Source organism: Lycium ferocissimum, chromosome 7 (assembly GCF_029784015.1).
Source record: "Lycium ferocissimum isolate CSIRO_LF1 chromosome 7, AGI_CSIRO_Lferr_CH_V1, whole genome shotgun sequence".
In the NCBI taxonomy this organism is placed as follows: domain Eukaryota; kingdom Viridiplantae; phylum Streptophyta; class Magnoliopsida; order Solanales; family Solanaceae; genus Lycium; species Lycium ferocissimum.
The window spans coordinates 56,735,883-56,796,830 of record NC_081348.1 but is presented as its reverse complement, the minus strand read 5'-3'; the positions used below and the strand labels follow the sequence as shown (position 1 = coordinate 56,796,830).

The 60,948-nt window shown below is 33.1% G+C and overlaps 3 protein-coding genes across 4 annotated transcripts; 2 read left to right on the top strand and 1 right to left on the bottom strand.

The window, feature by feature from the left end:
- Positions 1-8,401: 8,401 nt before the first annotated feature.
- Positions 8,402-9,252, top strand: LOC132063012 (cyclin-dependent protein kinase inhibitor SMR14). Its single transcript, XM_059455465.1, has one exon. It carries the CDS (start codon positions 8,613-8,615, stop codon positions 9,084-9,086), a length of 474 nt encoding a protein of 157 aa, XP_059311448.1. The 5' UTR covers positions 8,402-8,612; the 3' UTR covers positions 9,087-9,252.
- A 23,060-nt stretch (positions 9,253-32,312) lies between these two features.
- LOC132065735 (uncharacterized protein At3g17950-like) lies at positions 32,313-36,212 on the top strand. Its single transcript, XM_059459258.1, has 3 exons — positions 32,313-32,760; positions 32,976-33,122; positions 35,491-36,212. Exons 1-3 carry the CDS (start codon positions 32,749-32,751, stop codon positions 36,013-36,015), a joined length of 684 nt encoding a protein of 227 aa, XP_059315241.1. The 5' UTR covers positions 32,313-32,748; the 3' UTR covers positions 36,016-36,212.
- Positions 36,213-43,363: 7,151 nt separating this feature from the next.
- Positions 43,364-47,117, bottom strand: LOC132065734 (putative E3 ubiquitin-protein ligase XBAT31). 2 transcript variants are annotated; one of them, XM_059459256.1, is made up of 8 exons: positions 46,921-47,117; positions 46,487-46,546; positions 46,308-46,379; positions 46,094-46,215; positions 45,706-45,846; positions 45,384-45,491; positions 44,851-45,109; positions 43,364-44,360 (listed from the first exon to the last, which is right to left on the bottom strand). In XM_059459256.1, exons 1-8 carry the CDS (start codon positions 47,098-47,100, stop codon positions 43,962-43,964), a joined length of 1,341 nt encoding a protein of 446 aa, XP_059315239.1. In that variant the 5' UTR covers positions 47,101-47,117; the 3' UTR covers positions 43,364-43,961. The 2 variants fall into 2 exon arrangements, with proteins under 2 accessions (XP_059315239.1, XP_059315240.1); XM_059459257.1 differs by lacking the exon at positions 46,308-46,379.
- Positions 47,118-60,948: the final 13,831 nt, after the last annotated feature.

Genomic DNA, 60,948 nt, shown 5'->3' with positions numbered 1-60,948 from the left:
GAAGTTTACTTCGACACTAACCTAAAGTTGAGATATAATTCATGTTGTGAATCTTGCAAGCCGTTTTTATGTAAAATCCCGACTCTATGTACTTTCAAGCTATAAAAAGGATACTGAGATATGTGAAAGGAACTATGAGTCATGGACTATGTATTACATCTCAGTCTTCCTTCAAACTACATGGATTCTCAGATGCATATTGGCAGGTTGTGCAACAACAAGAAGATCCACCATTGGTTACATCATTTATGTTGGTGCAAATTGTGTGTCCTGGTCCTCTAGGAAGCAAAACACAGTTGCAAGGTCAAGTGCAGAGGCTGAGTATAGAGCCTGGCAGCTGAGCTAACATGGATAACTTACATCTTGCAAGATATTGGAATATACATCAAGTCTGCTCCTACTTTGTTTTGAGACAATATGAGAGCGTTGTACATGACTACAAATCTATAGCTACATGCTAGAACAAAACATGTTGAATTGGGTTATCACTTTGTGAGAGAGAAGGTAGCTCAAGGACAGTTAGTCACTCAGTTTGTCAGATCCAAGGATTAGCTAGCTGATGCTCACACTAAGGCTCTAGCAAAGGATCAGTTCAGATTTTTTACAGACAAGCTAAGAGTGGTGAATTCACGTCCACTAAGCTTGAGGGGAAGTGTTGAAGATCATGATAAGGTTCATGATAAGATATATTAGTTAGATCATGATAAGGTTGAGTAGATATAATAATTAGAGATAAGTTATAATCATTAGAGATAAGTTGTAAGTTTCATTGTTGTATTAGGAGTCTAGCTGTATACCGCTGATATACGTGATATACCTGTCTGGTATGTGTATAAATACACTGCCTTTGTATCTGTAATGTATCATCAATAATACAAAGCTTTTCTCTCGTGCTTAACTCTCAGATTTCTCAGTTTAAAAGAGAGAAATTACACACTTAGGTTAGCTAAAAATCTAATATGCCTAGTCAAATAATAAAATGAATAAAATCGGAATAAAATAATAACTTTTTTAATCAATCATCCAACTCTATTATATTGAGAGTGGATGCCTTTTATTAATCAACAAAAATGCCTAGTCAAATAAAACAATAACTCAAGGACCAAAAACAGTATTTCCCCATTTAGGAAACTACCTTAATATGCTTCTTTCAAATCTCAAACTGCAACTGTTTTGTTATAATCACCGATCATATTAATGTTATTTCGGTAATGTATATTCCTTAGGGCAGCTTCCATAACAAGCAAAAAATTATTAACGACATACTAAAGTTTAATTAAGGGAGAATAACACTTTTAGTCCCTATGTTAATGGTATATTATAATTTTGGTCCTTGTGTCATCTAACTTACCACCATTGACCTTCAATTATGTTATGTAAGTGATTTTAATCCTTCAACTAACAGACCCCAAAATATTTACCAGAAAATTAACTTCATCAAGGGCAATTCTGGTATCAAATTTCTAGTTTGTTTGTAACGAACAACCTGCACGATTTGTTTAATTTGCTTCTTATAGACGAATTTTTTTTTCCAATTTGAATCCTCCAATCTTGGATCAATGTTTTATATATCTCTGCGAACTTTTAATCCTCGTGTGCATCATTATTCACAAATGCAAAGTTTCGGGAGAAATGATTTTTTGACCCTTTACAATTTTTTTTAGTTTTATGATCTTTTTGCAAGAGATTTTCATTTTTTACAAATAAGAAATTTGAAAAAAAATACATAAGAGATCTGAAAAGACTATTTTCTTCTATTCTAATTGTAAGAGGCTAATAGATCTTATTTTTTCCAAAATTTCTTCTTATCTTGCTGTTTGTGGTGCGCAGATCAAAACACCCCCCCCCCCCCCGCACCCCCAAACCCCCCCACACACAAAATAAGCTTTTCTTGGAGCCTGAGAAATGAGAATGCTGCTTAAACCAACCCTCTTTGATATCTCCTTCACCTCCAAATTTAGTGGATTTCAAAGTGCCTTCAACTGCATTGGATTGCTATTAGAAAATACATTTCTTGAGCATGTTTCATTGGTTGATTAGAATTAAAGTTATATGAAAAAGATGCAGGAAAACTTTTATAAGACTCTACTGACAACAACGATGATTAAATCTTGTTATGTGGCTCTTTTTTTGCCTTTGTGGAAGTATCCCATGGAACTAGAAATTGTTGGCTTGGTTTTGCCATATCGAGCTTTTCTTCGCCTGGATCATGGATGAACCTCGGAATGCGTAGGGCCGCTAGTTCTTCATCAAGTAAATTTAATACCAGAACTGTCCCTCGGTGGAATTAACTTTCTGTTAGAATTTCTAGGATATGTTCGTTGAAGGAGTAAAATCACTCACATAATATAATTGAAGGTCAATGGTGGTAATTTAGATTACACAAGGACTAAAATCATAATATACCATTAACATAGGGACTAAAAGTGCTATTCTCCCTTTAATTAATGTTACAGGATCCATTTTGGTAAATGTGACCTGATCTGACGATATTTAGCTGTTCATTTTTAAGCTAAAATACACTTCTTTTTTTTTTAATTTAGAGAACATCAAGGAATATAAAGGGCGTTGAAATAAAGGGAGAGATGGATGATATGATTGTTAAGGATGGGAGGGTGGGGACACTGATCATTAGAGGAAACAATATAATTAAGCATGACCTTCAGATGCAATTATTTATGTCTCCATCTATCATATATATATATATATATATATATATATATATATATATATATATATATATATATATATATATATCACTGTGTAAGTGTGTTTGTGTGAGTTTATATATATGCCTCACTTTTTTTGCTATGTATGTATCATATATATACCCCACGTTATCAAACACATTCTAGTGTACCTTTTACGCATTAATTATTACTCAGATGCAATAATTCAATTTCACTATATTTAAATTTAACCTAGCTACCAAAAAATAAAGGAATTTTAGTCTCTCCTACAAGTATACAAGTCCATAGATTTGAAAAAAGTAAAATTAAAAAAAGGAAAAAAGAAAAAAAAATCTCAGATGAAAGAACTGTAACATAAAACATAAAGGAATAATGTAAACGCAAGTGAAAAAGAAAGAGAATGATGCAAATCCAGAAAAGAGTGGAAAAGGCAGAGAAAAATGTTCGAGTAAAAACCACCAAACGTACTTACTTTATTTTTTTGCAGACTCTCATGGCTCAAATGTTCATGATGGTGAAATCCAAGCAATCTCAATCAACTACAAGGGTCCCTCCACTTTCTTCACAAAACCCTTAAGTCATACAACCCCATGATTTCTTTCGTTTCTTTAGATGATGATGACAATAATCATGGGAAAACAACTATAGAGTAACAAAAATTCAAGAAAATCTATCCAAAAACCAAGCCACAAAGTCAAAAGCCTAATCAGAAAAAGACGAATTGTTCCTTCTTTAACGCAAGAATCCTAAGCATGCATATAACATATAGGCAGCAAGGCAAGAATCCTAAGCATGCATATAACATATAGCTAGCAAGACAAGAATCCTAAGCATGCATATCACATATATCCAATGGAACGCATAGACTAATCACTAGGATCAAATATGTTGTATGCACTCAATATAATTAACAGATTATAGCAAGTTATTTATTGTATTTTTAGGTTATCAAATTAAGATTCATATTATTGGGTGTGTGAAGTCTTACACTGGTAGTTGAAAAGATGGGGAAACTACATGTCATGTGTAGGACACTCTTAACGGTCCGAGGCTTTTGAAAAAAGTTGTGTGGGCTTGGCTTAAAGTGAACAATATCACCCAATGTTAAGAGTATCTTCAGGATGACTTAGCTCAACAACGAGTAACAAAGAAATAGCTCGATGAGACGAGTGTGGAAATGGCCGGAGTGATGGTGTGGGGTTTAGTTTATTACCTCTACTCTATCAAACGTAGCTTGAAGACGCACATGCACAGAAGAAATTAACTAGCTCCTTTTGGTGGCCATAAATGTCCCGTCATGTGCGTGCACATAATGAATCTAAAAAATTACTTAGTGGATTGTGGTTCGTAATGGCCCAATTCAAGGGAAGAACGCGGATCTTGGTGATCGATGAGTCACATGAGACTTAATTCAAGAGGGAGAATATTATTGGATGCAAACAAAATCTCACATTGATAGTTGGCAAGATTGAAAGCTACATATAAGGTGTAGTGATACTCTTAATGGCCAAGTGCGAGGCCTTTTGGAGAAAATCGTTTGGATTTAACATAAAACGGACAATATCATACCATGTTAAGAGTATCTTTTTGGGCTGGTTTAACCCAACAACTATAAACAATTACCTGTTATTGTAAGTAATCTTAACCTAATGGCAACGGCAAATGCAGCCTTTTTACAATGGATTCAACCTAACGGCAGATGCAACTTCTGCGCGATCATCGTGTATGTGAAAATTTATTTAAAATTTCAATAATATTAAATTTTGAATTCATAATTTTAATTGTACAATAATTTAGTCTAAAAATTTAAATCCTATCTCTACCTAATGATATAAAAATTATACACTATTATGCACAAAAGTTAAAAAAATGTAATCACAATACTCTAATAAAGAGTGATGGGGAGAGTGGTTGTGTTGCCCATTCTACATAACAATGGGACAATAGACATGCTGTGTGTCTCTAGCGGCGGGCCATGTGAATAAGGAGTGTGCCAGAAAATTGACTTAGAATGAGAGCATCAAATTTTAGAATTTTAGATGGATAGCCTAAACCCTAAAGACTAAAGCACTAGACAATCTTATGTTGTTTACAGTTATGGATGTTTGTTGGACTTGAATATATAATAGTAATAATATTGTTTAGTCATCAAATATTTTATTAATCTTATAATTATTACTATCACTAAAATTGGATGGCTTTGAGGTGTCAATGGACACGGGACCTGAGTGAAGGGGAAATAAATTTCAATAACAAACATGTTAACTAATTGAATACGATAAATTAAATCCGATTTTACAGTTTTTTTTTCCGTACCTTGACGTGATATGAGCGTGAAAGGGGTTCAAGAAATATTTTTCTTTTTATAAGGGTTAAAATCACTTATTTTGCCTTGTTTACCCCATATTGTAAGGTGGACCTCGAAGATATGAAAGATTCCCCTTCAGGCTGTACGTGCATACAACTTGCATCGAATAGGCTCTCCGTAGAATTCTATATGTATCTACGAGATCGAGTATGTAATTTTTACTCACTTTAAATTGATATCCATTTTCCTCTCTTTCTAGCTAGGATTGAAAAATCTTTATTTTACGTATTCATGCGATTGAGTCCCTGAGTTTTTGAACAGATCGGGTGTTTATTATATCATGATGTTCAGCCAAACTTGGACATTAATTAATTGGAAAGTGGAGCATTCCTTGGTTTATAATGAAGTGAAGATTGATGTTGGATTCGATTATAAAACATTTTCACCAGCCTCTAATAAACAATTAGACATAAAAATGTAGCAAGAAATTAAAAGGGCCGCTTCTATTTCCTTAATTTTGACCTTTTACTTTGAAGGGTCATTTCATAATCATGTTAAGATATAGTAGAGATCATAGGCAAGTACATGTATAATTAACAGTAAAGATTATAGGCAAGTACATATATGATGTATCCTTGTTGCTAACGTTGTTAATTAGATTCGTCTATATATTAGTATATGATATATCCCTGTGCAGCGTACTTTAATCAGGCTTCAAGATTATATTAGCCAATGTTTTAAAAGGCGAGGGCGTAAGGCGGGGCGTTTTACGTCTGCCTCAGTGAGGCGTAAGCCCCGAGGCACGGGGCGTAAGCCCCATGGGATTTTAATTTTTAGTATTTTATAAAATGATATAATTATAATAAATACTTTTAAATAGGTGAAATAGCGTAAAAAATTAAAGAAAAAACTATAAATAAGTGATATATATATATATATATATATATATATATATATATATATATATATATATATATATATATATATATATAAATAGATTGTTCTAATTAGTTTTTTTTTTTTAGGGTGGAGCATATATATATATATATATATATATATATATATATATATATATATATATATATATATATATATATATGCTCCACCCTCACAAAAAAAACTAATTAACAACCTATTATACGCTACTTACAAGATACAAGTGATTCGTCGTTATTTTTTGAGATAGTAGAAGACAAGATAAATAATTGAAAAAGAATATATATTAGGCATTCTAGCAATAAAAAAAGGTCTTGACTTTTAAATTTAATGCTTCAGTTCCTTTTTAAAACATTTGAGTAATTACATGTTGACTTTTGAGAATTTGGGCATTATATTAAGGACTTATTTAACAAATTTCGTTTTAATTTGAAAAAGTTTTCTGCTAGCTTAAGCCCCAACACGCCCCAAAAAAAAAAAAAAACTCGCCCCAAACGCCTGTGTGTACGCCCCGAATTGCTGAGCGTACGCCTTTGGGGACTTTCGCCCCGACCCATCGCCCCGGGGCATTTTTGGTACGCCCCGCCCCAGGGCTCGCCCCGGGACTCGCCCCGAAAACGCCTTTTAAAACACTGATATTAGCATCATTTATTTATATTTAGTAATGATGATTAAATGGTTGACTACGCATTCTGATTATAAAAGTACCATAAATTTTGCAAAATTCTTAAGATTCCATGAATTTCGGTTTATTTTCCATCATGCTGCAATAGGGTGAGGTAAGAGGTGAGGGGGTAAGAGAGTGTTTGTCTGGTGCAAGAGAATAAAAATGAATGCTTTGCGCATAAAACATTATATGTTTACTTAGGTTTTGAGGACAGATGGTACCTTAAAAGAGTGTAATGTAACAATCTACTTGACACAAATATTAGTGGCCGATTTTACCGCTCAAACTCGTGACTTATTGATCACATGAAAATAATTTTATATACCGTTGTTTCCAGGTTCTAATGCAAGAGAATGAATATGGTTTAAATGCTACGCAGTTTAGTGTATAGTTTCTACAATACCATATTAAGTTAGCTTATAATAACAGATTAATATTTTACTGTAGTACAATCGATATGATAATTTGAAAAATAAAATATATGTAACTCAAATCCATATTTAACGTAAAGAAATTTGTAATACAATATAAGTAACTCAAATCCATTTAGATTTGTTTATATGGTTAATAAGTATTGCAGAATCTGTCGTTTTAGGATATAAATTGTTCTAATATTAATAGGATGAAATTAAGTTGACATGAGATAGCTTCAGCGTGAGGCAAGCACGTGCCTAGATGCATCGAAGTTCGTAGAAATCACCAAAAAGATGCACTATTCAGATTTTATTACTTACTTAATCTCTGACTAATCGTCCCTAAAATATTTTTAAACTGTATATAAAAAGAAAAAAACAAGAAGAAAAAGATAAAGATGGAGAGAGAAAAGAGGATGTAAATTTGCATTGGATCCTTCACCGAAGTAGGACTATTATGCAAGGAACAACTTCTAACGTTTTTCTCTCTCCCACACACATATCCAAGATGTTAGAAAAGCTAAATTCCAACCAAGTCCGGCACTAAAAAAAATCACTAGTTATTGCCCAGAATTTGTCGTCCATTTAATTTGAATATTGATAGTGTAAAATAAATTTTATATTATCATGTCATATTTTTAAATAACTATATATATAGTAAATTATTCAAAAAAAAAAGATTACATAAAAATAAGATAAATTACATCTTGTACAACAGAGGCGGATTCAGAATTTGACATTTATGGGTTCGGGATTTTAGTTTTTTAAAATTACTGGGTTCTAGATTAATAATTTGTATACGTTCAAAGGACTTTCTAATACAAAGATAAGATTTAAACCAAAGCTACTAGGTTCGGCCTAACCCGCACCTGATGAGCTAGCTCCGCCCCTGTGCACATGTCATGATGTATTCGCAGTGTAAAAGTTCTTTAAGTTATACAAATAGTATATAAATTGAAAAATAGGCCATTAGTGCAAGAAATTTTTATCTCATCATCATATTACTTTTTTAGAAGGTAATTAACTTGTATAACTCCTATATTTAAAAGCTTTTATACGTAATTATTATTTGGATGACCTAATAACTGGTTCTCACATTCAGGAGGTACATATCTTAAATCCAAATTGAGCCCATCATTATACCCCTAAAGAATGTGGTGCAGTGGATGTGACTACTCTTCCCTTAATCAGAGGTTTTAGGTTCGAGCTTCGTGGATGGAAAAAACCTTGGTAGGGAGCGTTTCCCCCTGAAATTGGCCCTACGTGGCACGAATCCAGATATAGTCGGGCTCTAATGCGAATACCGGACACCAGGTGGGAAAAAAAAAATCTCATCATTATATTCTCACTTTTTCTTCCCTCCCCCACCCTCGCGCATTTCCAAATTATCTCTATATCTACCTGCATTCTTCTAAGGTGCCTATTTTTCTCCCAATTTATACGCATCACTCCCGCAATTTTTTAGAGTCACTCCACATACATATCTTTTTTAGATTACTTCTTCTTGTCGTCTCTATTTTCTGTTTCCATAATTTATTCATTTTCCTCCTCAATTGCCCCTATTGACTTCCAACTTACACTCAAATACATACATATTAATGTGTTCACAATTCAACTCACCATCATCTTCCCTCATGGTGCTTCCAAAATGCAAGTTCTTGTCATCAAGACCCATTCTAGATTATCAAGATGGGTGCCAAAATTCACCTCCGCAAGACACACAAGAGGCTCAATTTGCTCAAAATCAAGAAGATCATCATAGGCAACAAGACACACAACAACAACAAGAAGACAATACCAAGAAAGAAGAGGAATTTGAAGATGTTAAGGATTCTTGTTTGAAGGTTGATAAAGAAGATGTTGCAATATTAAAAACTCCAACATCACCAAAACATAGTAAAAGACAAATGGTTTGTCCACCAGCTCCAAAGAAGAAAAAGGCAATTCAAGTTACAAAGAGAAAACTCTTTCTTGATGTTTATGACGAAGTAGAATCATGGTTTCCTCCAGCTTTACTAGCAGATCTTGGTAATAAGATCAAGAAAGCTAGGACAACAAGCCCCATTTTATGAGTATGTTTTAGTTTAATTTCTTATGTACTATATCATAGATCTTAATTTAGTGTGTACTCAACCCTACTGATTATTGAGAAGAAGAAAATATTCTCTGGTTTCTACAACTTGTGTTTAATTTGATTTATGCAACGTTTGACAAGTTACTATATATGTTGTCACTCAACTATATATCTCATCTACTTCATTTCTGTTGTACTTCAGTTTGATTGGTTTTACCCTTATGATCTTTTCCCTTGTGCACCTATCGCAGCCTAGTTTAAAAAACTTTCACTTGAATTGTCAAGACTCGATTTTTTTACTTTCGTTCTTTCCATTTGTTCATAAATGGCCAAAACTCTGCAACCCTAAAATCAGATCTGTACGAGCAGATGCAAAATCTAGGACACGTTTTGTTGGGTTAAACTGAACTCATTACTTTTTGACAAATTATGTATGTGATGTTAAAAAGAAATTAAAATATATAATTCTAGATTTTGAATTCACCTCTATACAAAATTCACAACTGCATGCTGAAGAACCACAAGACTATGGATGTGTTTGGTATGGAGGAAAATATCTTTCAACGTTTCTATGTTTGGTTGGTCAAAATATGTTTCGAAAATATTGATTGATCTCTAGAAAAATAAGTTACTTAAAAATTAGAAAAATGAATTTCTAATGAGAGTAGGGAAAAAAAAAGTTCAATAAGTGGCATTTCCCACCTTCTAACGCCTCTAATCCCTACCGGCACACTCCATCACTACCCACCCCCGACTCCCCAATCCATAGTATTTTCCTAGATTACATATTCTCTTGGGATAATGATCGTTTAGATTATATATCCTCTTGGGATAATGATCGTTTACTTATTTATCAAACACAAAAATAAGTAAAAAGATTACTTATTTTTTAAGAAAATATTTTTCAGAAAAAATATTATCCTTCCTACCAAACACACCATATGCATCGGCAAACTTATGATTGACTTGCAAGCATCAAGCATGCTATTTTTTCTTTTACTCTTCTTCTTCTTTTTCTTTTTCTTTTTCCTTTTCCTTTTGGTGCTCAAAAAACTTAAATGAAATCAAATACCAATAGAAGTAAAGAAAACCGTGAAAGGGTATATTCTCATGAACAGAAAGATATATAAAGGCTCTTCCCTAACTTCAAGGTTACAAATATCGCTTTATTTTTTGCATATCTTTAGTTTAATTTGGGGAAAAAGGCAAGTTTCAAGTGTTGTTTTTTGGTTGGCCTCACTTCCCATGCACTCATCATTAACTTTTCAGACTCTTTTCACTTTTTATCACATGAGACAACCCCTTGTTTTGGTGCAAATAAAGTTCCAAACTGCTGTTGCAATAACCCACGCCATGTGACTTTAAAATGGACTACTAGTAATAGTTCTTTATCAACTCTCATTATGCCAAAAAAAAAAAAAAAAAAAAGGTGGAGGAAAATATACAACAACTTCACTTATTAAACTCTGAGATTAACTTTTATATTAAAAAAATTATATTACAGAGGTTATTTAAAATATAATTACAAGTAAGTCCATAACATAAGTAATTTTAATAACCTAAAAATGAAGTTAATTACATACTATATAACAGGTTAAAATAAGCTATAGGTTATACTGATCACATACTTTTTGGATCTTAATGTGTATAATTCTTTTGCGCTTAAATTAAGAAAACCGCCCCCAATTGAACTAGGCTTCATTATGGATCAAGCTACAGCAACATACCCAATGTAATTTTACAAGTGAGATGTGGAAGGATAGAGTGTATGCGGCCTTACCCCTATCTTGGGAGGTAGAGAGACTATTTTCGATGGACCATCGACTCAAGGCAAGCAAATGAAAGCTGTTTGTAAAAAAAAGTCAATGGCGAAGTCAAGATTCTTATTAAGAGAATTTAAATATAACGAAATAAATACATAGAGAAGTCAAGAAATATATATATATATATATATATATATATATATATATAAAAGAAATTGACGTATTTACACATTGTTATTTCCCAGAAGGGGTGTCAATTGACTTGGTCGAAGGTAGTTCCGCCCCTGTGTACAACCAGCTCTAGTCAAGTATTTGATTCTTTCGGTAGCATTTTCTACATGAAGCATAGTTATATATGTATATGTATATAACCAACTAAAATTTCAAAGATTATAAGACCTGAATTCATATTTTTAAAAGTACAATGAAATCAGCGTTAAAAACTTTAAATGCCATCATCAAATTTAAATCTTAAATCCTCCTTAAACATCAATAATGACTAACCAATTAGCTTATCTAAAAAGCTACTCGCATTAACAAAAACAATGAACAAAAGAAAAAGAAAGAAAAAAAAAGATCCAAAACTGATAATGTTGTTTAATACGGATATATGATTTTTGATTCGTCTTGTTGGAAGATGCAGCCGGCCATGGTAATGTTGTAAGGTAAAATGATTAGGTAATATTAATTGCGGAATAAACATGCCAAACTAAATTGTAGTAATAAAATAATGGCTAAACTTGTATAATAAATACCCAAAATGTCACGCATCGACAAGCTTGTGCCCTTGCCGGGCACAGACCTAATGGTCTTCTTTCTACTGTTTCAAGAATCTCAAATCTGTTACTATCCCTAATAATGCATAATTTAAAAAAAAAAAAAAAAAAACACATTGCTACTTAAGCGTTTGGACAACTTTGACTTGCAATTTTTTAAGTATTCAAAACTGAGGTTGAAAAGAAAATTGTGGAACATAATTATAATTGTTAGTTTAGTACGCCACCTATATATATACTAGAGTAGGAGAGTGAGTAGTGTCTTAATAGATTTTCGACCTAGTAAATATTTGTTTATGTAAACGCACAATGTTGAATTTAAGTGCAAGGAGCAAGTTCTTTGTTCTAGTTCAACCTACTCCTGTACTAATTAAGTACAGTGCAAAACTCTTTATAATCTAAGAGACTAAATCCTAGCCACTTGATTGCCTAAGATCACTCTGATTGTAGTAAACTATTTTCAAGATAACTCTAGCCTAAACATAAAAAGTTCAACCAGAAAAGACCTTGCAATTTTACTTATGAAATAAGCAAATAATATTACAACTCAAAACACCTACTATAAGAACTAGACAAACTAAAGAACTGAAAACGACTTCAATTGCTCAAATTTTGGCTCTTCAGTTTTATCTTTCTCTTGCTCACAAGAATTGAATATTCCTTTATGCTCTTACAATGCTCTCAATGTAGGTGTGTGAATATGGAAGAAAACAATCTGGAGATAAGTCGTTTGGTACCATGGTGGAATATTCCATAGGATTAGTTATCCACCTTTTATATGGGATAACTAATTTTACTATTTAGTATAAAAATATCCAGGAATGAACTAATACTTCAAACCAAACGAGGAATAAATTAAGCTAATCCCAGATTCTATCCCACAACTACCATCCTTATCTCATGTACCTAACGACAAGTCCATATACGAACTGTTCCACAACATATTTGACAACTGGAAGCTTGTGAAATCCGGCCGAGTGAATTTATAGGTGAAGATTATTGACTTTTTTGTTGCACCATAAAAAGAAAAGATTAGTTAAGTGACCGTTTGAGCAATAAACTCATAAATAACTTAACAAAATGGGTAGAATGAATATTGTATCAAAGTTTTGCATGACCCCACCCAACCCACCCACCCAGGTGGTACATCACTACATCTTATAGAAGCCTACCTTTTCATTCTTTCGAATTTATAGCACCAAAATAATATCTACACAAATTCTTTAACAGAGATAAATTTAAAACAGTAACAGAGAATGATACTCCTATTTTGCAGATCTCCCGTATGCTAACAACTTTAAAGCACAGAACATGAATTTACATTTCCATTATTATCGAAATCCCGTATTAAATTTAGTTCCATTTATGGTTCTCGTGAATTAATTCATAAAGAGAAAAATGCATCTATTAATTGAACAAAATTGTACATGACAATATTATTTTTCGCTCAAACTTTTAGAAAAGGAGATTATGTAATATTTAGAACAACTTGATGAGCTTTGCATTACACGTCAAATCCTTTTTTTAAAAGGTACTAGCCCAAAACAAAAGAACAACTACAAAAAAAATTTTTCTTTTTTTAACTGATTTTCTCTACCTTTGCAAATTGCTACGGAAGTGGAAAGCGTTTGATTAACGTTTCCAGTCGCGCTGTTTGGTCTGACCCAATATTAGGTCTATGCTTTTTTCTTGTGGGTCATTTGCACGATTGTCCTTCAAAGGCACTGGTCTTTAATTTTTGTCCCTCAATAAAAAAAATTGGTGAAAGTGCTGACAAAAGTTATGCCTTGAGGCGATTAACGAAAATTTAATTTTCTTCGCTCTGAAGGTAGCAAAAACCGAGGTCGCCGGTTCAAATCACGGCTCAATAAAAAAAATTTAAAAAAAATGCAAGGCAGAGTTTCGTAACAAAATTAGGCTTATTCGGGCAAAAGTTATGCCTTGAGGCAGAGTTTTGCAAAATTTCAATTGAATAATTAAAAAAAAAAAAAAAAACTCACGTTAATGCAAACCTCTACTTTAAGGTAGAGTTTACCTCAAACTCTGCCTGAAGGTAGCAAAAACTCTACCTTGAGAATCCAAACTCTATTTTGCGATTTTTTTTTTTTTTAATTTTTGATTAAGCGGGGGTTCAAACCCTAAACTCAAAGAAAATCTTTTTGGGTTTTTTACCTAAGCAGTAAAAATTAAAGACTATGTTTGTAAACTAGCCCAATTTGAGAGCAAAAAATTAAAGACGGTGCCTTTGAAGGGCATTCCGCACAAAAAAAAAATGCTTGTTGAGTCAATTTCTAGCCCAACTTTAGTTGAAATGTCCTTATATCCACCCTTGAAATTTCAAGTTGTACCAGTCCATGAATCCAATGTACAAAGGAGATAATGTCGGCTTTTTGACGTTATTACGGGTAGTCCTTTAGAAGTTAGAATGCATCCACTAGTGGTAGTACTTTTAGAGGAAAAGAGCTAGGAGTAATATATATAGGGAGAATGACGTGTACATACATAACAAGAAAAATATTTACAAAACGTGATAACAGCTTTCAGTTTACAAACCTTATCAGGAGTTTTTTGCGCTAATGGTTGTTAGCAATATTTTAGCCAAAGATTAGATTTACTAATTGTAGCCGTAGGTACCCGCTAGCAATCACCAACACCACGACTCACAAACACTCTCATCTCCTGCATTTTAAACTTAGCTGGCAGCGTTACCATGAAACAACCACTTTCCGTCGTTGTCATTAATTCCACTCATAACTCACTCACAAATTTCCCGCTCAAGAATACACATTCTAAAAAATACTCAATTCATGCACCACTACAGTTTAACAAAGTTTCATACCAATGCACACACATTGGAACAAATTCATACACGTACACACATTGACAACAACTATTACCTTGCTCCCCAAGCACAGAACTTATTGTTCCCAGTTCATCACCAGTACAGGGCACTCATTAGATCATCATGTTTGTATATCATGTATATCACTGTTAAGAAGGCAATTAGGAGCTATTAAGCTGTTAGTACTGTTAAGGGCATTAGTGTCTTTTTACCCTTTCTAGTAATTGGTTAATTAGTTAGGGCTGTTAGAGCTAACGACTACATTAGCAGTTAGTTAGGATCAGTTAATATTGTAATTAGCTAAGTCGATATATTGTGTATCATGTACATTCTAAAGAAATAAGCATTGTATTCTCATTGTAAATGAAATTCTTCCTCCTTTCTTCTTCCTCATATCTGTTTCTTCTTCTTCTTCTTCTTCGAGTTCTTCATACAGTTCATTAATGGAACTCTGAAATACTTCATTGTATCAAAGTAGGGTCCATTTCACCCGATGTTGGGTCTCATATCAAACTGCCCACGCTCCATATATTAAGCTTTGGGCGTGGGGGTGGGAGTTGGGGGGGGGGGGTGAAGAGGTCCCATATAGGTGGTTAATGGGATGGGTGGTCTTCTTCTACGAACTTGGACAATCCTAACCCTATGAGCTAGATTTTGGGGTTAAGTTAGGCCCAAGATCCATTTCTTTACATGGTATCAGAACAACGAGTTGTTCTTAATCGAAAACTCTACCCAATTTCGTAAACAACAACATACCTAGTGTAATCACACAAGTAGGGTAAGATGTACGCAAACCTTACCTCTACATTTGTGGGGTAGAGAAGTTGTTCCCGATAGAGCCTCGGCTCAAAAGAAGTGTCACTAAAGTAGGATAGATAGAAAAACAATGGCAGCAAAATAAAAAGTTAAACAAAGTAAACTAAGTAATAGGTAGTAGTAAAATTGAAGAATAGGATACTATCACGCCCCAACTCGGGGAACGTTGGGGCACCTACTATTTCCCACCTCAGTAGGTGAACCCGTCCCTTATGCAACCAATTATCAGTAAATGAATGAAAAACCCAAGATAATACTATAAGTCTGACATAATATATAAAATACTAAGTGCGAAAGATAAACAAATCCCAAATCATGGTCTGATCAGTACAAGAGCTACTAAATACTACTACAAGTCTGAATAGTCAATACATCATCTGAATACATATTGTCTCGAAATAGAAATGGGACAATAAAGAAGATAGAGTCTCGGGTTGCATGGATCATCAGTAGCTCACCCTCATAACTCTAGGAACGATGCCTCGGGATCAGTCACGAGGTATGGAAGTCTCTCCAACAGCGAACTCTGCACTCATGAAAAGAGTACAACAAGGTAGTATCAGTACAAAACACAGTACTGAGTAAGCATCATAGGCTGCCAACATTTAGATCACGCATGCAAACAAGGAAATAGGAAGATAATCATGCTCACAGACATATACGAGTCAACGAGTCCAAGTAGTACAATCAATTACCAATAATGACTCAAATACACCACGAATCCAAACATAAACAAATAATCACCAAATAACTCAATTATCACCGAAGATCAATATCAATCCAAATGACACAAAATAAGGTGAATGCATATGAAATGCAATGCAATGATACACACATGCTCCGGGGGGACGATGTCCACCTCTCGACAGTCATGACCCATGGGGGACCGCTAAGTCCATGTTCCGTCATTCCGTATCACCAATAAGCCTAGAATGACTCCTCCATTCAATATACATGCTAACCACTCTGTATCACGCAACATAGAGATGGCTACGCAAATATAGTAATGTCGCACGAATCATACTTACCTCCATCATCACCATTTCCCAATATCAAGATCAAGACAATTATATCATGGATATGAGAAAGTATGTCATGCATTGAGAACATCATAAATAAAATATGGATTCCAATCAATTTCATATTAGGATAGCCATCATAGCACAAGTATCACATGAATCCGTTCCTTCCAACCAATCTCCCATAATACAAAGGAACCACCAATTCACATAAAGAAAGCCAAGCATAACTTAGGGAATCTACAGGCTACGAGCCCGAACACACAAGTTACACAAAAGTACCAATCCTAAGAATTCCATCCCAAACTTAATACCCGAAGGTTCACATGATGTCTCCAACAATTCCCTAGTACTACATACGAGTCGCTAACCGGAGTCTAACCAAAAAGGTAAGTCGTAACCGACCTAGGAAGCCGAACAGGAACCTCGAACCATCACACCTTGCCCTTGCCCTTCCGTAATGCCTCCAAGTACTCAAAGTCTATTCATAATCGAATTCTATATTAAAAACCATGAATAATGACACCCATATTGCTATACTTCTAGCTAGGTCAAATTCTAACCCAAGAAATTGGAGAAACGGGCCCATAAGGTTAAAACAGGAAATTAAAAGATGGAACATGCAATTCAAGCTCTAGGTGATCAAACTTGTTAATCATTTGCTAAAACAACTCAAGATTAAGCCTAAATTCGAATTAAAGCAAAAACCCCAAATTTGGATATGAACCCTAATTCTTCAATCCTCAAATTAACCATTAATAATGGAAGAAATAAGCTTAACAACAAGGAATTCATCAGACTCTATGGTTATTCCAGTCAATTTCACCACCAATTTCTATTTTAGAAGTCTAAACCCATTTTAAGAATTTTAACACAAGACTGATCTTCTCTATCTAGATTGTAGTGATTCTAGGCATGGAATAGCAATCTAGGAAGGCAAATAACAAAGGCTAGGATCATAGATCTTACCTTCAACAAGAATCAGCCTACAAATAGCTTTATTCCCCCCAAAGAGTGCTTAAAAAAGTGATGAGAAGAAGTGAACGGGTTTAAGGGACTTAACTTGAGAAAAGAGAAATAATTCTGCCGATTACGGACTACGGGCGGTCAAGGAGCATTGCCGGCACGCGCGCTATTTACGGCGCCCATAAGGCACGCCATAGCGGCCTCTACTCAAAATCAATAAGCCGCTATAGCGACAAGGATCCCGCTACGGCAGCTAAATACCCAAAACTCCCAGTCCGCTATAACTGTCCCCTGGGCGCTATAGCGTGACCACTATATCGTTATGGTACCATTGCAGCGCCTACACCAGAACCAGAATATTATGATTTTGATCAATCTCGTCCCAAAATTTGACTATCACCCGTGGCCTCACAGATACCCATCAAACATACACATACATAAAAAGGCACTACGAATTCGCTCGTGGCCTCGAATTTTCCAACGGAGGTCTAATTGACCAAGTCAACCTCCAATGGCCTAAAGCCCGACTCTCCTAACCCAAGTCCCAAAACGCTCCCAATTGCATTGGGAACCAAACCGAACACACTACCAAGTCACAAATGACTAACTGGATCTCTCGTAATCGATGAAATTCCAAAAAAGGTCCGCTTACTCAAAAGTCAACGTTGAGTCCAATAGATTAAACTTTGAGGCTCAAACCTCTAAAAGTCACTCTAAAACCAACCCGATGACCTAGGGAAAAGTCAACAGGGGTAAAAGGGTCATTAGCAATATAACGACTTTACCGAGTTGTCACATCAGATACCAATTAAACAATCACTCCTCCTCGAGCGATAAAGAGTAGAAATGGGGAAGGTACCTGAATCGGCAAGCAACTGGGATATCTCTCGTGCATATTAGACTCGGTCTCCTAAGTAGGCTCCTCAAAGGGACGATGCTTCTATTGAACCTTGATCGAAGCAATCTCCTTCGACCTCACCTTCCTAACCTACCTATCCAGAATCGCTATAAGCTCTTCCTCATAAGACATATTCTCATCAAGAAACAAAGAATCCCAACAGACTATATAGGAACCGTCAGAATGATACTTCTTAAGCATGGACACATGGAAAACCGGATGAACACCTGACAGGTTCGGTGGTAATGCCAACTCATAAGCAATATCTCCGACTCTACGGAGAACTTCAAATAGGCCAAGGTATTTCGGACTCAACTTTCCCTCTTCCCAAATCCCATAACACCGTTCATGGGTGAGATCTTCAGAAGCACCTGCTCGCCCACTCTAAACTCTAAATCCCGAACCTTTCGGTCCGCATACATCCTTTGTCGACTCTGAGCTGCTAGAAGCTTTTACTGAATAAGCTTCACCTTATCCGCGGACTCTCTCAACAAATCTGTTCCCCACGGGCGAACCTCAAACTCATCAAACCAACCAATAGGAGAACGACACCTCTTACCATACAAGGCCTCGAACGGCGCCATATCAATACTTGAATGGTAGCTATTGTTGGACGCAAACTCTGCTAGGGGCAAGAACTGATCCCAATGACCACCAAAATCAATGATACATGCTCTCAACATATCCTCGAGCACCTGAATAGTCCTTTCGGACTGACCATCAGTCGCCTCCGGGATGAAAAGTTATACTGAGGTCCAACTGAGTACACTCTGAAAAGCCTTTCAGAAACTGGAAGTAAACTGGGGACCTCGATCCGAAACAATGGAAATAGGGACCCCGTGCAATCGCACAATATCACGAATATAAATCCTGGCTAACTTCTCCGTAGTATAAGTAACCTAAACTGGAATGAAATGAGCGGACTTAGTCAACCGGTCAACAATAACCCAAGTTGAGTCAAACTTGCCCAGGGTCTTCGGAAGACCCACCACAAAATCCATGGCAATCTTCTCCCACTTCCACTAGAGAATAGGCATTCTCTGGAGCACACCACCAGATCTCTGGTGCTGATACTTCACTTGCTGGCAATTCCCACACTTAGATACAAAATATGCAATATCTCTTCATTCTCCTCCACCAATAGTGTTGTCTCAAATCACGATACATCTTCGTGGTATCCAGATGAATGGAATACCTCGAACAATGGGCCTCGATCAAAATCAAACGAATCAAGTCGCCAATACGAGGAACGCCCACGTGTCCCTTGATCCTCAGAATGCCTTCACTATCAAGCATGGCCTCTTTGGCTTCCCCTCTCAAAACCTTATCATGAACCTTATACAACTGGGAATCCTCAAACTGTTGGGCCTTAATCTCCTCCAACAGGGACGACTTCGCCTCAACACAAGCTAAGACTCTGCCCGAAACTGGGATGTCAAGGCGTACAAAACTGTTAGCCAGGATCTGAACCTCCATGGCTAACGGACGTTCAGAAGTAACCAATCGGTCTAAGCTACCTATACTCACTGCCTTGCGACTCAAGGAATCAGCAACAACATTGGCTTTTACTGGATGATAAAGAATAGAGATGGCATAGTCGTTCAGGAGCTCCATCCATCAGCGCTGCCTGGAATTAAGATCTCTTTGGGTAAACACGTGCTGAAGGCTACGGTGGTCAGTGAAAACCTCACAATAGACACCGTACAAGTAATGCCTCTAGATCTTCAAGGCGAACCACAACTAGCAACTCCAAATCGTGGGTAGGGTAGTTCCTCTCACGGATCTTTAACTTACGGGAAGCATAGGTTATGACACTACCATTCTGCATCAAAACAGAACCCAAAGCCACACGGGATGCATCACAATGGGCTGAGAAATCCTTACCCTCCTGTGACGATGCTAGAATCGAAATTTCAAGTCAAAAGGGTCTTGAGTTTTTGAAAACTCTCCTCATAATTATCGGACCACTGGAAGGGAACATCTTTCTGGGTTAATCTGGTAAACGAAGAAGCAACTGAAATAGCTGGCTAATCCCATGAAGCTACAGATATTGGTTACGATAGTGGGCCTCGCCCAATCTCTAACTGCCTCAATCTTCTTAGGATCAACCATGATCCCCTCCTTAAACACAACGTGGCCCAAAAATGCCACAGACTCAAACCAGAACTCGCACTTTAAAAACTTGACATAAAGCCTCTTCTTCCTCAACAACCCAAAAATAATCCTCAAATGGCGCTCATGCTCCTCTCTACTCTTGGAATAAACCAAGATATCATCAATGTACATAATCACAAAGGAGCCAAGATATGGCTTTAAAATGTCATTCATCAAAGTCATAAAAGCAGCTGGGGCATTCGTAAGCCCAAATGACATCACAAGGAACTCGTAATGACAATAACGAGGCCTAAAGGCCGTCTTTAGAACATCTTCGGCCCGAATCTTCACTTGATAGTAGCCTGACCTCAAATCAATCTTTAAAAATATCAAAGCACCCTGAAGCTGGTCGGACAAGTCATCAATACGAGGAATGGGATACTTATTACGAATGGTCACCTTGTTCGGCTAACGATAATCAACGCACATGCTCATAGTACCATCCTTCTTCTTCACAAATAAAACATGACGCCACTGCTGAGAAACGCTCGGTCTAACAAATCCTTACTCACCGTATCTTTGGCCGCTCTTTTAGCTCCCTCAACTCAGCGGGTGCCATCCTATAAGGAGGAATGGAAATACGACGCGTGCCCGGATCCAAGTTGATACAGAAATCAATATCGCGGTAGAGCGGCATACCCGTCAAATTAGAAGGACAGACCTCGACGAACTCACTCACAACAGACATGAACTTAAGGGGCGGAGAATCAACGCTAGTATTGTGAACATGGGCTAAATAAGCCAAACACCCCTTGGCCACTAACTTCTTCGCACAGGTTTAGGAAATGATCTTCTTCGGAGCGGGACTCAGAGTACCCCTCCACTCTAATCGAGAAATACCAGGCATAACTAAAGTAACTGTTTAAAATCGCATGGTCGGGAGATAACCAAGTCATACCCAAAATAATATCGAAGTCTACCATATCCAATATCATCAAGTCTACCCGCGTATCATACCCCATGAAAGTAACTAAACAAGACCGAAAGAATCTATCAACAATAATAGAATCTCCGACCGGAGTAGATACACAGATAGGCACTCCCATATGATCAAAACACAAATCCCAATAAAAAACATAATAGACAGACACATAGGAATAAGTAGACCTCGGATCAAATAATACCAAAGCAGGTCAATGTCGAACAGAAGTATTACCTAAGATCACAGCATCAGAGGTCTCCTTGTCTCGGGCCTTCCCGAGAAAGAATAGCAAAGACTGCCACCACGGCCACCTCTAGAAGCCTGCGGACCACCTCTACTTGACTGGTGTCCACCTCTGGTCTGATAAGAGCCACTGTGGCTTTGTTCGGAACACGCCTCAACCGACGAGCCACATGCCACTAGAAGGTGCGGGGCCCCTCGGAGTCCGAAACTTGGAACCTGCCGAGACCCACTCGCACCGACACCGGGGACAATCTCCCTCAAGGTGACTGGGGTCGCCACACATATAGCATGCTCTAGGAGCTAGAGGTCGATGCACAGAAGTCTAAACCCATTTCAAGAATTTTGACACAAGACTCGTCTTCTCTATCTGGATTGTAGTGATTCTAGGCATGGAATAGGAATCTAGGAAGGCAAATAACAAAGGCTAGGATCATAGATCTTACCTCCAACAAGAATCAGCCCATAAATAGCTCTATTCCCCCAAAGAGTGCTTCGAAAAGTGATAAGACGAAGTGATAGTGTTTAAGGGACTTAACTTGAGAAAAGAGAAATAATTCTGTCCGACTACGGCTACAGCGGTCAAGGAGCCCTTTGCAGTGCACACGCTGTAACCGCTATAGCGGCAAGGAGCTCGCTACGGTAGCTAACCACCCAAAACTCTCAGTCCGCTATAGCCATCCCCTAGGCATTATAGTGTGACCGCTACATTGGTTATAGTACCGCTGCAGTGTCTACACCAGAACCAGAATATTATGGTTTTGACCAATCTCATCCTGAAATTCAACTATCACCTGAGGCCCCACAGATACCTAACAAACATGCACATACACATAAAAAAGTGCTACGAATTCACCCGTGGCCTCGGATTTTCCAATGGAGGTCTAATTGACCAAGTCAATTTCCAATGGCCTAAATCCAAGTTCCCAATCCAAGTCCCAAAAAGCTTCCAATTGCATTGGGAACCTAACCGAACACACTACCAAGTCACAAATGACTATCCGGACATCTCAAAATTTATGAAATTTCGTTTACTCAAAAGTCAATTTTGGGTCAAACGGATTTCACTTTGAGGCTCAAACCTCCAAAAGTCACTCTAAAACCCGCCCATTGACCTAGGGAAAAGTCAACAGGGGTAAAAGGGTCATTAGCACTATAACGACCAGTCGAGTCATTATAGATACTATGCGAATACAAGGTACGACAACTAAATAAGAAAAATATGAGAAGAGGAGACTAGCTCCCTGACTCTTTCTCGTAAAAGTACTCCTACCCCCGGCTACCTATTACCCTTGTACCTTAATCCTCGATCTCAAAACCTTCCTATCTAGGATCACATCTTCTGTAAGTGGAAGATGTGCCATGTTTTGTTTAATCACATCCTACAAGCTTTTCTTAGGCTTGCCTCTCCTAAAATCTGCTATAGCTAAACTTTCACCCATTTTAACAGATGCCTCTGCACACCTTCTCTTCGCATGTCCAAACCACCTCAGCCTCTCTTTTCTCATCTTATACGCAATCGATAGTCTCTATCAAGATTCTTCATCTTCTACAATCAAATTTTGTTCTCGACCCAAGAACTGCATAAAATTTAAAGATTCAATGACGAATCAAAAAAATTCATCGGATGCTTTCACTAATACTGGAGTCGGTACCTCTGTAACTTCTCAATCTGAACATGTAGGCAATCAAACAATGCAAGGAACAACACCTATGATCAATCAAAATCACCCTCTCTATTTGCATGTGTCTAAGGTAAGTAAGGAACGACACAGGTGATCGATCATAATCACCCTCTCCATTTGCATATGTCTAATGTAAGTGAAATTTCCTAATTTCTCTTCAATTTACTAGCACTGAAAATTATACCCCCTGGAGTATATCTATGTGTATAGCCTATTAGGAGGAATAAATTTGGATGTGTTGATGGTACATGGAAAAAAAAAAAGTTTACGGAAAAATATAGGGCTAGGGTTAATGTTATAGTGTTGTCTTGGCTAATGAACACTATTGCAAGCAATTTACTAAGTGGAGTAGTTTATGTTTCAAGTGCTTGGTCTGTGTGAGAAGAACTAAAAGATAGATTTGACAAAATAAATGGATCAAGAACCTTTAATTTACATAGAGAAATTTCAACATTATCACAAGGAACACTATCTCTATCTGTGTATTTCACAAAGCTTAAGGACTTGTGGAATGAATTTGAGTCTCTTGTGCCTTCCCCTGGGTGTAATTGTGAAAAATTCAGGAATCTTTTGGCCTATATACAAAGGTAAAGACTGTAATAATTTTTTATAGACCTTAGTGACTCGTATTTGCAAACAAGAAGCCAGATTCTATTAATGAATCCTCTTCCATATATAAATCAGGCATATGCCATGCCTATAAATGATGAGGGTCAAAAGGCAACTGTCTCAAACCCTACCGGCCTACTAGCAGCTATTCCCTATAGTTACGATCCTGCTATATACTCCAAGATAGAAAACTAGAATCATAGAAGACTACAACCTTCATGTGACTTTTGCAAGATAAAGGGACATACTAAAGAAAATTGTTATAAATTGGTGTGATGTCTTCCAAGTTTCAATAAGAAAAGAAAGGGCGGTTCAGGAGGAAATTGAGGGGCTACAACCTACAATGTGCTAGTTGAGAACTCATATTTTCAAAACATACCTGCTTGATCCCAGAAGAGTATTTCTCTTTGGTTCACAAAATGTAGATCAATTCATGACCATTGGGGGCTATATCAAAGGATGGAGAATAATGAAATGAATCAATTGTCCAACATGACTCAACCTGTAACTTGTATATTCACTAAAGATCAATATGATCAAATACTGCAAATGCTAAACAAAATCAATCATACTTCAGCAAGTGCAAATATAGCAAGTATAGGTGATATAATAAGAACAAATAATGGTACTGGTTCAAGTGTCAGTAATGTCTTCCTATTGTCTAATAGATCAAAAGATTGGATTACAGATTCAGATGCTACAAATCGTATGGCATAAAATCCCCAATTTAGATAGTTGAACCTCATGATTCTATGGTTAGAAATCTTCCCACATCAAGTATAATCATCATAGGGTGTTAGGGAATCAATGATTTATGTCAAAATCACTCCATAAGAACAACCCCCACGATCTTCTCTTTTTCGAAAAAGGGAAAAACTAGGTTTGAAAATCGTCACTGTTCAGATTTGTATTGTTCAAGTTACTCATTGTGATAGCGATCCCCTAGCGCTACCACGAAAATTTCAAATTTTTCTTTGTTGAGCAATATCGTGCTCCTTCAGCACCACTTTGCTGAATTTTCTTCAGCGCTATCGCACTCCTTCATGTTGTTGGCGTTGCTCACAAAACTTTTTCAGCATTATCGCTCTCCTTCAGCGCCAATGGTTTTGGCACCAGACACCAAAAAAATAGTAATTGCATTTTAGTTCCAGATGTGCGGAACCGCCCCCAGTCTCCTCCCAAATCATCCCACAAGTCACAAATAACATTATGAACTTATGGACATGGTCAAAATTCATTTTGAAACACAAATACTAAAAATCATAGGTTAGATTACTACATTTTTAATAGTAATGAGTAGAAACATAAACTCCTTTAACATAGTTAATAGGGATGTAGTGAAGATTCAATTAAATAATAATATTAACTAAGATGCTACTAAATTTCAAAGTCGTGACTCGTGATACATCTTCCTAAATTGTCGGCTTTTGGTCACTAGACTATTTTCATTTTTTTTGCCTGGATTGCCCTCCAAAGGCGTTGGTTTTTAAGTTTTGCCTCTCAAATTACTGGTCTTTAATTTTTGTCCTTCTCTTAAAAAAAGTGGTTGCAAACATTCTGAAGTTCTGTATTCGAACATCCTCTCAGTAAAAAAAAAAAAATTGCAAGGCAAGGATTCGCGAAAATTTTGCCTTATAATTAAGGCGAAATTTAAATTTGCCTTAAGTCGGAATTCGCAAGGCGATTTTTTTTTTTTGGGGGGGGGGGGGGGGGGGGGGAAGGGTCAAATATACCCTTCTACTTTAGTTTATTGGCTAAGTTTGTCCTCCGTTAGCCAAAGTAGTCAAATATACCCTCATGTTACAAGTTGGGGCAAAAATATACCCCTACCGTTAGCAAAGTTGTAAAAATACCCTAATTTCTAACATATTTTCACATAAACAAGTCTAGTCATTGGAATTGGGTGACATGGACAACACATGACATTTAACTTATTCTATGTGGTGCCTACGTGGCAATTTTTTTAAAAAACAATCTGGAAATTAATTTTTCTAAAAACAAATCCATTAAAAATGGGTTTTATTAAAAATCTGATTTTTCTTAAAATTTTTTTATAAAATCCGCTTCTTAAAAAAAAATCTGGAAAATGATTTTTTAGGACACATTTAAAAAAAAAAAAAAAAAAAAAAAAAACTTTACAGTTTTCCAGATTTTTTAACTAAAATATCCAATTTTCGAGAATATATTTTTTAAAAAATGGGTTTTATTAAAATACAAAAGTTTCAGATTTTTAATAAAAGCCATTTTTTCAGATTTGTTTTTAAAAAATCAATTTTCTAGATTGTTTTTTAAAAAATTGTCACGTAGGCACCACATAGAATAAGTTAAATACCATGTGGCGTCCATGTCACCCAATTCCAATGACTAGACTTGCTTATGTGGGAATATGTTAGAAATGAGGGATATTTTTGAAACTTTGCTAACGGTAGGGGGTATATTTGGCCAACATAGCGGAATAGTATATTTGACTACTTTGGCTAACGGAGAGCAAAATTAGCCAATAAACTAAAGTAGAGGGGGTATATTTGACCCTTTTCCCTTTTTTATTTTTACTTTGCTGGAATTCTACAGAAGTTAAGCCTCAAGACCTAACTTTTGCCAGAATAGGCATAATTTGCTACGAAATTCAACCTTGCGAATTTTTTTTTAAAACTCTACTGGGGTTCAAACCGAGGATTTCAGGAGTATTTTCGGCTTAAAGTGTCAAAGGAAAAATTAAAGAACGGCAATTTGAGGGGCAAAAATTGAAGACCACCCCCGAATAAAGGCATTTGTGCGAATTCCCGAACTCAATGAACGTTTTAGATCCCGTTTGGATTGGTTTATAAGTTGCTGAAAATAACTTATAAGCTATTTTCAGCTTTTTTGAGTGTTTGGCTATCCAGTTTAAAGCCATTTTGTGCTTAAAATAAGCCCAAAAAAATAACTAGGCCCGTTTGGCTTAGCTTATGTAAAGCGACTTATAACCGAAAAACGAACTATAAGTCGCTTTTTAAGCCCATCCAAATAGGCTCTTAGCCATATCGAGAGACTGCTTTTGTTCTTACCCATTTAAATATTCAATTTCATGGGTTCAGCAGGAGCTTCTCTCTTTCTCTCTCTCTCTCTGCCAGATTGCCTTCATACGGACTGGTCTTTAATTTGTCCCTCAAATCTTTGGTCTTTAATTTTTATCCATGCTTCTCATTTAATGAAAATTGATGGGCTAAAGTAACCTTATGCGTTGGTCTACGAAATCAGAGATTCTGGGTTAGATCCCCAGTAGAGGCAATGAATTCATTGTTTTCTTACACACAAAAAAATTCGCAAGGCATAAGTTGAGAAAACATTTGCCTTGTTCGGCATAAGTTCTGTAGGAATTAAATTATCTAGCACAAGTTGTGTAGTAACTAATTCGCAAGGCATAAGTTTAGAGAACCTTTGCCTTGTTGGGCATAAGTTCTGTAGGAAGTAAATTACTCGGCATAAGTTGTGTAGTAACTAATTCGCTCTGCACTGCACAACTTATGCCGAAAAATTATTCCTGTAGAAATTATGCCGGACAAGGCAAAGTTTCTATAAACTTATGCCTTGTGAAATTAGGTCATAAATAAGGGTAGATCGAACATTTTTTTTTTTCAATATCAAGGATATTTTCGACTAATTTTTTATTAGTTAAAGAGATGAATGACAAAAATTGAAGACCAGCGATTTGAGGGGCAAAAATTAAAGACCACCCAAGATAGGATACGGGGAAGGACCCTCTATTTCTCTCTTTCGGTAAAAAGAAACAAAAGAAGATAACACTTGGAAGTGATCTAGTTACTAATGTTTTCAAAAGCATTTTCGGGATGAGTCCTAGGGCGAGTCCCGGGACGGAGCGTACCAAAAATGCTCCGACGCGCAAATGAAGGGCGTAAATCTATAGGGCGTACGCCCTGCAATTTTGGGCGTAAGTCTCGGGCATAAAATCATAAGTCCTGAGCGTAAAAGTGTACACCCCGGGCGTTAAATATAATTTTTTATTTTTTATTTTTTTAAAATTATTTTTCTACATATTAAGATTTTTATTATTGGTGTAGTGATCTTTATACTTCATGTTATTATGTTGTAGAGAGTTTTCCTAAAATATAAATAAAGAAAGCAGCTCGCATGAAAATAACACTATCATGAATAGCTTTTTTAGATGATTATGTCTGAAAGTGATAGGATAGGTATTTCATAGCACTCTATTCCTAAAGCAACTTTATCCATTTTTTCTCATTTATTTTATACTTGTTGCCCTTCTCCTGCTTTGAAATCTATTAATAAAAAATAGTGCAAATATTAGTTGAAATAATAGATGTGGAGATTGATGATGAAGTGGATGAAGATTCCATTTTAAAGATTATCTAGGCTATTGTCATTTTTGCGTTGTTACCTTTCTCAAATAATAATTGTAATATTTTTTTATATATATTAGTGGTGATGTATTTGAATTTATTCGCATAATTTTAATGAAAATTTTATTTTTGCTTATTTTTTTAGTAATAAAATTATAAAATTGAAGATACATGAGACATATGCCCTGTAGATCCATGAGACTTACGCACCGTGTCTCGAGACTTACGCTTCGCCCCGTGATTCATAAAATGCCTCGCCTCGCGCTCCCGCCTCTTAAAACATTGCTAGCTACTTCTTGAGGTAATCAATTATATAGGGATCTAGTAGTTCAATTGGTTGGCTACCTGAACTTTCGCCTTGTTGGTGAGGATTCGAATCCCCACATTGTAATCCCCTCCCCATTTTCCTTTCCCCTACCCCTTATGTAATAAAAAAAAATATATATCTTTAAAAAAAAAAAAGTTAATCAATTACAACTTTGACCAAAGCAGGGAGATGTAGTAATGGGCCTATGGGCCTTCTTTTCAATGTCTGGACCTTCTTGTCTATTATGTTATTAGTTGGGTTAAAAGTTAAAGTAAGGACCCTATCATGTGGGCCCTAAATTGAAGATGGGCCAGAAAAGGACCAAAGGCCCTTATGAACTTGAAGACTTTTTTGTACATCCCCTGTTGTCATTGGTATACACCCAAGGAAAAAATAGCAATCATTTCCACCCTATATTGGATTCTCTAACATCACCATCAATGGAGCCATGGAACTATCTTAAACTATTAGGAAGATTAACCCACACATCTTTTTTGTCTTGATTCCCCTACCTGACCTGACTGCAGATTTTTTTTTCCACTCTTTTGATTTAGGATTCTTATTTATATAATCATCTGATAACCGTACTCACAAAGTCGATTAATTTAGATTCGTGTTGTATACAAGCTTTTTTCATTTTGGAGCTCGAATTTGGGACTTTAGATTAAAGGTAGAGGAATGTTATCTATCCCGCCACACTTTTTGGCGATCTTCTTTTGATTTGGGATTTCTTTTTGTATAACTATTTAGTATTCCGTAGGCCCTAGTCTTCTACTTAGTTAATTGGGTATGGAATTTTTCCGCATTAATTATATTTTTATAAAAACATATGTATATTTACTGAAGGATTTAGGTTATATGTACTGATCATATAGATTTTTTTTATATTATCAGTTAATTTTAACCTGCAATAGCAGGTTAATTACTATTTCTATCAAATTAATATTTATAAAAATAAACTTGCAATTATTTAATAAATGGCATGATTGTGAAAAATAAATCAAACCCATTAGCGCATAGAACTTAAACCCTTAACTTAAATATAACCCTTTTTAAAGTTGTTCAATTATTTAGGATTTTATTTACTAGTCCTACTAGTATGGAGTACCCTCCAATGCAAAGTGTACCTGAAGCTAATCATGAAGTGGTAGGACAAGCTTTCTATGTCATGTCCCTCGTGCATACTGGAAAGGAATTTAAGTCCAAGCCAGCTTGAATTAGTAAAGCTACAAAATTTCATCTTGAGAATAAGACTGCACAAGTATTTTATAGGAAGTAAAAAAAATAGAGGATTATTTCCAATAAGTGTTTGTTCTACAATTTTGTCTATTATTTCAACTTTAAATTTGAAATAGAAATTTTGTAGTTTGAAAAATAAGATTTGATTAGTATTTTAAGTTTTTACTCACAAAACATCCAAAAAAAAAAAAAAGAAGAATAAGAAGATCAAATGAAATTCATGCCCAAACACAAATATACCCTCATCTAACTTCAACTCTATTTTTTTTTGTCAAACTTCAACATAAATATGCCCAAATGCTTAAGGGAGAGCTCATATCTGAAGCCCAAGCATGAAAAGTCTTACTCCTACTATTTTAATTTATTTGTCATAATTTGATTTGGCAAAAAAATTAATAAAGAAAGCAGACTTTTGAAATTTGTGATTTTAAATACATCATAGCGTTTTCGTGACTATAAAACTTTTAAAACTTATGGCCTTAAACATATCATAGCATTTGTGAGGCTATAAACTTTTGAAATTTGGTATTAAACATGTCATAAAATTTGTTGACTATAAAAACTTCTCATTAAGAAAACATAGGAATGTGTAAATTTTTTTCAGAATGGGCTAGTAACAAAATATTGTCAAATTAAACCAAGTGAACCTGAAGTAGTAATCAAAAAGAAGAAATAACTGAGTTTAACCTTAAAACATAGAGAGTATACAATAATTTTTAACTATAATGTTACCTAAAGATAACTATAGGTGCTCATAATGAATAAGTTAGTACCTGAAAATATATAAAATTAGCAACCTCATATAATATATTAAATACACGGAAAAGGGTAAAAAAAAAAATAACCCTAACATATGGTAAATGCCTCACAAATATCCTCTTTCGATTTTTAATTTGGTCTAAAAATACTTTCAACATTTGTATTTATCTCAAAAATGCCCTCAAACTAACTGATCTAAACCTGATTCTAATTCGCGACATGTATTACTTAATTTAAAATTTAAACACACCAGCCCATTGTTCGCCACTTATCTTTCTCATCCTTTTTAAAGTAAACCACAAATAGATATATACATTATTATAGTTGTTTCCTCCAATAATGAGCGCTGTTAAAAGTACCTCAAAATTCACTGATGATTTTCTTAGGCTCATTTGACAATGTCTTGATAGTATAATTAACTTCCTTTTGCTTCCATATGTTCCAACAAAGACAAATAATCCGGTGATTAGAGAAAGTATCTATAAATAATACTACCTTAATTATCAGGAAGACAACTTTTCATTAACTAACTCCAACTAATATTGGGTTGCATATCCATGTCAAAATGTATAGCGATTTAGACAATTTAGCAAATGGTTGTTACCTCCTTTATCTATAGCTAAAGCTGATGACCTTGATAAGTTTAGCCTACAATTCTAAAATTATATCTGAAGTTGTATTCACTCGCAAAGGAAAATTTAGTATCTATTTATTGTAAATACTCTTCATCATAAGTAAGAAGGTCGAAACAAGTGAAAAAAATTGTGTCTATTCATTTTATGACGATAGCTTCAAGATTTTCAGGTCCACACCGTTCCAATATCTTTAATTTTCACACCATAAGTTTCTTGAGCTAAATATTAGACATGTAAAATGAAATGGTGAACATCAATTAATGGTAATGGAAATGATTTTTTCTTGAAAAAAAATGCTTATAAAATTGATTAAACCAAATTAAAATATATATCATAAAGGACAGAAATAGTTGAATTACAATCTTTTGTATTAGTTATAATTAGTTTTAAAAAAATGTCACAAAAAAAGGTAAGTATAATAATATCATAAATCACAAAGGAAGTAAGTATTACGACACCAAAATTGAGTAAGTATAATAATATCATAAATCACAAAGGAAGTAAGTATTACGACACCAAAATTGAGTATTACGAAACCAAATTTGAGGGAAGGTTTATGTAACTAACCCTTTTTTTTTTTTTTTTTGGTTATATTGACTTTGTGAATAAACTAGTACAACTTAAGTGACTTTATTGATGCAAAATAAACATAAATGACTTTAATGAATAATTTGTAATAGTTGGGTGAGCATATAAGTTATTTGCTCGAGGGTATTAGTAAGTCATTTTCCACACTATTAGAAATAAAAGTTTTTCTCACAGACATTTAGTGGAAAATTTGTGCTATAACACGATTTTCTCACTTCATTCACGTGAGCAATCTCTTGGGAAAACGCGTGAGTGGAAACGAGGTTAAATTGAAGCTACGAGAAACTTCTTAATTTTTTTAGTGTGAAAAAACTACTTATTTGATTTTTTAAATAGACATTCAGTAGGAAATAATCACGGAACATATTTCAGTGGGAGAATAGTGATTATTTAGTAGTGCCATACGTTAGGATTTTTTTAATCCTTTTCCGTATATTAAAACACATTAAATATAAAAAAGTTACCTGTTTATTGTTTATAAATTAAATAAAAAAATAATTCCTATACAAAGCAAAGCATCTCTACTACTATATGAATTGTTAATTCTACGGGCTCAACTGCCGAAAAGAAAAAAAGGAAAAGAAAATGGGGTCATCTGACAATGACAGTCTAAGTCTTGAAAACTTTAGCTACTTTGAGGAAAGGCAAATGTCATAGCATTTGCTACTTCCAATTCTAAAAAGGACAACCTCTTCATCAGTTTACGGTCTTTTTGTTGGTTTGCTTTATCACCTTTATCGACACATTATAATTATTCTATGTCCCTATATTCACCATCAACACAATAAAAAAGCAAACCAAGAAAATTAAAAACCATTCTTTTGACTACATCCTACTTGTTCTTATTCTAACTAGACTAGAAATAGCAAAGCCATTTTTTTGCTTATCATCTTTGTTCCTCTTCTTCTTCTTGAAATGACTGCTAAAACTTTCATTCTTTTGTCTGATATCTCAGGTTAATAAAGAGATTAATTTAAGGTGACCCTTATTGTCATTTCACTTGAGGAGTGATAAAATTTCAATCTTTGTCAAATATCAGTTAAAACCCAAAGGCTATATGCAACAGTGCTAATTTTTGGTCATGGCGCAACAGGTATTCTTTTTTTGTCCCATTGTTATTGTTTTGGAATTTAACCATATGGGGTTGTGTTTTCTTGCTTAGAATTTGAAGAGAGACTATAGTCTAGTCCCTTCATCACATTGTAGAATATTGTCCTTTGGCTTTTTGGTCTGATTCTTGAACTTATAGATGGAAATCTTACTACTGTTTTTTAATATTTTGGATTGTCGATTGATTTGATGGAGCAGGAAGAAGGATGGCCTTTGGGATTGCAGCCATTAAATTTGAGAATAGGTTTGGGTAATAGAAGCAGAGATGGATCAACTTCATTCAACACTTCACTTAGTGACTCTCTTACTTCCTCCACAGATTCTTCCTCAGATTTGGACACTGAGGTACATTCTATTCCATAACTGTTTTTCTTTTCCTCCCCCAAAATTTGACGTGGCGATTTCTGTTAGTCTAACTTCAGTTGGACTTCTCTACAACAGTCGTTGGATTCCATAGCAACGTTTCACTATAGTAGCCAAGTTTTATTTGGAACTGACTTCATATTATATGTTCTCTATAATAGCATCTCGCTATATTAGCCAAATAATATTAAGACAAACGACGCCGTTATAAAGAGGTTTGACTGTATATATTGATAATGTTAGCCAAATAATATTAAGACAAACGACGCCGTTATAAAGAGGTTTGACTGTATATATTGATAATGTAAAAGAATTGTTATGCTATTAGGTTATGTACAAGATGCTCCCTCCGTTCCATAATAAGTGTCACCTTAATTAGCGAAAAACACGCTTATTAAGAAATCAATAATGTTATGTGAAGTTTACCAAATTGCCCCTATGTAATAAAAATAAATTACCTTTCCTCTTGATTAAAGCATGCATAAGTAGTAAACCTTTTGACATTGGAATCCAACAATACCAAGTTACCATGTGACTTTTCCAATCATCACTTAGATGTTACTTTAACTTGTCTTTTTGTCTAAGGGTAAATTAGAAAAAACTAGCCAATTTATGTCTTGGTTTCCTAAGGTGACACTTATTATGGGATAGTTTCTTTTTTACTAAGGTGACACTTATTATGAGACGGAGGGAGTAATTGTTAACTTGCTGTCCATAAAAAAGTGAGATTAGTAACATGAAAAATAAGATAGGTTAATTACCTACTATAGGTAGGATCAAATTATTCACTGTGATTGGGTAAATAAGTTAGATTCTCCTTGCCAATTGCGCTATAAAATGTTAATAATTGGTCAAAAAGCTACAGCAGCATATGTCTTGCTTTACCTTTACTGATATTCCAATAATTTTGTTTTAAGTTTTTGCTAAGATGTACAAACATTCCTTATTACCATTATATTCATGAGTAGTTCCATATTTGATTTGTATGCAAAACTTGTTTATTTATAACTGAGACTAGTAAAAATAAAGTTTGAGTTAAGAGTATTATGTGATATTGTATATTTGGGATAATGATGAAAGAATAGGTGAAAATGTGAAAAAGAATGTAATAAATTGAAGTAGTTTAATTTAACTTTATTAAAACGAGTTAGAATCAAAAGTAGATTGAACAAGATGTGAAAGAAAAAGACACATCAAGACTTGTTATTTATTAAATTGTAGTACTTGGTTTAGCCTCCAAATCATATGATGCACCTGGATATTTTTCAAACTTTATTAGTAATAGTTTCATGCATGTATCCTGTGAAGTATTTTTGTGAGTGCTGTCAATGTCACACTATGATCAATGTAAGTTGGGACCATAACGTTAATTTAAAGCTGTCACTTATGTCCCTTTAGTACATTGACATTTGAACCACAATTATCAGGTCTGTGTAACATGTTTCAACTTTAAATCATCTTCTTGTCCTAGGTTCTTCAATGGTCCTTCTTTAATTGTTCTGCTTGTATTTGTTTCAATCCAAATAAACCTTAATGTTGCAGCAGTGCTAAATGAAATTTAACAACTTTCATTGTGTCATAACACTCATTAGACCTGGTTTATTTCTAGACTAATTAATTGAAGACACATAAACCAATCTTTTGAGTTTATTCAGCACGGTGGCGTATGCTAGTGATGTCGGTCCATAGTCACAATTCGACTTATAAATGAGATTGAGTGTGAGACCGGTGGTTTTGAGGCGTTACGTTCTATACCAAATTGGGTATTTTCTTTGTACTCCCTCTGTTCCAATTTATGTAGTAAGATTTGAATCGGCACGTAGTTTGAAAAAGAGTTGAAGACTTTTGAAACTTGTGTCGGCCTGTTGCATATATATGTATTGTTTCTAACAAAAATAATATTTACGTATATAAGAAAGCCTTTTACAGAGTAATGTCGGATGACGCCCCTTATTAAGAGTGTATGTGCTGCTGATTCAGAACCTGCTGGCTCCAAAACCAGGAGTAGCTCCACAGGCACTTTTGTCAAAATCTCAAGTACACTAGATTGAAAATAATCATTTATAGAAAATTACTTAATCTCCAATTATGGCTACTTGAAATTTCTAAATTATTTTAAAAAGGGGCTTTCTTCATTTTTGGCCCATCAGCCAAAATTAATTACAGGGACTGCCAATATACAAAACATATACATTGATTATGTCTATGACACGTATATTATATGTATATCTGTGTATACGAATATCTATATTATATGTATATTCTTACTTAATATACATTCATATACATTTATCGTCTATTATTTTTTAGAGCGGTCCAAAAAGGTATTAAATGTGTTTGGAATTTGCAGTCCACAGGGTCTTTTTTCCATGATAGGAGCACAACACTTGGAAGTCTTATTGGTATTAACAGCATAATTAATCTCTCAAGAAGATCAACAAGGGGAATTAGACCAAATGGTGTAATGACAGAGGTCCAAAGAAACAACTACAGGTCTAAAACAACAGCATGGTGTTTCTCTTTGTGTCCAAGAAACAGCACAGATGCTAAGAATGTAATGATGATAAGGAACAGTGACAGTAATGCTCCATCACTTGGTCATTTTCTTGCAGTTGAAAGAAGAGCTGCTAATGAACATAATAGAAGAAGCCACCACCATAGTCCTTTGATATATGGACCTGATGAATTTGCTATGGCATTGCCTAATAGAGACCAGAATTCATTGTTTGCCAATGGCCAAATTGCTCCACCTCAGTTGAGTCCATGGTCATCAGGTTCTGATGATATTGAAAATAGACAGAGGGCCAACAGAGAGTTAGATCAGGATGCACATGGACAAGGTGCTCCACTTTTGTTTCCATGCATGTGTGGATGATATCTTATAGAGTTTGAGGCTTTGGTACAACTTGAGGCTTTGGTACAACTCTGTGTATTACCTGATTCTTGTTTCTAATTTGGTTTTCTTGATTCGAGGACTAAAGCAGCATATTTTTGGACCTCCTTGTGATTTACTTGATCGTCAAGGAGAGTTAATAGCAGTTCTGATTGATCACGATGGTCAACTTCTTTTGATTATTCCTTGTTTTCTTCAATTAAAGAGACATGTTGCAGAAACTGTTGGTAAGGATTAGTTTACTTCTTAGTAGGTCTAGGCCCTTCTTTTTAAATTAAGGCCTTTAAATTTTACTTTTCGTATTTGAAATGGGCTCCGAATATCGTACGAAATTTTTAAAAAAATGCAAGAAGTATTATTTTTTTTTTTTTTTAAATCAATGTGTGGATGATTGAACAAACCGCCTACTACGCTATGAGCTTAATGGGCTTGCTACGTACATCTGCCTCACATTATATCTTATCCACCTATGTTGCAGGCATACTTTTAGAGCTCTCAAAAATGTTGCCTTACCATGTTGGACGGAACCAAACCTTGGCACGTCGAGCTTAATGGGCTTGCTACGTTTTGAAAGTCTGTGTTGGATCACGAGTCGACATCCGAGATTGCTCAATCCTAATTTCTCTGGATTTTGTCATTCATTATATTTATGAAGAGGCTGTTCCATTTTCCTCACCCTCTTTGCCGCTTCTTGATAGAGCTACAAGTAAACATTCAAAACCATATAAATCAAGAGTATAATTTCTACCTGTCTTGTTACTTCCTAGTTTTGATGGATGAAGTGTTGTACGTATATGGTTCTTTAAAAATTTCACAACAATTTAAATGTTGATTAGTGGTTTAATAAACCTATGTATCTTTTTTTTTTAAAATATAGAAAATGTTATTTTATATCAATTGTAAGCACATTATATTGTTTCATGAAAGATACATTCATTGACATATAACATCTTGTGAAAGATATGGGTACTCGTGATCAGTGTATTCATTGAGGTATTAATATAAGATTAAGTGACCGATTATATGAAGTTGCTGTATTTTACTTCAGAAATAGAGAAATTCTTCCAAACCTTACAAGACTTATGGTTATTTGGTAAAATAAGATCCAAGTCATTTTTTTGTTTACTTTACTTCAAGAGTGGAGGATGGAAAGAAAGGATCTACTGATAATTAAATCTTACTCCCTCCTGGCTATAATAAGTGATATTTTGGCCTTTTTCCTTTTACAAAATCAAAAAGGTATTAATTATTTCTTTCAATTTATCCTTATTTAGATTAATGAGTTTTATATAATCAAAAAACCATATTAAATGTGTACTATTTAATTAAGCGTAATTCAGTAAAAATACATATTTTTTTAGTTTGCATAAATTTTAAAAGTAAGCCACATGAGAAATAGTTCTATAGTATTTTCTGGTTTGTCAGATCAAAGGCCACATATTATGGACCGGAGGGAGTACACTATAGAAAGTAGGGTCCTCACTTTAGTTTGCATAAATTTTAGAATGAATTAATGGTCGGGATATAATGCATCCTTCACATTTTAAATGGAACAGTGAACCCCTTAAATGTAAATCAACGGTAAAAAATATTCTGGTCATTGAGTGAATGTTCAAAATGTCAAAAACAACGGACTATTATACGTTTTCCTCAAAATTGAAAAAAGTTACATAAAATACCCAATAATATTTTACCTGAACGATTAAATTTCATCTATTTGTCGTAATATGATGGGGTAAGAAAACAATACCTCAGTCATCCATTGCATGAAATTGAAACATTATTTAATTAAACTTTCAATTGGCTTTCAAAATTTTGAAATATCGTACCATATATAAACTATATTAACTCGAAATTGTTATTCTTTATTTTGAAAATAGGTAAGTACCATTTTAGAAATAATTAGACATTGAAATGTCATACCATAAACTATATTAAGGGTGTACTCTAGATATGCAAGTAACGAGGGATGGCATCATTTAGTGCCCTTGTAACGAGGGATTGCATCATTAGTCAGGCTACGCTAATGAATAAGATAATGCAACAATCTTTTTCTACGTATCTTCAGACAATGATCATATCACTGTTAACACAAAAGTCAACATTTTAATATTATCTATCAAAGTAAATTTAAATAGGCGTGTATAAGTAGATATTCCTAGCCTTAATTTGTGATAAGATTCTCTATCTGACACTAAATTATAGCAATAATGTAAAGAAAAGTCACAATTTGGACAACATAATATAGAGAATTGCCCTGTCGGAATCATTAGAACAGAATTTAAAGGTCTAAATGTGGTTCTATTATCATGATACATTCCCTTCTCTTTTGCAAATAAAGAGACATTTGAATTCGAATAAGTTATTTCACCAATTCCAGTACCAAACTGTCCACTTGGAAAGTTTTTTTGTTTTCTAAGTACTCTAATCCCAAGTAGGGCAAATTGCTCTTTCCTTTAATGGAAAATTTGTTTAAAAATCCAACATTAATGATTTACTTATGTGAAACATCGCCACCAAACTTTAATTTTATTTGCCCTTTTTAACCCTCATCCTTTTTTTTTTGTTTCTCTATTTTCTTTTTCACCATTAAATATAAGAGTATATACTTTGGAACGCCCCAAAAATGTTAAATCTTTATCTGGGTTAATTATGACCCTTATAAACAGATTAAGGTGTTAGCAAATGTCACAAAATGAAGGTGGTATAATTGGAAAGATGAGAATCGATGCTTTGAATGTCACGCCGCCAAATTAGTGTGGGATGTGGTTGACACCCAACCTGTACTATTTGTCGAGTAAATCTTGAATTACCTACCTGAAGATCTGAGCAAAACATAATATTCAATTAGCCACTGATAAAGTCTTCAAATTTAATAATTTGAAAGGTGAACAGTAAATCAACGCTAAAATATTTTAAAGCTAAAATTAAATTCACTAGCAAGTCATGAGCCTCGAACTAATGTCTGAGTATATAAGTCTACGAGGCATTCCTCGAAAATAATAATACTATTTGAAGATAATATAAGTTTGAAAAGAACCACTATCACTGGGATAAGATCTAAGGGAGCCTGTCACAAAACCGCTACTGATCTTCTTTCTCCAAAATCTCTGTGAATCTCATTATATTGATCTTTCAATACATGTAATGAGGTTTTCTTCCAATTAATTGTCTTGTGAAGAGGAAAGAGATGATCTTTCATTTGTTTAAAAAAATTCAGAATTAATTTGAAATTTTATTAGCTCGCGAGTAGTAAGGAATGGGAAGATTCTGAAAAAACGAATATGACATTTTTATTATGAGATGATATTTTCATTTGGACATCCAAACTTTTATCGCACGGTGCTTTTTTCGATTATTTGTCCAAAATGTTCTTTTTAACTTTTTCTATATAAAAAACAACTATTATCCATGGACGAATTTTGAGAACATTTTGTCAGAAAGACTTAACAATTGGTTATCAAATGAACCTTTTGGTTGAAGATGAATAAAAATGAAAAAGTTGACCAAAAAAAAAAGATGAACCAAGCCAAAAAGAAAAATCAACTATTCTGAATAGGACTTTTATATTGTCAACTTGGACATTTCAATCTGAGGGCTCTCTTAATTTATTTATTTTTTTGACATTTTATCATTTGTGTGGCTCTTAAAATTTGATTAGTCACCACTATCAAATTTGTGACTCTCTTAATTTATTTTTATTTTTTTTGACATTTTATCACTTGTGTGGCTCTTAAAATTTGATTAGTCACCAGTATCAAATTTGTGACTAAGGAGACACTTAAGAGATGCAACTCAGGTGTTTGCCCTAGATTTTTAAGTATAATTAATTAGGTCAGGAGTGTAAAGGTTTATTTTCTTGGTCATTTTTCTTGTCGTATATTGTACGTCTTTTTAATTACAAAATTTCATGTGAATTTTCAACCGTTTTGATGGGATTGGAACTTTCAGAAAATATCTTTACTCATTTATTAGTTTATTATTACAACATGACATGCGTATCAATTTAAAATTGAAAAGCCTAAAAGCCCGGCCCGGATAATTAGATTAGTATTTGTCCCATATGCTTGGTTGTTATGATTACCTCTACAATTTCAAATTCGTTTTGAGTTGGGAAATTTAAGTTTTTTTGTTCTTGAAATGTCCACAAAATTATGATGCTGGTTCTTGTTATATTTAGTTAAGTATTAATTTTTAATTAGTTGCAGTGTGTAATTTTAATTGCTCAACTGGTTGATCTTCATAAATTAAATGAATTATTGGTTGTCAAATCATTTCATTGCCCATGAGTTATGTAGAATCTACATTGTACTCTGTATTTGAGGGTTATATAATTTAAAAAATTATTTAAATATAATATATTTTTTATGTAAAAGGATTAAACACGCATTTTTTAATTAATTCAAAGTCCACAAGCACTAACATAAAAATTTATTAATGAGGGATTAAAAGTACAATTATCCCTTTTTTAAGTTTTAAAACTTTGAAGGTAGATGACAGCAAATACTTGCAACATAGGTTCAAAAGTTTCAACTATTATGAAAGGATGTTTGTGGTAAATTGTCAGTAACATCATTCATCTTTAATTGGATTTATTTTGGGTTTGATAAGTCGTCTTTATGAGGGAATAAATTTTTTATACAAATCTAAAGTCGACTCCAATATTATCCCTTGATTGGTTAATTTTTCAAATACCAAACAAATCAATTGCGTCGAGGAGGTTTTTAAATTTATAAACCAAACCAAACCAATAGTCGGGTTTTTTCAACTTGATTTTCTCGGGTTATGCGGTTTTTTCGGGTTTTTCGGGTTTTTTTCCAAAAAAGTCTTCACACAAAACATATGACTTTTACTTTAAATATTTCTTTGAAAATTCCTCATTTAAGATACAACTATGACATGCGTATCAGGTTTAAAATTGAAAAATAACACAAAATGTGAGATGGGTGATGACATCGTATTAAAATATTCAACAAAAAATAATAAAATCGGTTGAAATAAGTATTGCTAATTAATAAGCCATAAAGAAAATGACTTTAATCTAAATATTAAGTTATGATAAAATAAGTACGGCTAATAAGTATTAATTACATGACAAAGAAAAATTGAGCTATGTATTTTATGCTCTAAACCAATTATGCAAAACTAAAGAATAGATATCCAACATATAATAAGTGTTAGAATTGAATTTATTTTGTTAGATTAGTGTTGAGTTGGTTATTGATTTAAAACTTATTTGAGTTATTAACATATATGGGATATAAAACTTATCGCAGATTCAAATTCTAAGTTCAAGCTTAAAATAATATGATAAAAGACAAAAAGCTATGAAAAATTTAAGAAATATTTACAAATTACATTACAAATAAATATTCTTATGTATAAAATATTTTTAAAATCGAATACACGTAAATTAGGTTTGGTTCGGTTTGATATTAAACCAAATATAAACCAATTATGGTCATTTTTTTTTAACACCAAACCAAGTCAAACCAAACCAGAGGGAATTTACCAAAAGTATACCCCTAATAAATACCGTAACACCAGAGGGAAACCAAAAGAAAGTTCCACCTATTATATGACTACTTTGACCAATTCTTTTTATTTTATATATAGTTGAGAGAAGGACTCAATTGAAAACAAATTATCATGACGGTATGAAAAGTCAAATATGTGAGTTGCCATTCAAATTGAAACAATTTGGACATTGGCCTATCTCTTTGAAACGGAGAGTTGAGCTCGTTTAGTGGTGATTTTTAAGTTAGAACATGTATCAACGTATCATAGGATGAACAACAACTACTACATTATTTAGAATATTTGTAACTTTTACGATATTATTGTCCAGGCTTTCTTGCAGGCTGCGGCAGACCAAACAACAAAGTCAATAGCACAACGCTCCTTGTTAAAATAAAAGGAACAAGAAGACTTCTTTTTTCACGAAGGTAATGTTCAGGTTAATTTGTGCATATAATTATTTCTTAAAAAAATTTGTTACCTGTCGTTAACATAAATAATAAGTAATTCGCTCGTCAAATATTAAACATATGAAAAGAAATCATTTAGTAATTTTGCTTTTGTCGAAACTTGAAGATGAGATCCTCGTGGTTTTTTTTTACCTCATTAACCACTAGATTACATCCTTAAATACTACCAATAAACGATTTAGGTTGGTCTTATGACTCATCTTGACTAAATATATCTGCAATTTGGTTATATTCTTAGAAACGTTACTATGGAAATATGAAAGTCAAGTTCCAAAGTTCAAATACACAATCGGTGATTTGATTTCATTTTCAATAATCAACCAATTCCTCCCTATACACAAGAAGAAAGCTTAACTAAATTGGGACCCTCTTCCTGTTAGGTGCCCTTTCTTTACCAAACATTGTTACATCTACACCTAGCCCACAAATACTTATTCTCACTGCCCCCACAAACCCCACCCAATCTTAATATAATCAAACTCCACATGGCATCATCACAGTAAATCACAGTTTGATGGGCTCCATATTGGCTGTTCTTATCTAAATTAATGTCTAAATATCTCTTTGATAAGATGATAATTTTATTAATGTGGTGGGAAAAAATCCGGGTTACAAGTGGGAATTATTTCTCCATAATGTGATCACACATATTATCCGGGTTACAAGTGGGAATTGTTTCTCCATAATGTGATCACACATATTAGAAAGCATAGTTGAAATTGATAAATATTATTGGGGATAATGCGATTGACGGATATTTGCCAAGGTAAAAATATAATTTTAATTGAACGATTGTAAGACCAATTTTGTATATGAAAGTGAATGTTGTGCCGCTAAAATCCAAACATATCCATAAAATGATTATAACAAGAATTTGTATGCTAAGCAACTTGTGTGATCATACAAGATTAAGAAAACTACATTTGACTAAAGGGGCAAACAACGCAATAAAATGTGAGAGAATCGCTTGACGAGGTACAAAAGGAAATTATTTCTAAAGACCTACTATCTCTTAAAATCCATGCAAAAGGAGCCTAAAAAGGAATTAGTTTGTCATGTAATTATGTATATTTTAGGTCCATTGTTTGCTTAAATTCTTTTAGTCTCAATAAAGAATTATATGAAAATGCAGAGAACTTATAGTAGAAAAACTAATTGTTTATAATATTGGATTGATCAATACAGCCTTTAACAGTGAGAATTCATATAACAAGATCTCAATCTTACTTGGAATTGGGACAGTGTTTGTACATATTTGAACATACCAGGATGGTAGTGCAGAAATTATTTAAACCAAGAGGCAGTGGATTCACATGATCACTTTGACCAGCAAGAAAAAAGGCTTTTCGTCCTTGCAAGTTGCAACTTATCATATATTATTATACAATACAATCTTCTCAATAAAATAATTGAATACAAATGTAGTTCATTTCACACCTTTATTCCTCATAAACAACAATACAGTAGCTCATTTCACACCTTGACGCTGCTTTAATTTAAAGAAAGAGATAGGGTAAGGTGGGGTCTTCTTTCCTCATCACTTGCTTTCATTTTGACTCTTTCCCGATGCTTTTTCATCATACTGTAATCTTCACCATGGTGGGAGACAATGGAAGAATGTTGTGTTTTCACCCAATAAGGTAAAACACAAAAGAAAAAAAGGGGGTAAAATTGCAAAGAATTTTATCTATTCCAAAGTGACTACTACTAATAGGCCCTAATAAGAACCACCACCCTTTTTTCAAGAACAAGTAAACAAGATTTTACAGCAATGCTCTTTTTTTGTGACCCACACAAAATAATATAGTACTCATCTACCCAATCCTGCAAATCATTTTAACTTTGCTTATTTCCCAAATCTACAAAACATAGGGAAAGAGAAAGATCTATCTATATATACCATTTGAGAAGCATGACCCCACCAAGTCGGAAACTTTGCTATCAATCGAGGCTTAATGGCTTGTCAATCCATTCGTTATCAGCAGCAATCCTACCCGAGCCACGGCCAGTCATTTTTCCGAAAGAACTTACTGCTGATAACCCCTTAAAACTACTGCTGCCCTCGCTGAAGTTTCGTGATTTCCTGGACTTTCGAAGCTTTGAAGAGTGGAGATCACGGTCTGTTTCGTCATCCGTTGTGACCTTGATAACATTTAACTGTACAATGTTGCTTCTGCAGAACGGGCACACGGGTTCTGGTGGACTAGTCGTGGTCGGATTTGGCTTGTTATGGCAGCATAAGGCTAGCACACAATGTGCACACATCTGGTGCCCACAGTCCTGGACCTCAATCGTGCATAATTGATCAAAACATATACAACATACTTCCGTATCACTGACCTGCATTAGATAATCCCAAGTGAGACACTGACAAATCGTCAACTTGAAATGGTAGATTAACAAGAGAACTATTACAGTCAGACCTCCAGACCTCTCTGTAACATTTATCCACTATAACATTTCACTATAACAACCATATTTTCTGTGGAACCGATCTTTCATGTTATAATTATTATATTATATTTTCACTATAACAGCATTTCGCTAGAGTAGCCAAAAAATATTGGACCAAATGATGATTTTATAGAAAGGTTTGACTGTAGTAGGAATATCTCGATCGTGAAGTTAAAAATCGAGTCTTGGTAGCCTTTTGGAATAGGTATTATACTCTATTAACCTTAAATATCTTTGGACCTAAAATATCTTACACCTCACATCTATTCCACGCAAACGTCATTTAGGTTCCATGTCTAATAGTTCTTTATAAGCAGAGACAGATATATTTCAATAGTAGTTTATATGTTATCTGGTAAAGTTGGTGATGTATTACCTCAGAGATGTTGTCATCTATCCCTGCATCAGATTGGGCCGGGGAAGACAGACAGTAATCCGTCCCCTTTAGGATATTCTTTTCCCTCTCCTTATTAGCTTCCATTAAGGCACGTTCTAGTAAAGCTTTCGCCTCATCATTTAGCTGACTGATGAACTTCAACGGCGATGGCCACACAAGTGGCTCTGCTGACGAAGGATTCAACAAAGCCGCACATGCACCGTGGTGGTACCTTAAAGCAACCATGTATGGTATTCTCCTGCAACCATGATGACTAGATGAGGACTAGACACAGAATTATTCAGGAAGAACTTAGATTAACTATAATTTTTATAAGCAATAACATTCAATTTAAAAAAAAAAAAAAGAATTAACTTAAATAGCCGCTACCCAACAGCTTAAACTAAAAATAGTCGGAGGATGTAATATATGTTTAATTTATGTATATAATGTGTATAATCTATGTATACAGCTAGGAAAACTAAACAGTGAATCAGACCACTGTCTATGTAAAAATCCCAAAAAACACATACCCGGAGGCATCTCTATGTAGTCGATCTGCTCCCCAGGCCAACAATTCGCGGATGCAATCAAGAGAACCACCTCTTGCAGCCAAATGAAGTGGTGTACTACCAGGAAATCTGTAATTTTTTCAAAAAAGGGATAGCACAACTTCATAAGTATAAGATCCTATCAAATCCAAGCTAATTCAAAGAAGATGATATTGGCTAAAACAGTCCAAAGATATTCTTAACATGGTGCGATATTGGCCACAGGGCTTTCCCCAAAAGGCCTCACACCATTAAGTGTATCCAACACCTTATCAAGAAATGAATTTGTTGATAGAAAAATTACCCATATCCACCGGTTGAAGCGCAAACCAAAGCGCCATTGTCGAGTAAAATGTGAACACATTCAGGCCGTCTTTGACGGGCTGCTAAGTGCAAAGGTGTTGCTCCTTTTCCATCTCTAACATTCACAAAACGGGCATATCCCCTGCACAATTCACAATTCAGTCGATTAGATTAAAATAACCATCATCAACATACACACAAGAGTCAAGTTAGATTTCTCAAATGGTCACTCAACTAATAGTTTAGTTAATAACCAGAAAGTCGCTTTCTTTGTTTAAGGAAATTAGAATCAAGAAGAAAGGTGACTTTCTGAGATAGTAACTATTAGTTGAGTGACCATCTGAGAAATCAACTCTACAAGAGACTAAACAACTAGTGAATTTGCTTACCAAGATGCTGCAACATGTGATGTGCGAGCTGTGGATAGAATTGCTTTAAGAGATTCAAAGTGGCCATAATATGCAGCATAATGCAAACATGTCCTTCCATTAAGCGAATCAAACTTCAAAATCTGAAATTTAAAGAAATCCCAATTGACTAAATAAGCATTTGCAAGAAAACACAAAGGCCAATTTGAAATACAAAGAGACTTTTAAATCATACATTAGCTCCTGCTTCAATAAGCTTTTCAACACAAGAGATCTTCCCATGCATTGCTGCTAACATCAATGGAGTCTAAAATCACCAAAAATCAACAAACAAAAAAAAGAAGTTAAAAATCCAATATTTTTAAGCTTTTATCATTTAGAAACTCAAATTGGCTAAATATGCAAAAATTGTACCTGTTTATAGCGATTCAACAAATCCGGGTTGACAGATTGATTTAAGAGCATACACACAACCTGAAAAAAAAAATCAATTAAAACCCATGAATCAGATTCTATTGTAAACACCAAATTTCAAAAAGAAACTGAAAAACATAACATTTTCAAGAACCCCATTAATCAGAAACTAATGTAAACACCAAATTTCTTTTCAAAAACCATAAAAACAGAACATTTTCAAGAACCCCATTAATCAGAAACTACAATTTTTAAACATTTTCAAGAACCCCATTAATCAGAAACTACTTAAACACCAATTTTTTTTTAAAAAAAATGGCAAGAAAAACAGCACATTTTAAAGAACCCCATTAATCAGAAACTAGTATAAACACCAAATTTAAAAAAAAAAAAAAAAGGAAAAAAGAACATTTTCAAGAACCACACCCACACACCTCGATCTGGCCATTAGCAGCAGCAATATGAAGAGGAGATTGTCGATCATATACAGTAGAATGATGAATTAAAGATGGGTTTTTTTCTAAAACAAACTGTAATGTCTCCACATCCCCACACTGAACTGCACTAAATAACCCATGTTCATCACTTGTTCCACAGCTCAAATTTTGACCCATTTTACTCTTCTCCTTTAAGAGAGGCTACTCTTTTGCACCACCGTGTGAGAGTGGTGGTGGTAACAATGGGTAAGTGTCAGAGTTTACATATTTATGAAGCCTTGGAAGGAAGGAAGAAGAGAGGGGGTGTGTGTGTTGAAGTGAGAGAATGACAAAAGTAGTCCCTTAAGTATGCATTGATTAGTTTTGGTCCTTTAAGTTTTGGTAAAAGTTTAACACGTTTAATCTCCGTTAAATATTTTTGAAATTTTATTTGTCAGATTTGATCGAAACAAAAAATAGCAGGAACTCGCATTTACAAGTACAATTTTTGTAGTTATTGTTATCTTTTATTCATTTCTAGAGTCTGGTTTGAGGTATAATTTCCACTATCTTTATATCTTTTCACATTTACATGTACAATTTTTGGAGTTTCTATTATTTATTTATTTTACTTATTTCTAGAGTTCGGTTTGAGGTATAATTTTTGCTATTTTTATATCTTTTGTGTTTAGTGTAATTTTTTGTATTGAATATTTTATAATTTGATGGAATTTTCTTGGTGTTTATGTTTACTGTTCAGTCAAATCTAACAAATAGATTTTGGTAAATATTTGATGGGAACTAAGGGGTCGTTTGGTGTGAAGGATAAGTAAAAATAGTCCCGGAATAAAATTTTAGTGCATCCTTATCCCATGTTTGGTTGTAATAAAAATTTGAAATAACAAATCTCGGGATTGTAGCCTTATTTTATCCCACCTTAAGGGTAGAATAACTAATCTCGGGATTAGTCATCCCGGAATAAGTTGTTTCCCAACCAAACGAGCCCTAAAAGTGTTAAACTTTTGACAAATTGAGGGACCAAAACTGTTCAATATATACTTTTTAAGGGATTATTTTGAACCTATTCTCAAACTATTTTTATCACTTTCTCGTGTTGAAGTTTGGAGCTGCCCGAAACGGGGAGGGCAGGTGACCGGGTCTAAACAGAACCCGACACCGGGCTGGGAGTCAGATATTTGTTCGGGCAGATAATCCTACAGTACAAACACTTGTTTCAGCGACTTTTACTTTTACTTTTACTGTTTCTCATTGGTCTCAAAAAAATCTTCCCCCAAATGATAATCATCTCTGTAGTTAAATGATAAGTATACATATTACTAATAAATCACAATTAAATATAAAATGTATGTAAAATAGATGTATCATTCACTTAGGGTCGTGTAATTCATATATTAATTATGCAAAAATTATGGAGTAATATAATAATTGTTTTTACAATGATGAAAAATGAAGGGATTGATATAAAATTTGCTTACTTTAAAAGGGTAGTTTGTCTTTAAATTGTTTAATTTTTGAATTTTAGTATCCTATTTTGCATACAATAGTAGTATATAGATTTTCATATAATTTAATACAAAAAAAATATTTAATATCATCAATCAAATTTTGCATTAGTTATAATGGTGATTATTTTCCTTATACCATAGTATTTTATACTGAGATTAAATACTCTAGTACAATCACTATATAGTTGCGTTTTGTTTTGATACATGCTTATATGGGGTGTGGATATATGTTTTCTCTAATAGTGATTTTGACTCTTCACTTTATGTGAATTACCTAAGACCATTTTCCAAATAGCCACCTTAGATTGGGTTGGTTGAAATGCCATTTGATTTACCCAAGTTTGACTGTATTATTGCCACTGAAGAGTCAAGAGTCCTCTATTTACCACCATCTTGCGTGTGATTTGAAAATTATTCTTTTGTTCAGAGATTCTTTAAGTAGAACGAAATTGACAATAAGACAACGTTTAGAAGAGGTAAAAAGTGGGGTACCAGACTTTGAATTTTCTAATTTCTCTGCTTATTTATTCTTTTAAGATTGTCAAGTAATTGCTCCACATATCCTTCCTTAATTTGATTCCACCAAAATGATTGAATAAAAACAAACTACTTCTCTAATACGTGTGCATTTCTTTTTAGCATTTTCACATCATTGAATTCTTCTATGGGGAAATTCTTGGACTCGTGGAATAGGTACTTGCTTAATAATGCATGTAACCATTATGAAACAAAAGGGAAAATATTAGTATTATGGTTAACCAACAAAAATATATTAAACTGATTTTTGTGAATATTTTTCACACTAAATGGAGTACTTAATACTTGTCAATTGTTAGTATTTTGTTTGCAGTAGAAATAGGCTAAGGTTGCGCAACGCCTTTGCACAAAATACAATCTTTGGTAAATTTGCCCATTGTTTCTGGGGAGTTTAACATTAAAAATCCGTTGACTTTAATGCATGTGACTTCTCGAACTTGTCAAAAATAACTAGAGTGTGATTGGAAGTACCAACGAAACTATTACTACTATTCAGAAATTATTTTTTGGTAATTAAATCTAAAGTATTTTTATATTAAAAGAAAACAATACGTACCATTTTTCGCTCATGTTTTTCTCCCATGGTACGTTTGAAACAACTCTTTAACAGAGCAAGCGTTTGATATATAGTGAGATAAAGTTTCTTATCAAAAATTTATTGCGGAGAATATTCTCCAAGAAATATTTTCTTTCATAGCAAACACACCCTAGATGAAACATATTATATTCTTTTGCTATAAAAACAACACATCTCTTAAGATTAATGTTACAGACTCTACAAGAATTTCATTTGTGCTTCACCTTTTATGCAATAAATGATGAATTTAGCCCAACGAATTGAGAAATTAAAGGAGGACTCAAGATTTTTCAACTAATCACGATTTGATTAACAATCATAACTTCAAGATATCACTTAAGGGTTAGCCTAGTAGCTAAAATTGTTATGCGAGGGTAAATCACAGGAAAGAATTTTCAACTTGGACAATTAACATACAAATTTAAATTTTATACACTGACGGTCTAAAATTTATTTAATTATAATTAAATATGTATGTTAATCATTGGTAACTGGCTAAATGATAACTAATTTGCAGGTTCAACTATCTGATAGTGTAAGAAACTTTTATTATCAGTATATATAATTTAAATTCTTAAAATAATAAATTCCACTCCAAAAACACGCGAATGCAAAGTATGGACAGTAACATAAAAAATGGGAATGAAAAGAATATTATTATAAGCTTCTTGAAGGTATTGCTGAAAATTTAAGCAAATCTTTTAGCTTGATGTACTGTGTTTTTTTGGCAAAGTTACTACTCTACCATCAGCAATTGCTATTTTCTTTGTCATTTTACGTAAATAATATGCGTACCTAACAAGGTCAAATAATATTCTTGTGCTTGTACCACACATTTGATTCTTGTACATTACTTGCTACTGATAGACGTTAACTTTTTCCCTTGAGAAAAATTCCCATTGCTTTCTAAATCGACCTGCATTCCTATATGATGGACCATGGGAATGTTTATATATAAAGCATATTAAAGACACCATATTTAGCAGCATTGTACCAAACTTTATGATGGAGTAATGAATAAAAATTAGAGTGTTTAAAGATTAATCCAACGTGTTTTTGAACAGAAATATACTTTAATTGTTCTTTCCAAAAGTTTTTGATTCGATCCTCTCAAAAATTTATTCAGATTTTAATAAATTGGCTTATCATGGTTTGTCCTTAGGCCATATTTTGTTTGTTGGAGTTGTGTGTGTGTGGACTGCACAAATTGTCAATTTTTGGATAAGTTTAGCCACTTCAAACGAAATTGTAAAATTCCGCGTTTAAAGTCACACATTTTCATATGAAGTTAGGGACTAATTACCCCGGAATCAATTTCATACATACACGCCTAATGTTGCAAATTCCGTGTGTAAAGTTTCAAACTTTTTTCTGAAAATTTAACTTAGCAGTCTGAAACTTCGGACCCTTGTATCTTAAGTTTGAATACCAAATCTAATTTTAGACTCAAAGTTTAAATGAATTCTTTATCTTAACTAACTATTTGTTTACTGCTTGGGATGCTACTTCTTTAGTTCAACCAAACAAAGACGAATCAAGTTTAACAAAGCTGGTGAAATAATATATTCGTTGTTGGACTTGATAAATAATTGTCCGTTCCCTTCTTTGTTGCATCAAGTGCTCTTTTTCCTCGTTAAAGGACAAAACTCTAAGCAGTGTTAGGAAATGAGGTTAGGATTTATTTTGAACCAAAACAAAATTTAAAACAGATCCTACGTGACCGCTATCTAAAGCTTTATTGATAATTACTTGACCAAAAACTAATAGAGCACAGCCGCTCTGGAGTAAACTTATGTTCACATAGTTTTTGTTTTATTATTTCAAGCTATGTGCAAGTTTATAAAAGATTTTGTTTCTCATTAGTTAGTTGATTAATTTCGATGGATTGGATTGGAATTCTCGTATACTTTTTTTTTTTTTTAGTTCACTATAAAAAAAAAATGGGCCAAAAACACATGGTTTTAACCCCCACTATTTGCTTTTTAAAACCTTTTTTGCAACTTTTTTTTTTTTTTTTAGTTTTCATACATTAACTATCAGGTGTGAGATAGTTTCTTACCTAAACTATCACCAACTAGTTAGCAAAACACACCTCATCTATCGATTGTTCACTTTTCCTACCTCAACTATCAAGTAGGAAAAGTGATCAACTAATAGTTGAAGTGTGTTTTGCTAACTAGTTAGTGATAGTTTAGGTTGGAAACTCTTGCACCTGATAGTTCAGGTTGGAAACTCAAAAAAAAAAAAGTGATACTTGATGTGTGTTTAATTTTTTACCCTTATCTAATTGCTGTATGCAATTCTAATTAAGTATATATAATACTTACGTTTTTACTGGATTAATTTGTTTCCTCTAATTTCTTGCGGTACTTCTGTTTACAGTTTGCCAATACATATTGGTTATAAGTTAAATAATTCAAAAAGAACTTGAGTATCAACTATTTTATCTGAAGTTTGCTAACTAACGATAAGTTAAATAATTTGAAAACATTAAATAGCTAGCATGGTGTAAAATTGACTATAGGTTACAATTCCTACCTTGTTTCGTTATGAAGGCTCTTTCTCACTACACTTTGTTTCTTTCAACAAACAGTTTCTTTCAACAAAAATTTTGCAAACATGCATGTTACATTTCTTAATTTGTTTATCGTGTATTAAACTCACACACATAAATAATACATACACCGTCTTTCCGCCCGTAATCATCATGATAAAAACAAACTTTGCAACATAATTGTGAAATAAATAATCCGAAAACAGCAAACTAGTGCATACTGCGTGAAACAAGTTTAGAAGGAAACATCATTGCACTTACCATAATAACATGGTGTAGATAAAATTAAAGGAAAATATCCACACACTATTATTGTAGACTTGATGCATAGACACCTACCTTCATAATAATCAAAATATATACTAAAACATTTCCATATCCAACAGAGTATATGCTTATCTATTCATACTCATAATGCAGAAAGGCATAATTTGAACCTTTTAAGTTCAAAATTCCTTCTTTTTTTTTCCTTTTTTTTTTTTCACCTCCTTATGTATATGTATGTATTGTGCATATAAGGACAGAGGCAGACAGGTGTAAGGGATTCGCTTCTTTCATCCAAAATTATATTATATAAATAGGGCAAAAATATTCTTTTTTGTTTATATCTAAGTTGTTAAATTCTCTTGACACATATAAAGATTTTTATTTTATTTTTTAATTCTTGCCTCCATCACTATGTATACATGTACAGATATGATTATTTAAGATATATAGTTCAGAAAATTATGCTATAGTTCGTTATTGTTCAATTTCTATCATTCATTTCAGACAAATTCTTAGTTGAGACCAGTCATAGACTAACGACAAACGTAATGATTAAATAAAAGAAGTTACGGAGAAGTTCAATTTGTGTTTGACATCTCAGTATTATTACAATAATTAATGATTTGCTTTGTATATACATAAGTATAACAACGCGTCGGTGGAAATTAATTTAAAATGTACTCTAGGATTAGGGAAATGAAAATGAATTAAAAATTCATGTAAATGCAATAATTAAATGAATATAGTACAGGAATCTGAGTTTCTGGGCAGGGTATGGTGCATGTCCTGAACTGTACTTGATTTGCAGCCTCTCACATGCTTGTAATCAATGAAGTAGGACTTACCGTGGCCCATTTATAATAATAATAATAATAATTACTATTATCTTTTTTGTAAGAGAACTGCTAAACTACCATATTAATTTGGCCCAAATTTGATCACACTTATAAAAAGATCATCATTACCTTTACTTATAGAATTTTTGCTATCAGCAATTTCCCACCAATAATTTTCCCTCTAAAACACACTATTAAATACACTAACCTATACTTATTCAAGGCAAAATATTTTGTAGATTTCAACTTGAAAATTTCAAGGAGAAATAAATAGAAAAATTGAAATGACAAAATGTATAGAATGTTCTTCTTGCTTGATCCTTTTCGCCAACTTTAATCAAAGAAAAATCATCATTATTAAAACAATTAATTCATTTTATATATGTTATTGTCTCCTAGCACTTAAAAAAATTGGAGGTAATATGAAAACATGAATGGGTCCAAATTTTATACAATCGTATAAAAGAAATCAGATACTTTATAAACATTCTAGGAACTTTTACTAGATTTTTTTGGCATACATAATGGAAGAAAAAAAAGGTATACTTTAAAATGTTAAATCCCAATATTTGTTTGCAATTGATTTTATTTTCTTTATTAATTATGACGGTAATAATTATCTTGTAAGACTAACTAATATTAAAAGAATTATATTAAAAAAACAATGAAAAATGATTAATTATATCATTAACTTTTGTCTTCGTTAAAATTACTCCCAGCCCTCCCACCAAAGAAAATATTTATTACTACACCAAAAAAAAATTGGCAAAAAGCGAAATTAGAGTTTTAACTATGAATTCGGGCAGAAGTTAATATATAGTTCTGGTCAATATCACATCTCGCCTATTGAAGTTTTGCTTAAAAATATTATTCGAGAATTTGTATAAAGAAGGATTATTTGCCGCAGCGCAACAATTCTTTCATTATATTTGTATATAAAATCTATTGAATACATATAAATAGTTTATCATAACAAAAATTAATTTAATATATTTACAATATTACTTGAATATGTCTTGAAAAATGAATATAAATATGTAATTCAACTAGTTAAGCATCAGATGGTCGAATTAGAACATTATGATTATTTTTTCTTTCGCACTTCAAATGTTGGTAAGTTTATCACTCACTAAAGCTTAAAGTTTTGCAGCAAGATTAACAACTCAAAATTTTAAGAAGAAATAGAGGAGAAAACATAAAAAAGCCTCATCGTTTTTCTTGAAAATTTTAATTTATTTCAAATTAAGTTTTCGATCTAGATGATACATCAATTACGTAGAGTTACATTCTTTAATTTGAATACTACATATTGAAAACAAAAAGAAATAGTAAAAGTAAGTTTCTTGTTATTCTGTTATTGTTATATACGCAAAGTTATTTATCTTAAAAAAATATAAATTAAATCTTAGAAAATATTCTAGAAAATTAAATAAATATAATTAAAAAGATATTAAATCAAGAAAAATAAACTAAGCGTTGTTAACACAAAGATGGACTCACATGCAAAGGTGAGGGGTTACCGATGCCTTAAATTTTGAAAAAGTGTCTCTCCGCTCGCGAGATCAAAATTTAACTTCGTAAGACTAATATGATTTTGCTTTTTACGTATTAGGCTTTCTACCCTCTCAGTCATTCATACTTTTATTTTTATTTTTATTTTGTTTACATTTTTATTCATTCACATTATTCTTTTTATTTTTTCCAATAATGCTTTTTTCCTCTTGTTCTTCTATTCTTTTATACTACAAGTTATCTTTCACCCTTAATTTAGAATAAGAGTTGAAAATTTTAATTGAACTTGTTAATAGTTCTAGTGACTTTAATTAGTTAATGTGCATTTATTTTCTTCTGATTTGATTATGTAAAAATGTGATAGCCGTCAAAAATGCCTTTGAGTACTTTTTAGTAATCTTAATATTTTTAAAATATAATATTAATAAAAAGAGATTAATACCATAAAATAGTAAAATAATAAAGTAATCAATTAAATCAACAAAAAATATCAAATAAAGCTATATATTTTTCATTTACTTGTCTAATTAATATGAACAATTTTAAAAATAGAAAGAATTTATTTACCATTTATCTTAAAATTTTATTCATTATAATAAAATGGGAGAGAATTTTCTAATAAATTCAACAAATTACGGTTTCTTGATTGCTTAAATATTTATAAACAAAAATTTATTACAATAATTGAATCAATCGCGAACCGTTTGAATATAAATGTTATTGTCATTTTTAAACTACTTATTTACTATAAATGTAATAGTCCACCCGTGACTGTCAATAAAGTTACATTCAACTTATAGCTTAAAGTTACATTCAACTTATAGCTTAAACTCTTGAAATTCCGCATTTTAATTTTTTTTTAGAGGAAAAATGACTAACATATATGATTATTTTACAGTTATAACTTTAAGAATTAGTTTTAAGTTACAAGTAACTAAGTAATCCATGTATGAAAAATTTCTAATTTTTTTTTTAATACAAAATAAAAAATAATCCCAATAATTAAGAAAGAAAAGTATCTGTGCATCTTTTGAGATTCTCAATGCATTGGGAAAAAACCCAAAATTGAATTAATGAGGGAGGATTCCATGCAAATTTTGAATTAATGAACTTTGGGAGGAAAGAATAGAAATGGCATAGACCAAGCATAAATTATTTAATTTAACCTAGATATTCATGTGTATATGTTGAACTACCCTCATTTGGGCCATTGTGACAAAAATTAGTGTGGCACAAAGACCATTCCAAAAAGGGAATAGACAAAGATAATAATTACAAAAATGGAAAGGTCTTTGTGCCACACTAATTTTGGCCCCAATGGTCCAAATGAGGATAGTTCAACAGATACACATGAATATCTAGGTTAAATTAAATAATTTATACTTGGTCTATGTCATTTCTACTCATCTCTTTTATATGGTAACTACCAAACTATGTCCGTGCGATGCACGAGGCCCAACATGATTAATTTGGTTACTTACTTTAGTCAGTCTTTATGATTTGTATATTTTACAAAGGATACCGCGATTCTCCTTAGTGAGTCTCCATATTTTGTTTTTTTCGTCTTATTTTTCCTCTTAATTTTTCAATTGTTGTTAAAATTTATCTTATTTTGGTTATGTCCACCTTTTTTATATTTAGTAAGTTGACAATTCAAATATCCTACATGTCAAGTTTATAATCACAAGATTCAAAGGATATTTTATTATATTACTCCCTCCGTTCACTTTTACTTATTCACTTTTGACTTTGCATACCCTTAAGAAATAATAAATGAAGTGCATAAATTACCAATGCACCTATATTAATTGGTGCATATTTTTATTGGATTTGAAAAATGATTTGAAATGAGTAATTAATACTATGGGTAAAAGAGGAAACAAAAAATTATCTTTTCTTGATATGCTAAAAGTGACGAGTAAAAGTGAAAATATATTTTTAGAATCTTTGGACAAGTAAAAGGGAACGGATGGAGTACACACATTTTTAATTTGGAGCCACAAGATTCAAAAGTCTATCTTTATTTCTTAAACTCCGTGTCTAGTCAAACTTGATACTTAAATTGAGACAGAGGAAGTATATGCCAAATGAAAGGACAATTGAGACACTGCGTTAGATCTAATTAACAAAGAAATTTATAGAATAAACTCATCAAAATTAATAGCAAAACTCTAATTTAAACAGGAAAAATTAAAAGAAAATCTCAAATTCAGAGTACCAACTATATGAAACACCAAACAGGCCAGAGAAAAATCAGATCGAGCGAGAAGTAAAAGAAAGGCTGAGAGACCACTAGAATAGTGAAAAAGAAAGGCATTACTCACTTTAGTTAGTCTTTATGGTTTGTATATTTTGCAAAGGATACCGCGATTCTCCTTAGTGAGTCTCCATATTTTGTTTCTTTTCCTTTTATTTTTTCCCTTAATTTCTCAATTGTGGTTAAAAAATTTCTTATTTTGGTTATGTCCGCCTCTTTTTATATTTAGTTAGTTGACAATTCAAATATCCTACATGTCAAGTTTATAATCACAAGATTCAAAGGATATTTTATTATATTATACACATTTTTAATTTAGAACCAAAAGATTCAAAAGTCTATCTTTATTTCTTAAACTCCGTGTTTAGTCAAACTTAGACACTTAAATTGAGACAGAGGGACTATATGCCAAATGAAGAAAATGAAAGGACAATTGAGACACTGCGGACACGTGGGGACTTAAAAAGTAAACACACAAGAGGTAGAATTAATGTTAAACTTCTGAAATGTACACATGTTAGTCCTTGCTTAGAGTACAATTTCACGTGCTTTCTATAATAGAGTAATAAAATGAAGTGTAGAAGTAAAGAAATATGATAACATAAAAGTGGAATACACGTGTACAGAGAATAGGTGGCAAACCAAGTAGTAGTGCTTGTTAAATGAAGTGGACCACAACTGAAAAAAAAAAAAAAAAAAACCGAGTACAATTAAAATAAGTCCAAATTTAGTGTACAACTCAGACAGCTTTTTGTATAATTTGTCAATGTTTTGTTCCTCCTCCTTTGCCACCTATATATGTGTGTACACGTGCTCTACTGAACAAAAATACAGTACGCGTGTTTATAAAAATGCATAACAAATTCAATGACCAATGAGATTGGTCCAACTTTATGGTACAATTGATATTGCTCTTAGTACAGTAATTGATTGCATTGTTTGTCCTCCTTCACCGTTTATATATAATAGAAATATTAATTTTAAAATATTGATTTGACATATATTATTAGTATAGTTTAAGAAAGCATTGCAAATTTGCTATAATGATTTTGAGTTAGTTTACCACAAAAAATAACCGCATCAATATTTAAATTTTAATTCTTCAAAGTTGTCAAATTTGTAGAGATATTGAACGGTGCAACGCCTCAAGAAAAGGGCTTGAGAGTTTAGTAAATTGAACTTTTATTTTATGGGAAAGTTTGGTTGATTTAATTTATTAGATTTTGTAAAAGGAAATTGTCCAGAAGATTTAGAAGCAAATGCTCACTTACGAAGAAAACGGAATAAGAAAAAACAATTGAGAAAAAATAACACATTAAAAATAATATACTAAACATAGTTGTGCATATTAGAAATTACAATAATCCATGCTTTTACAAGTCGCATCATGGACGAATAGACTAAAGATATTTCAAACAAAATCAATGTGGGTCCACTTAAGATGTAAGAATACATTTAAAATCAATAAACTAGTAATAGTAGTAGTTGGCTTTTCTTCTGAAAGTCTTTAGCAATGAAGTTAAAAACTTGACCCAAATTTTATATTTTTGGTTCATAAGCTTTTGATCTATACTTTTATGAGATAAAAAGAAGTCTCATATCACTAATATCAATTATAAAAAAAAAACAAATTTGCTGAAAATAGAATATTCAATTAGATGCAAAATGAATAACGAAAAAGTTTTTTCACTTTGTATGTTATGGAGAAGATTTATTGATCCCTCTCTTAGTTATAGAAGAATTAATGATTTAGTTAATAATTAATAATGCTTCCCAAGTAAAGCAATTTGTCTAGTGTGTCCATGCAATCTTTATATTCCTTGCTCTACTCTATCAAGATTTTCTATTCAATAAACTTCGTAAAAACAACATCTTTCGACAAAAATACACATTACATCATTTATAAAGCCTAGAAAAAGAACCTAACCAGTTGGCCTTCAGTATTATAACCAAGTAAAATTAAAGATGCTTCCAGAGTCTTTTGAATATTTAAATAAGAATATAAAAGCTATCCATTTATTTACTTATTTATTTATTGCTAAAAGTTGGCTGCCTCTCTTAGAATTCTCTATTTAGCGGTGATTACTTTATGCTTATAAGATTACATTTTTCTTTCTTCACTCCTTTTCCCCCTTTGTTGGCTTAAAATTTCCAAAAATAAAGAGAAAGGGAAAAACATAAATGTCAAAATCACAAAATGGGAATGTAATTAGTTAATAATCGCCTGTTTGGTTTAATGTTCAAAATTACTTATTTTGAAAATTGTTTTTGTTGGTCAAAAATGTTTATCTTAAAAGTTCATTTGAAGTGTAGTGGCTTGTATTTGGCTAATTATTTGAAGAGCAATTTTGCATATTAAAATAAAAATTTGTGCTTTAATCAAGGTTTCAAAAGTGCTACTGAAGAAATAATATTTCTTTCAGCTTTTGAAAGACAATTTTTATTATTACTCAAAAATGTTTTTTTTCTAGAAGCTTGACCAAACAACTCATAATAAATTTATTTATTTTTATTTGTCAGATGTTCAGACTGTGGGAAATGTTGATCCCAATTTCCTAAGAGTGAAAATGACATAGCACCAATCATCAACATTTTTTTTCGTCGACGAACTATACAAATATCTAGCTGTTAACAAGCATGCACCCTAATTTCATGCCAATTAGGAAGACACAACTATAAGACATCCTAATTATAGAAGATGACTGCTCAACACGCTCTGTCCAGCACCACCTTATTTAAAATATTTTTGCCAACTATTAAACGTGTCATAAAATTATTATTTTTTCCTTTATATATTCGTATGTAAAATCAAAGGCCGGTGTACTACATAGGTTACGGATTCATTTGAACTCAATAACTTTATCTTAGATCATGTAAATAGATCGTAGTATAATTTTAACTCGAACCTACAATATTCAAATCCTAAATCACCGTTGACTGAAATCGACCAGCTTAACAATTTAGGTTCGTGCCAAGTAGGTCCCAAGGGTGATTTGCCTTTCAACCAAGAAAGGCAATAATATTATTTGTCCTTAATTTGTCCCTACAAATTCTCCTTTCCTACCTATCAATAATAATATGATGAAGGCAATAATATTAAGTATTGAATTTAGTATAAATATGGTAACAAATTTATACAGGTTATATTTTTTCCTTAATTTATCCCTACAAATTCTCCTTTTCTACCTATCATTAATAATATGACGAAGGCAATAATATTAAGTATAAATATGGTAACAAATTTATACATGTTATATTTTTTCTTAATTTGTCCCTACAAATTCTCCTTCCTACCTATCATTAATAATATGATGAAGACAATAATATTAACTATACATATACCATATACACTAAACATAATATACTATATACTATATTAAAAATAATATACTATATACTATATATATGCATATATGTGCATTGATATACTATATTAATATAAGTTAGGCAAAGTGCATTGATATACTATATAAGTGCATCGATATACTATTTCATATACATTAATATAACTATACCTCTATATTGATATTTTAGGAATGTAAAACGTTGTATTTACGTAATTAAAAAGTTCAAATTTTTAAATAAGTAGTATTTGTGTAATTTTTTTAAAGTAGTTGTAATCTTTTTAATTACCATTTTAAAAAATTGTATTTATGTGACTTTCCCAATTTACTAATGAGATTCATTAAGATTCGTGTCAAGTAGGCCCATTAAGGGATAAAAACTTCTTTCTTATCAAGAAGTTTTCATAAACTTAAAACATCTGATTAAAAGTGAAGAAATCTCAATTATTTGACCACATCCCTTGATGTGTCATAAAATTGCTTGAGCTCATTTTTCTAATATTTTCACCCTCTTTTATGAAATATGTTTGTCTAACAACCCACAAGAAATTAAATACGCGTTTTTTGTTCTTGCTCTTCTTGTTTCTTTGATTCTTGACAGTCTGATATCAGATTAATGACTACGCAACTTCATGT

Coding starts and splice junctions, on each gene's coding strand:
- LOC132063012 (XM_059455465.1), top strand. CDS start 8,613: ATGTGTTCACAATTCAACTCACCATCATCTTCCCTCATGGTGCTTCCA.
- LOC132065735 (XM_059459258.1), top strand. Junction 33,123..35,490: donor CCTCAGATTTGGACACTGAG/GTACATTCTATT, acceptor TGGAATTTGCAG/TCCACAGGGTCTTTTTTCCA.
- LOC132065734 (XM_059459256.1), bottom strand. CDS start 47,100: ATGGGTCAAAATTTGAGCTGTGGAACAAGTGATGAACATGGGTTATTT. Junction 46,216..46,307: donor TTATTGAAGCAGGAGCTAAT/GTATGATTTAAA, acceptor TTTAAATTTCAG/ATTTTGAAGTTTGATTCGCT. Junction 45,492..45,705: donor GCTTCAACCGGTGGATATGG/GTAATTTTTCTA, acceptor AAAAAATTACAG/ATTTCCTGGTAGTACACCAC.